Genomic DNA, 72,089 nt, shown 5'->3' with positions numbered 1-72,089 from the left:
AGGGGCCTTATGGACAGGAACCCCGGAAAGGGAATAACATTTGAAATGTAAATAAAGAAATATATCCAATAAAAAATGAGAAAAAGAAAAAAAAGATAATTTTCTGTTTCCTTAGTTCACCTCCTTTTTCAAACAAGCATTTTACAGAGCCCTAGTTGAGAAGTCTCAGGGGACAGATATCTGAGAAATTGAGCTTCAGTGTGTAGCAAACCGGGGAGGTTTTTGCTTAGACATAGAGGGCTGTGGGAGGAAATGTTAGTTTTTGCTGACAGTAATAAGTTGCAACATCATCACCTTCCATAGGCTCAATGGTGAGGGTGAACTTTAATTCAGCCTCATCACCATTGAACGTGGCAGGGATCCCAGGTGCTTGACTGAATTCATTATAGATCAGGATTTTGGGAAGCTGTCCTGGTTTCTGTTGATACTAATGCATAAGATTTATGCCAAATTTATTGACACTTTCACTGGTCCTGCAGGAGATGGTGGCCTTTTGTCCCAGAGTCACAGCCAAGGAAGCTGGAGACTGGGTCAACACAATGTTCTAAGTAGAATCTGTAATTATAAAGACACAAAATTACTGTTGCAGATATACTGAAACCATCTCAGAGTGAGACATGTGACTCATGTTACAACAGTATTACAAAATAGGAGGGAATCTGGGAAGTAAAAAACAAATTACAAATGAGCAAGATCCCAGAGATATGGGAAATAATAGATGCTTCCAACACTTCCCTGCACTCTCTCACCTGGTACCCAGAAGAGCAACACCCATATCAGGAGAACAGCCCACTTCATCTCTGAAAGCTGGACTAGATGCTGCTTGTTAAGACATGACAAGCTGCCTTAACATATACTTTGAGCAGGCTGGGCTATTGGCTATTGGTCAACATGTAACATTCAAAGCATCTCAGTAAGCTAGTGTTCAAAAGGACACCCGCTTGGTCTCAGGGGTAGTTGGGGTTGGCAAAACCATTCATAGAGCATCTCAAGAACATCCTAAGGGATTTTATTACTACCCTGTTCAATCTTCACCCAATTTCTTTACAATAACTTTATACAACATATTCAATACACTTTGATCTTTTCCCCTCTCACAACTTCTAAATCCTTCCTACCTCCCTACCGATCCAAACTTCATATTCTCTCTCTCTCTCTCTCTCTCTCTCTCTCTCTCTCTCTCTCTCTCTCTCTCCAAATCAAAAGGGAGTATTTGTAAGAATATTGTCATCCCAGTTGCAGTGGATGGTTTTGGTCATTTTATGAGTTATAAATATGTTGTCATTTTAGTGGAATATTTATAATTAATTATGGTCTTGAATAGGAGGGACTGAACCAGAGAAGTTAGATTCAGGAATTTCTTTCTCTTTCCTTTACTTTTTCTATCTTTCTTTTTTCCTTAGGTAAAAGAAATGAGGTTGAAAAGGGTAGAATACAGAAATAGCATTAAGTAACTAGATAAATAAAGTAGATTATCAAATCTATCCATTAAGCAAAAAAAATTTTTATAAATGTAAATGTACATTGGTAGAGGTTTTTATACTTTGATGCAAAATTGAGGTTATATTTTGTTACATTGATACAGAATTTTGTATATTGATATAAGTTTAAGATTTTTATTTATATAAATCTTTGTATAGTGACACAAAATTTAAGACTAGATTTAGTACATTTTAATTTATTATGTTTCAACACATATAGCTATTATGCCTACACAACATATCTAAAAACACAAGATTTAGTCCAAGTCATTTTAATAGCTGCTATTATAAAGTATTTAGGATAACTAAGTTGTACAAATTAATATTCACAGTCAACCTCATGGTCCAGTCAGATACTAGTTTGAATACATCCTGGTTTGTACAAGTAATAGATAGATGGAGACAGGCAATGTATGCTTGTTCAGATATGCTATGAATAGGTCATCAAAAACCTCAGAGACTCACAGACTATGGCATTTAAAGATATTGTTATTAAGACTTTTTGACATTGAGACATGCCAGTTCCTGGTAGTATCCCATTCAGCTTGGAAAGTGATGAGGATGACTTGACATAGAATTGCTTTACATTCTGGCTAAATAGCCACTGGGCAACGAAAATGCCCAAACTTTATCTACAGACAGAATCATATCTAGAAAAGACAAATGGATGCAGGGAAATCAACTACCAAGCTCTGCCAGGAAAGGGTAAGCAAGTCTTTCAGAATTCACAAAAAGTCTGCCAGATATTCTGGGCCAGACAGCTGAAGATAAATACAACATTATAGTAAATATTGGGGACTGTCCACATCATCTGCTGTCTCAGTCATTTCTACACTTTATGGAAGCTGCATCCCTGCACTTCCTACATCCTCAGGTAATACTTATTCCTTCTCAGGTCTCTAATCTGTTTGAAGACTACATAATCACAATCTTATTATAAGCTTAAGTTATTTAGGATATAGAAGATGTACTAGATCTAAGAAGATATTTTTAAGATGACAATACAACTTCAGATAGAAATTGATTCAGATACAGAACTCTGAATTCACCAGAATAGGATATATAAGAGAATACTTTCTCTTGAGTTACCGTAAATGAACAGACTGGATTTTTTTTTTTTATTAACTTGAGTATTTCTTATATACATTTCAAGTGTTATTCCCTTTCCTGGTTTCCGGGCAAACATCCCCCTCCCCCCTCCCCTTCCGTAAGGGTGTTCCCCTCCCAAACCTCCCCCCATTGCCGCCCTCCCCCCATAGTCTACTTCACTGGGGGTTCAGACTTAGCAGGACCCAGGGCTTCCCCTTCCACTGGTGCTCTTATTAGGATATTCATTGCTACCTATGGGGTCAGAGTCCAGGGTCAGTCCATGTATAGTATTTAGGTAGTGGCTTAGTCCCTGGAAGCTCTGGTTGCTTGACATTGTTGTACTTTTGGGGTCTCGAGCCCCTTCAAGCTCTTCCAGTTCTTTCTCTGATTCCTTCAACGGGGGACTTATTCTCAGTTCAGTGGTTTGCTGCTGGCACTCGCCTCTGTATTTGCTGTATTCTGGCTGTGTCTCTCAGGAGCGATCTACATCCGGCTCCTGTCTGCCTGCACTTCTTTGCTTCATCCATCTTGTCTAATTGGGTGGCTGTATATGTATGGGCCACATGTGGGGCAGGCTCTGAATGGGTGTTCCTTCAGTCTCTGTTTTAATCTTTGCCTCTCCCTTCCCTGCCAAGGGTATTCTTTTTCCTCATTTAAAGAAGGAGTGAAGCATTCACATTTTGATCATCCGTCTTGAGTTTCGTTTGTTCTAGGGATCTAGGGTAATTCAAGCATTTGGGCTAAAAGCCACTTATCAATGAGTGCATACCATGTATGTCTTTCTGTGATTGGGTTAGCTCACTCAGGATGATATTTTCCAGTTCCGACCATTTGCCTACGAATTTCATAAACTCGTTGTTTTTGATAGGTGAGTAATATTCCATTGTGTAGATGTACCACATTTTCTGTATCCATTCCTCTGTTGAAGGGCATCTGGGTTCTTTCCATTTTCTGGCTATTATAAATAAGACTGCGATGAACATAGTGGAGCACGTGTCTCTTTTATATGTTGAGGCATCTTTTGGGTATATGCCCAAGAGAGGTATAGCTGGATCCTCAGGCAGTTCAATGTCCAATTTTCTGAGGAACCTCCAGACTGATTTCCAGAATGGTTTTACCAGTCTGCAATCCCACCAACAATGGAGGAGTGTTCCTCTTTCTCCACATCCTCGCCAGCATCTGCTGTCACCTGAGTCTTTGATCTTAGCCATTCTCACTGGTGTGAGGTGAAATCTCAGGGTTGTTTTGATTTGCATTTCCCTTATGACTAAAGATGTTGAACATTTCTTTAGGTGTTTCTCAGCCATTCGGCATTCCTCAGCTGTGAATTCTTTGTTTAGCTCTGAACCCCATTTTTTAATAGGGTTATTTATTTCCCTGCAGTCTAACTTCTTGAGTTCTTTGTATATTTTGGATATAAGGCCTCTATCTGTTGTAGGATTGGTAAAGATCTTTTCCCAATCTGTTGGTTGCCGTTTTGTCCTAACCACCGTGTCCTTTGCCTTACAGAAGCTTTGCAGTTTTATGAGATCCCATTTGTCGATTCTTGATCTTAGAGCATTGGTGTTTTGTTCAGGAAATTTTTTCCAGTGCCCATGTGTTCCAGATGCTTCCCTAGTTTTTCTTCTATTAGTTTGAGTGTGTCTGGTTTGATGTGGAGGTCCTTGATCCACTTGGACTTAAGCTTTGTACAGGGTGATAAGGATGGATCGATCTGCATTCTTCTACATGTTGCCCTCCAGTTGAACCAGCACCATTTGCTGAAAATGCTATCTTTTTTCCATTTGATGGTTTTGGCTCCTTTGTCAAAAATCAAGTGACCATAGGTGTGTGGGTTCATTTCTGGGTCTTCAATTCTATTCCATTGGTCTATCTTTCTGTCTCTGTAACAATACCATGCAGTTTTTATCACTATTGCTCTGTAATACTGCTTGAGTTCAGGGATAGTGATTCCCCCTGAAGTCCTTTTATTTTTGAGGATAGCTTTAGCTATCCTGGGTTTTTTGTTATTCCAGATGAATTTGCAAATTGTTCTGTCTAACTCTTTGAAGAATTGGATTGGTATTTTGATGGGGATTGCATTGAATCTGTAGATTGCTTTTGGTAAAATGGCCATTTTTACTATATTAATCCTGCCAATCCATGAGCATGGGAGATCTTTCCATCTTCTGAGGTCTTCTTCAATTTCTTTCCTCAGTGTCTTGAAGTTCTTATTGTACAGATCTTTTACTTGCTTGGTTAAAGTCACACCGAGGTACTTTATATTATTTGGGTCTATTATGAAGGGTATCGTTTCCCTAATTTCTTTCTCGGCTTGTTTCTCTTTTGTATAGAGGAAGGCAACTGATTTATTTGAGTTTATTTTATACCCAGCCACTTTGCTGAAGTTGTTTATCAGCTTTAGTAGTTCTCTTGTGGAACTTTTGGGATCACTTAAATATACTATCGTATCATCTGCAAATAGTGATATTTTGACTTCTTCTTTTCCGATCTGTATCCCCTTGATCTCCTTTTGTTGTCTGATTGCTCTGGCTAGAACTTCAAGAACTATATTGAATAAGTAGGGAGAGAGTGGGCAGCCTTGTCTAGTCCCTGGTTTTAGTGGGATTACTTCAAGTTTCTCTCCATTTAGTTTAATGTTAGCAACTGGTTTGCTGTATATGGCTTTTACTATGTTTAGGTATGGGCCTTGAATTCCTATTCTTTCCAGGACTTTTATCATGAAGGGGTGTTGAATTTTGTCAAATGCTTTCTCAGCATCTAATGAAATGATCATGTGGTTCTGTTCTTTCAGTTTGTTTATATGATGGATCACGTTGATGGTTTTCCGTATATTAAACCATCCCTGCATGCCTGGGATGAAGCCTACTTGATCATGGTGGATGATTGTTTTGATGTGCTCTTGGATTCGGTTTGCCAGAATTTTATTGAGTATTTTTGCGTCGATATTCATAAGGGAAATTGGTCTGAAGTTCTCTTTCTTTGTTGTGTCTTTGTGTGGTTTAGGTATAAGAGTAATTGTGGCTTCGTAGAAGGAATTCGGTAGTGCTCCATCTGTTTCAATTTTGTGGAATAGTTTGGATAATATTGGTATGAGGTCTTCTATGAAGGTTTGATAGAATTCTGCACTAAACCCGTCTGGACCTGGGCTCTTTTTGGTTGGGAGACCTTTAATGACTGCTTCTATTTCCTTAGGAGTTATGGGGTTGTTTAACTGGTTTATCTGTTCCTGATTTAACTTCGATACCTGGTATCTGTCTAGGAAATTGTCCATTTCCTGAAGATTTTCAAGTTTTGTTGAATATAGGTTTTTATAGTAAGATCTGATGATTTTTTGAATTTCCTCTGAATCTGTAGTTATGTCTGCCTTTTCATTTCTGATTTTGTTACTTTGGACGCACTCTCTGTGTCCTCTCGTTAGTCTGGCTAAGGGTTTATCTATCTTGTTGATTTTCTCAAAGAACCAACTTTTGGTTCTGTTGATTCTTTCTATGGTCCTTTTTGTTTCTACTTGGTTGATTTCAGCTCTGAGTTTGATTATTTCCTGCCTTCTACTCCTCCTGGGTGTATTTGCTTCTTTTTGTTCTAGAGCTTTTAGGTGTGCTGTCAAGCTGCTGACATATGCTCTTTCCTGTTTCTTTCTGCAGGCACTCAGCGCTATGAGTTTTCCTCTTAGCACAGCTTTCATTGTGTCCCATAAGTTTGGGTATGTTGTATCTTCATTTTCATTAAATTCTAAAAAGTTTTTAATTTCTTTCTTTATTTCTTCCTTGACCAGGTTATCATTGAGTAGAGCATTGTTCAATTTCCACGTATATGTGGGCATTCTTCCCTTATTGTTATTGAAGACCAGTTTTAGGCCGTGGTGGTCCGATAGCACGCATGGGATTATTTCTATCTTTCTGTACCTGTTGAGGCTCGTTTTTTGACCAATTATATGGTCAATTTTGGAGAAAGTACCATGAGGAGCTGAGAAGAAGGTATACCCTTTTGCTTTAGGATAGAATGTTCTATAAATATCCGTCAAGTCCATTTGGCTCATGACTTCTCTTAGTCTGTCGACATCACTGTTTAATTTCTGTTTCCATGATCTGTCCATTGATGAGAGTGGGGTGTTGAAATCTCCCACTATTATTGTGTGAGGTGCAATGTGTGTTTTGAGCTTTAGTAAGGTTTCTTTTACGTATGTAGGTGCCCTTGTATTTGGGGCATAGATATTTAGGATTGAGAGTTCATCTTGGTGGATTTTTCCTTTGATGAATATGAAGTGTCCTTCCTTATCTTTTTTGATGACTTTTAGTTGGAAATTGATTTTATTTGATATTAGAATGGCTACTCCAGCTTGGTTCTTCTGACCATTTGCTTGGAAAGTTGTTTTCCAGCCTTTCACTCTGAGGTAGTGTCTGTCTTTGTCTCTGAGGTGTGTTTCCTGTAGGCAGCAGAATGCAGGGTCCTCATTGTGTATCCAGTTTGTTAATCCATGTCTTTTTATTGGGGAGTTGAGGCCATTGATATTGAGAGATAGTAAGGAATAGTGATTATTGCTTCCCGTTATATTCATATTTGGATGTGGGGTTATGTTTGTGTGCTTTCATTCTCTTTGTTTTGTTGCCAAGACGATTAGTTTCTTGCTTCTTCTAGGGTATAGCTTGCCTCCTTATGTTGGGCTTTACCATTTATTATCCTTTGCAGTGCTGGATTTGTAGAAAGATATTGTGTAAATTTGGTTTTGTCATGGAATATCTTGGTTTCTCCATCAATGTTAATTGAGAGTTTTGCTGGATACAGTAACCTGGGCTGGCATTTGTGTTCTCTTAGGGTCTGTATGACATCAGTCCAGGATCTTCTGGCCTTCATAGTTTCTGGTGAGAAGTCTGGTGTGATTCTGATAGGTCTGCCTTTATATGTTACTTGACCTTTTTCCCTTACTGCTTTTAATATTCTTTCTTTATTTTGTGCGTTTGGTGTTTTGACAATTATGTGACGGGAGGTGTTTCTTTTCTGGTCCAATCTATTTGGAGTTCTGTAGGCTTCTTGTATGTCTATCGGTATCTCTTTTTTTAGGTTAGGGAAGTTTTCTTCTATGATTTTGTTGAAGATATTTACTGGTCCTTTGAGCTGGGAGTCTTCACTCTCTTCTATACCTATTATCCTTAGGTTTGATCTTCTCATTGAGTCCTGGATTTCCTGTATGTTTTGGACCAGTAGCTTTTTCCGCTTTACATTATCTTTGACAGTTGAGTCAATGATTTCTATGGAATCTTCTGCTCCTGAGATTCTCTCTTCCATCTCTTGTATTCTGTTGGTGAAGCTTGTATCTACAGCTCCTTGTCTCTTCTTTTGGTTTTCTATATCCAGGGTTGTTTCCATGTGTTCTTTCTTGATTGCTTCTATTTCCATTTTTAATTCCTTCAACTGTTTGATTGTGTTTTCCTGGAATTCTTTCAGGGTTTTTTGTGTCTCCTCTCTATGGGCTTCTACTTTTTTATTTATGTTTTCCTGGAATTCTTTCAGGGTCTTTTGTGTCTCCTCTCTACGGGCTTCTACTTGTTTATTTATGTTTTCCTGGAATTCTTTCAGGGATTTTTGCGATTCTTTCAGGCATTTTTGCGATTCCTCTCTGTAGGCTTCTACTTGTTCTCTAAGGGAGTTCTTCACGTCTTTCTTGAAGTCCTCCAGCATCATGATCAAATATGATTTTGAAACTAAATCTTGCTTTTCTGGTGTGTTTGGATATTCCATGTTTGTTTTGATGGGAGAATTGGGCTCCGATGGTGCCATGTAGTCTTGGTTTCTGTTGCTTGGGTTCCTGCGCTTGCCTCTTGCCATCAGATTATCTCTAGTGTTACTTTGTTCTGGTATTTCTGACAGTGGCTAGACTGTCCTATAAGCCTGTGTGTCAGGAGTGCTGTAGACCTGTTTTCCTCTCTTTCAGTCAGTTATGGGGACAGAGTGTTCTGCTTTTGGGCGTGTAGTTTTTCCTCTCTACAGGTCTTCAGCTGTTCCTGTGGGCCTGTGTCTTGAGTTCACCAGGCAGCTTTCTTTCAGCAGAAAAGTTGGTCTTACCTGTGGTCCCGGGGCTCAAGTTCGCTCGTGGGGTGATGCCCACGGGCTCTCTGCAGCGGCAGCAACCAGGAAGACCTGTGCCGCCCCTTCCGGGAGCTTCAGTGCACCAGGGTTCCAGATGGCATTTGGTGTTTTTTCTGGCGTCCGAGATGTGTGTGCAGAGAGCAGTCTCTTCTGGTTTCCCAGGCTTGTCTGCCTCTCTGAAGGTTTAGCTCTCCCTCCCACGGGATTTGGGTGCAGAGAACTGTTTATCCGGTCTGTTTCCTTCAGATTCTGGTGGTGTCTCAGGCAGGGGTCCTGCCGCTCCTGGGCCCTCCCCCGCGGGAGCCCAGAGGCCTTATACAGTTTCCTCTTGGGCCAGGGATGTGGGCAGGGGTGAGCAGTGTTTGTGGTCTCTTCCGCTCTGCAGCCTCAGGAGTGCCCACCTGACCAGGCGGTTGGGTCTCTCTCTCACAGGGTCTGGGCCAGACTGGATTTTTTTAATGTAACTCTTACCTAATAATTTTAATAATTGTTCCTACTGCATATTGTTTATTATTATAAGAAAAAGAGCCTTTTAATTTAGACAAAAAGGGGGAATTGTTGAGGTTTTGTCTATTGCTATGAATTGTACTGCTAAATTTTGGAACCAAAGGTCTAAGCCTATGAGTAAATTTTTCTATTTACAAGCTTTTGTTGTGCAAACCTTGTGCCTTAATGTAAAACTGTTGGTTAAATAAAATGACTACAGCAGAGATTACAGGTTGACAGATTCTGAGTTGCCTGGTTAGGTGTAGAAAAATAGGAAAGAGGAAGAATGAGGAGGTAAGAGGAGAGGATACTATGAGAAGATAAGTACCAAGAGCACATGACGAGAAAAACAGCAAGTATTTGGGGTACCTCTGTGGGGAGGTAGTGCATCATGCCACAAAAAGAGTATATTAGGGGTTAGCCCCAATGATTGTCAAAGCCAAATAAAATAACCATAATAATCTGAGTCTCATTTGTTTGTAAGTTAGTCAAGGTAAGCTTAAATTGGTTGTACTGCATATCTGGGTGTTCTTCTCTGAATCCTTACAGGGAAGTTGAGGATTGTCTTTCACTCTTGGGACCCTTTTACTGCCTCGGGGTTGCTTCATACAGCTTGACATGAGGGTTGGTGCCTAGCTTTATTGTAATTTGTGGTCCCATGTTCAGTTGATATTCCTAGGAGGCCTGTTCATTTGTTTGTTTGTTTGTTTGTTTGTTTGTCTGGTTGTTTGTTTCCATAAAACAGAGGAGCACGGAAGTTGGGAGTGGGGCCTAGAAGAAGTGTCAAGAGGGGTAACTGTGGTTGGCATATGATGTAAGAGGGAAGAATTATTTTTAAAGAAGGAAGGAGGTACAGAGGGAGGGAGGGAAGGAAAGAAGAAAGAAAAATGAGAGAGAGAGAAGGAAGGAAGGAAGAAAGTAACGAAAGAAAGAAGGAAGGAAGGAAGGAAGGAAAGAAAAAAGAGAGAGAGAAAGAGAGAAAGAAAGAAAACATGGCTTATCCTTTGCCCCTTCTCTCTCTCTCTCTGGTTTCCTATTATGATGAGGTGTACATCACTCTCCTGCCATCCACTTCCTCCATGATATTCAACCTCACCTTTAACCCAGAACAATAAAACCAAATAAACATGGACTTAAATTATGAGATAAAATGTATGGTCCTCTCTTTGTTTCCTAAGATGACTTGTCACAGTGAAGAAACAACACACTTAGCACAACATGCAAGTTAATGATTTTCCTTGGATGCATCTGACACATCTGTGTTCATAATATAGACGTAGACACAGCGAGCAAGCTACGAAGGACCTATTTATAAGCAGATTGATGTAAAATATTTGAAGTTCTCAAACAACTATTTATAACCTGAAGGACTCTGGCCCTGTTTTATCACTGTGTTTCAAAAATGGTGCTCAAAGCTGGGTGTGGTGGCCCATACCATTGATCTCAGTGCTAAGAAAGAGGTAGGTGAAATGTTGTGAGATCAAAATCTACTTGCGGAATAGGCAGGTCATGATACTTTGTCTACAAAACAAATTGTGAAGAAAAAATAAAGTGTTAACTAATTTTTAATTAATGCATGTTTGAGATTAGTTAACATGTTGTTTTTATTGAAGGACAAAGTATTTCCCACAACAAATATCAAACACTGTAAATTATTCTAAGAGAGAAAAAGAAACTCAACTCTCTTGATTAAAAAAAAAAATCATACGAAACAGTTCAATGCACCCAAATCCCGTGGGAGGGAGAGCTAAACATTCAGAGAGGCAGACACGCCTGGGAAACCAGAAGAGTCTACACTCGGCCCACATCACTGACTCCAGAGGACAACACCAAACGCCATCTGGAACCCTGGTGCACGGAAGCTACCGGAAAGGGTGGCGCAGATCTTCCTGGTTGCTGCCACCACGGAGAGCTCATAAGCAACACCCCATGAGCAAACTTGAGCCTCGGGACCGCAGGTAAGACCAACTTTTCTGCTGCAAGCAACCTGCCTGGTGAACTCAAGACACAGGCCAACAGAAACAGCTGAAGACCTGTAGATAGGAAAATCTACGCGCCCGAAAGCAGAACATTCTATCCCCATAACTGGCTGAAAGAAAACAGGAAAACAGGTGTACAGCACTCCTGACACACAGGCTTATAGGACAGTCTAGCCACTGTCAGAAATAGCAGAACAAAGTAACACTAGAGATAATCTGATGGCGAGAGGCAAGCGCAGGAACCCAAGCAACAGAAACCAAGACTACATGGCATCATCAGAGCCCAATTCTCCCACCAAAGCAAACACGGAATATCCAAACACACCAGAAAAGCAAGATCTAGTTTCAAAATCATATTTAATCATGATGCTGGAGGACTTCAAGAAAGACATGAAGAACTCCCCTAGAGAAACACAGGAAAACATAAATAAACAAGTAGAAGCCTACAGAGAGGAATCACAAAAATCCCTGAAAGAATTCCAGGAAAACACAACCAAACAATTGAAGGAATTAAAAATGGAAATAGAAGCGATCAAGAAAGAACACATGCAAACAACCCTGGATATAGAAAACCAAAGGAAGAGACAAGGAGCCATAGATACAAGCATCACCAACAGAATACAAGAGATAGAAGAGAGAATCTCAGGGCAGAAGATTCCATAGAAATCATTGACTCAACAGTCAAAGATAATGTAAAGCGGAAAAAGCTACTGGTCCAAAACATACAGGAAATCCAGGACTCAATGAGAAGATCAAATCTAAGGATAATAGGTATAGAAGAGAGTGAAGACTCCCAGCTCAAAGAACCAGTAAATATCTTCAACAAAATCATAGAAGAAAACTTCCCTGACCTAAAAAAAGAGATACCCATAGGCATACAAGAAGCCTACAGAACTCCAAATAGATTGGACCAGAAAAGAAACTCCTCCCGACACATAGTAGTCAAAACACCAAATGCACAAAATATAGAAAGAATATTAAAAGCAGTAAGGGAAAAAGGTCAAGTAACATATAAAGGCAGACCAAGCAGAATCACAACAGACTTTTCGCCAGAGACTATGAAAGCCAGAAGATCCTGGACAGATGTCATACAGACCCTAAGAGAACACAAATGACATCTCACGTTACTGTATCCTGCAAAACTCTCAATTAACATAGATGGAGAAACCAAGATATTCCATGACAAAACCAAATTTACATAATATCTTTCTACAAATCCAGCACTACAAAGGATAATAAATGGTAAAGCCCAACATAAGGAGGCAAGCTACACCATAGAAAAAGCAAGAAACTAATCGTCTTGGCAACAAAACAAAGAGAAGAAAAGCACACAAACATAATCTGACATCCAAATATGAATATAACAGGAAGCAATAATCACTATTCCTTAATATCTCTCAACATCAATGGTCTCAACTCCCGAATAAAAAGACATAGATTAAAAACTGGATATGCAATGAGGATCCTGCATTTTGCTGCCTACAGGAAACACACCTCAGAGACAAAGACAGACACTACCTCAGAGTGAAAGGCTGGGAATCAACTTTCCAAGCAAATTGTCAGAAGAACCAAGCTGGAGTAGCCATTCTAATGTCAAATAAAATCAATTTTCAACTAAAAGTCATCAAAAAAGATAAGGAGGGACACTTCATATTCAACAAAGGAAAAATCCACCAAGATGAACTCTCAATCCTAAATATCTATGCCCCAAATACAAGGGCACCTACATATGTAAAAGAAACCTTACTAAAGCTCAAAACACACATTGCACCTCACACAATAATAGTGGGAGATTTCAACACCTCACTCTCATCAATGGACAGATCATGGAAACAGAAATTAAACAGAGACATAGACAGACTCAGAGAAGTCATGAACCAAATGGACTTAAGAGATATTTATAGAACATTCTATCCTAAAGCAAAAGGATATACCTTCTTCTCAGGTTCTCATGGTACTTTCTCCAAAATTGACCATATAATCGGTGAAAAAACGGGCCTCAACAGGTACAGAAAGGTAGAAATAATCCCATGCGTGCTATCAGACCACCACGGCCTAAAGCTGGTTTTCAATAACAATAAGGGAAGAATGCCCACATATACGTGGAAGTTGAGCAATGCTCTACTCAGTGATAACCTGGTCAAGGAAGAAATAAAGAAAGAAATTAAAGACTTCTCAGAATTTATGAAAATGAAGGTACAACATAACCAAACTTATGGGACACAATGAAAGCTGTGCTAAGAGGAAAACTCATAGCTCTGAGTGCCTGCAGAAAGAAACAGGAGAGAGCATATGTCAGCAGCTTGACAGCACAACTAAAAGCTCTAGAACAAAAAGAAGCAAATACACCAAGGAGGAATAGAAGACAGGAAATAATCAAACTCAGAGCTGAAATCAGCCAAGTAGAAATAAAAAGGACCATAGAAAGAATCAACAGAACCAAAAGTTGGTTTTTTGTGAAAATCAACAAGATAGATAAACCCTTAGCCAGAAAACAAGAGGACACAGAGAGTATGTCCAAATTAACAAAATCAGAAATGAAAAGGGAGACATAACTACAGATTCAGAGGAAATTCAAAAAATCATCAGATCTTACTACAAAAGCCTGTATTCTAAAAACTTGAAAATCTGCAGGAAATGGACAATTTCCTAGACAGATACCAGGTACGGAAGTTAAAGCAGGAACAATAAACCAGTTAAACAACCCCAAACTCCTAAGGAAATAGAAGCAGTCATTAAAGGTCTCCCAAACAAAAAGAGCCCAGGTCCAGATGGTTTTAGTTTAGAATTCTATCAGACCTTCACAGAAGACCTCATACCAATACTATCCAAACTATTCCACAAAATTGAAACAGATGGAGCACTACCGAATTCCTTCTATGAAGCCACAATTACTCTTATACCTAAACCACACAAAGACACAACAAAGAAAGAGAACTTCAGACCAATTTCCCTTATGAATATTGACACAAAAATACTCAATAAAATTCTGGCAAACCGAATCCAAGAGCACATCAAAACAATCATCCACCATGATCAAGTAGGCTTCATCCCAGGCATGCAGGGATGGTTTAATATACGGAAAACTATCAACGTGATCCATTATATAAACAAACTGAAAGAACAAAACCACATGATCATTTCATTAGATGCTGAGAAAGCATTTGACAAAATTCAACACCCCTTCATGATAAAAGTCCTGGAAAGAATAGGAATTAAAGGCCCATACCTAAACAGAGTAAAAGCCATATACAGCAAACCATTGTTAACATTAAACTAAATGGAGAGAAACTTGAAGCAATCCCACTAAAATCAGGGACTAAACAAGGCTCCCCACTCTCTCCCTATTTATTCAATATAGTTCTTGAAGTTCTAGCCAGAGCAATCAGAGAAGAAAAGGAAATCAAGGGGATAGAGATTGGTAAAGAAGAAGTCAAAATATCACTATTTGCAGATGATATGATAGTATATTTAAGTGATCCCAAAAGTTCCACCAGAGAACTACTAAAGCTGATAAACAACTTCAGCAATGTGGCTGGGTATAAAATTAACTCAAATAAATCAGTAGCCTTCCTCTACACAAAAGAGAAACAAGCTGAGAAATAAATTAGGGAAATGACACCCTTCACAATAGACCCAAACAATGTAAAGTATCTCGGTGTGACTTTAACCAAGCAAGTAAAAGATCTGTACGATAAGAACTTCAAGACTCTGAAGAAAGAAATTGAAGAAGACCTCAGAAGATGGAAAGATCTCCCATGCTCATGGATTGGCAGGATTAATATAGTAAAAATGGCCATTTTACCAAAAGCGATCTACAGATTCAATGCAATCCCCATCAAAATACCAATCCATTTCTTCAAAGAGTTAGACAGAACAATTTGCAAATTCATCTGGAATAACAAAAAACCCAGGATAGCTAAAACTATCCTCAACAATAAAAGGACTACAGGGGGAATCACTATGCCTGAACTCAAGCAGTATTACAGAGCAATAGTGATAAAAACTGCATGGTATTGGTACAGAGACAGACAAATAGACCAATGGAACAGAATTGAAGACCCAGAAATGAACCCACACACCTATGGTCACTTGATTTTTGACAAAGGAGCCAAAACCATCAAATGGAAAAAAGATAGCATTTTCAGCAAATGGTGCTGTTTCAACTGGAGGTCAACATGTAGAAGAATGCAAATCGATCCATGCTTATCACCCTGTACAAAGCTTAAGTCCAAGTGGATCAAGGACCTCCACATCAAACCAGATACACTCAAACTAATAGAAGAAAAACTAGGGCAGCATCTCGAACACATGGGCACTGGAAAAAATTTCCTGAACAAAACACCAATGGCTTATGCTCTAAGATCACGAATCGACAAATGGGATCTCATAAAACTGCAAAGCTTCTGTAAGGCAAAGGACACTGTGGTTAGGACAAAACAGCAACCAACAGATTGGGAAGAGATCTTTACCAATCCTACAACAGATAGAGGCCTTATATCCAAAATATACAAAGAACTCAAGAAGTTAGACCACAGGGAGACAAATAACCCTATTAAAAAATGGGGTTCAGAACTAAACAAAGAATTCACAGCTGAGGAATGCCGAATGGCTGAGAAACACCTAAAGAAATGTTCAACATCTTTAGTCATAAGGGAAATGCAAATCAAAACAACCCTGATATTTCATCTCACACCAGTGAGAATGGCTAAGATCAAAAACTCAGGGGACAGTAAATGCTGGTGAGGATGTGGAGAAAGAGGAACACTCCTCCATTGTTGGTGGGATTGCAGACTGGTACAACCATTCTGGTAATCAGTCTGGAGGTTCCTCAGAAAATTGGACATTGAACTACCTGAGGATCCAGCTATACCTCTCTTGGGCATATACCCAAAAGATGCCCCAACATATAAAAAAGACATGTGCTCCACTATGTTCATAGCAGCCTTATTTATAATAGCCAGAAGGTGGAAAGAACCCAGATGCCCTTCAACAGAGGAATGTATACAGAAAATGTGGTAATCTACACAATGGAATATTACTCAGCTATCAAAAACAATGACTTTATGAAATTCGTAGGCAAATGGTCGGAACTGGAAAATATCATCCTGAGTGAGGTAACCCAATCACAGAAAAACACACATGGTATGCACTCATTGATAACTGGCTATTAGCCCAAATGCTTGAATTACCCTAGATGCCTAGAACACATGAAACTCAAGACGGATGATCAAAATGTGAATGCTTCACTCCTTCTTTAAAAGGGGAACAAGAATACCCTTGGCAGGGAATAGAGAGGCAAAGATTACAACAGACACAGAAGGAACACCCATTCAGAGCCTGTCCCACATGTGGCCCATACATATACAGGCACCCAATTAGACAAGATGGATGAAGCAAAGAAGTGCAGGCAGACAGGAGCTGGATGTACATCTCTCCTGAGAGACACAGCCAGAATACAGCAAATACAGAGGTGAATGCCAGCAGCACACCACTGAACTGAGAAGAGGACCCCATTGATGGAATCAGAGAAAGAACTGGAAAGCTTGAAGGGGCTCAGAACCCCATAGGAACAACAATGCCAAGCAACCAGAGCTTCCAGGGACTAAGCCACTACCCAAAGAGTATACATGGACTGACCCTGGACTCTAACCTCATAGGTAGCATTAAATATCCTAGTAAGAGCACCAGTGTAAGGGGAAGCCCTGGGTCCTGCTAAGACTGAACCACCAGTGAACATGATTGTTGGGGGAAGGGCGGCAATGGGGGGAGGATGGGGAGGGGAACACCCATTAAGAAGGGGAGGGGGAGGGTTTAGGGGGATGTTGGCCTATAAACCGGGAAAGGGAATAACACTCGAAATGTAAATAAGCAATACTCAAGTTAATAAAAACACACGCACACACACACACACACAGACACACACACAAATACTGTATGGATGCTCTACTACAAAGATTAAAAAACATAAGATCTTTGAAATTCCAATAATATCACACTATTCAAGCAACTATGCACTTCACATTATGATCCTAAGCGATAAGAGAAAGCAATTAGATTTTATATAAGAGAGAAAAGATATGATTTCCTTTGGTTTCAAGGAGAATTGACACCAGTAAGTGGCCATCAAGTCAAGTCTACCAATGTCATCAGGAGCTGAGACACATGAACAAGGAATGCAGATCATTGTGAATATGCAGGCACTCCATATGATAGTTCAAAATCCAATGTTGAGCCAAAAAGATACCCTGAATACAGAGAAGTTGTCCCATTGAGACAGCCTCAAGTTGGGGAACACCTACTCATCCAACTGCCACCTATTCTCTTCTTGTCACTAGAAGTTAGAACTGAAGAACCCAGTTCATCAGGTGTTTGAAAAATTAGGAACGAATGTTAGATTGTTTTTGAAAACATTAAACCTCAAACTGTTAGCTTAATGATGGTAAAAAGGGTGGCTAGAGTTATGGCTTAGTGGTTAAGTGCAGTAAGAGCACTGGCTGTTCTTCCAGAGGTCCTAAGTTCAATTCTGAACAGCTCACATCCATCTATAATGTTGCCCTCTTCTAGCATGCAGGCATGCATTCGAACATAGCACTCAAATCAATCAATCAATCAATCAATCAATCAATCAATCAATCAATCTCTGGGGAAAGAAAAAATAAATCGGAGAATATAAGTGATCCAAAGAGGAAAATAGGTGCTTAAACTATGTGTGGAATAAGAACTATAGAAGGAAATCAGAGAGTAAAATAACAGAAAGGCTGTCTGGAAAAAGAAGACATGCTGCCTATGAAGTCTGTGTGTGTGTGTGTGTGTGTGTGTGTGTGTGTGTGTGTGTTTGTGTGTTTGTGTGTTTTGAAAATAGAGAGATTGGGGCTAGAAATGGAAGGAAATTGGGAAGGTTAGTGGATATTGTCAAAATATATGATATACTTGAGAGACACTACTTTGATGACACTTGTGTGTAATGAGTGTACTTCAATAAAGAATTTTAAGGGGCAGCAATATTGCTCTGAAGGTAATTCATTTGCCATCAAGCCAGCTGTCAGACCTGAGTTTAATCCCCAGAACTCACATGGCAGAGAGGACAACTCAATGTTGTCCTCTGACCTCCACAAACATGCCATGTGCACCTACATACACACAAACACACACACACACACACACACACACACACACACACGAAGATAATTAAGTAAAATGTTATAAAAATTACAAGAATTTATGAAAAGAAAATGGAAATAAATGAATACTTGTAAGAAAATGAGAAAGCCAACAGCCTATATCTGCCAGAAAACCAGAAAGTATGTCCATGGGTCTTTCCCACTTTCCATTCCCCTGTACTCAGTTCTCAGTATCACCACCAACCCTACCACAGGACACCAGGTATAACGTCCCCTCCACATTGTCCATACTTCCAGTGGATCTCACAGAGAAGCTCCCCTGGCCTCCTCTCCCTCACTTAACAATGTTTCCCAGTCCCCAATTCAGATGTAATATCCCTGCTCAATCACAGACCATGTCTGCCAGAAGACCAGGTAGGCAGCCTACAGACCTTCTTCACTCTCTGTTTCCCTAGGCTCAGTTCTCAGAGTCGCCCCCAGCACTGCAAGAGAACATGAGCTGCAGCCCTCCCTCCCTATTGCCCTACCTTCAGTCCATGTCTCCTGTGTATCCCACAAACCATCACCACCTGCTTCTCCTCCCACCCCTGTGACTCTATGCCAGCTCCCAACTTGGACAGGAAGCCCCTGCTCAACCACAGACCATGCTGGCCAAAGAAGCAGGAAGGCTGTCTATGGATATAATCCACTCTCTCTGTTACCCCAGTCCCAAATCTCAGGGTTGCCTCTAGCACTTCGACACCACATCTCTCCCTGACCCCCTATACCTGCCTCTAACATCAGCAAATATTCCCCTGAACACACCAGCAGTGTTCAGTGAAACAGGCAACAAGCTCTCTGAGAATCCAGAGAGGAAATAGAAACCAAGGAACATAAAAAAGACAAACCCAGAAATTGGTACCTAGATCTAGAGTCCCCAAAACTCAGATGCCTAGACAAGCGCAAGAAAACAGTAAACATCCAGGGCAATGTGTCTCCATCAGCACCAGACATCTGACCACAACAGGCCATGAATATTCTAACATAGCTGAAACACAAAACAAAAACCTTAAAACCAACTATATCAAGATGATAGCAGAAATTATTAAAGCAGAAGCCCTTCACAATCCCATATCTTTTTTGCTATTGGCCATGTGTAGTTGTTAGACTTTTTTTTTTGCCACCGTGTATCTTATCCTCTTTTATTAAAATGACAGTGCTAGAAGCTGTAAGCAAAGAGTGTTGGGGTACCTGGAAGAGAATGGGGGACAAGACACATGAAGAAGGATGCCAAGACAAGAGTATGATCAGGGCGACCATTTTATTTTTCCCCAAGGCTGAATTTATACCATAATATGGGTAACAGAGGGAGGGGGGAAGTAAGAAACATTTACACAGGCCAAGCACACAATATTCATGTGGTCAGGGAATACGCTGATGTTGACAGGTTGTCAGAAGGTCACAGGTTTGTAATATCTATTAGTTAGCAGGATGTTGGTTTTTCAGAAAGGTTACAGATCATCACATTGGGTATCTTTTTTTTATCTTTATTAACTTGAGTATTTCTTATTTACATTTCGATTGTTATTCCCTTTTCTGGTTTCCGGGCCAACAACCACCTAACCCTTCCCCTCCCCTTCTATATGGCTGTTCCCCTCCCCATCCTCCCCCAATTACTGCCCTCCGCACAACAATCACATTCACTGGGGGTTCAGTCTTGGAAGGACCAAGGGCTTCCCCTTCCACTGGTGCTCTTACTAGGCTATTCATTGCTACCTATGAGGTTGGAGCCCAGGGTGAGACCATGTATGGTCTTTGGGTAGTGGCTTAGTCCCTGGAAGCTCTGGTTACTTGGCATTGTTGTTCATATGGGGTCTCCAGCCCCTTCAAGCTCTTCAAGTCCTTTCTCTGATTTCTTTAACGGGGGTCCCGTTCTCAGTTCAGTGGTTTGCTGCTGGCATTTGCCTGTATTTGCTGAATTCTGGCTGTGTCTCACAGGAGAGATCTACATCCGGCTCCTGTCGGTCTTTACTTCTTTGCTTCATGAATCTTATCTAATTGGGTGCCTGTATATGTATGGGGCATGTGGGGCAGGCTCTGAATGGGTGTTCCTTCTGCCTCTGTTTTAAACTTTGCCTCCCTATTCCCTGCAAAGGGTATTCTTGTTTCCCTTTTAAAGAAGGAGTGAAGCATTCACATTTTCGTCATCGCTCTTGAGTTTCATGTGTTCTGTGCATCTAGGGCAATTCAAGTATTTTGGCTAATATCCACTTATCAATGAGTGCATACCATGTGTGTTTTTCTGTGATTGCGTTACCTCGCTCAGGATGGTATTTTCCAGTTCCATCCATTTGCCTATGAATTTCATACAGTCATTGTTTTTGATAGCTGAGTAATATTCCATTGTGTAGATGTAGCACAATTTCTGTATCCATTCCTCTGGTGAAGGGCATCTGGGTTCTTTCCAGCTTTTGGCTATTATAAATAAGACTGCTATGAACATAGTGGAGTACGTGTCTTTTTTATATGTTGGGGCATCTTTTGGGTATATGCCCAAGAGAGGTATAGCTGGGTCCTCAGGTAGTTCAATGTCCAATTTCCTGAGGAGCCTCCAGACTGATTTCCAGAATGGTTGTACCAGTCTGCAATCCCACCAGCAATAGAGGAGTGTGCCTATTTCTCCACATCCTCGCTAGCATTTGCTGTCACCCGAGTTTTTGATCTTAGCCATTCTCACTGGTGTGAGGTAAAATCTCAGGGTTGTTTTGATTTGCATTTCCCTTATGACTAAAGATGTTGAACATTTCTTTAGGTGTTTCTCAGCCATTCGGCATTCGTCAGCTGTGAATTCTTTGTTTAGCTCTGAACCCCATTTTTTAATAGGTTTATTTGTCTCCATGCGGTCTAACTTTTGAGTTTTTTGAATATTTTTGATATAAGCCCTCTATCTATTTTAGGATTGGTAAATATCTTTTTCCAATCTGTTGGTTGCCATTTTGTCGTAACCATAGTGTCCTTTGCCTTACAGAAGCTTTGCAGTTTTATGATATCCGATTTGTCGATTCTTGATCTTAGAGCATAAGCCATTGTTGTTTTGATTAGGAAATTTTCTCCAGTGCCCATGTGTTCGAGATGTTTCCCCACTTTTTCTTCTATTAGTTTGAGTATATCTGGTTTGATGTGGAGGTCCTGGATCCACGTGGACATAAGCTTTGTACAGGGTAATAAGCATGGATCGATCTGCCTTCTTCGACATGTTGACCTCCAGTTCAGCATCATTTGCTGAAAATGCTATCCTTTTTCCATTTGATGGTTTTGGCTCCTTTGTCAAAGATCAAGTGACCATAGGTGTGTGGGTTCATTTCTGGGTCTTCAATTCTATTCCACTGGTCTATCTGTCTGTCTCTGTACCAATACCATGCAGTTTTTGTCAGTATTGCTCTGTAATACTCCTTGAGGTCAGTGATAGTGATTCCCCCAGAATTCCTTTTATTGTTGAGGATTATCTTATTTATCCTGGGTTTTTTGTTATTCCAGATGAATTTGCAAATTGTTTTGTCTAACTCTTTGAAGAAATGGATTGGTATTTTGATGGGGATTGCATTGAATGTGTAGATCGCTTTTGGTAAAATGGCCATTTTTACTATATTAATCCTGCCAATCCATGTGCATGGGAGATCTTTCCATCTTCTGAGGTCTTCCTCAATTTCTTCCTTCAGAGGTTTGAAGTTCTTATCATACAGATATTTTACTCTTTGGTTAAATTCCCACCGAGGTATTTTATATTATTTCGGACTCTTATGAAGTGTGTAATTTCCCTAATTTATTTCTCAGCTTGTTTCTCTTTTGTGTAGAGGAAGGCTACTGATTTATTTGAGTTAATTTTATACCCAGCCACTTTGCTGAAGTTGTTTATCAGCTTTAGTAGTTCTCTGCTGGAACTTTTGGGATCAATTAAATATACTATCATATCATCTGCAAATAGTGATATTTTGACTTCTTCTTTTCAAATCTGTATCCTCTTGATCTCCTTTTGTTTTCTAATTGCTCTGGCTAGAACTTCAAGAACTATATTGAATAAGTAGGGAGAGAATGGGCAACCTTGTCTAGTCCCTGATTTTAGTGGGATTGCTTCAAGGTTCTCTCCATTTAGTTTAATGTTAGCGACTGGTTTGCTGTATATGGCTTTTACTATGTTTAGGTATGGGCCTTGAATTCCTATTCTTTCCAGGACGTTTATCATGAAGGGGTTTTGAATTTTGTCAAATGCTTTCTCAGCATCTAATGAAATGATCATGTGGTGTTTATCTTTCAGTTTGTTTATATAATGGACCATTTTGATGGTTTTGTGTACATTAAAAAATCCCCGCATGCCTGGGATGAAGCCTACTTGATCATGGTGGATGATTGTTTTGATGTGCTCTTGGATTCCGTTTGCCAGAATTTTATTGAGTATTTTTGTTTCGATATTCATAAGGGAAATTGGTCTGAAGTTCTCTTTCTTTGTTGGGTCTTTGTGTGGTTTAGGTATAAGAGTAATTGTGGATTCATAGAAGGAATTTGGTAGTGCTCCATCTGTTTCAATTTTGTGGAATAATTCGTATAGTATTGGTATGAGGTCTTCTGTGAAGGTCTGATAGCATTCTGTACTAAACCCGTCTGGACCTGGGCTCTTTTTGGTTGGGAGACCTTTAATGACTGCTTCTATTTCGCTAGGAATTATGGGTTTGTTTAAATGGTTTATCTGTTCCTAATTTAACTTCGGTACCTGGTATCTGTCTAGGAAATTTTCCATTTCCTGCAGATTTTCAATTTTTGTTGAATATAGGCTTTTGTAGTATGAGCTGATGATTTTTTTTGAATTTCCTCTAATTCTGTAGTTATGTCTCCCTTTTCATTTCTGATTTTGTTAATTTGAACACACTCTTTGTGTCCTCTCATTACTCTGGCTAAGGGTTTATCTATCTTGTTGATTTTCTCAAAGAACCAACTTTTGGTTCTGTTGATTCTTTCTATGGTCCTTTTTGTTTCTACTTGGCTGATTTCAGCTCTGAGTTTGATTATTTCCTGTCTTCTATTCCTCCTGGGTGTATTTGCTCCTTTTTGTTCTAGAGATTTTAGGTGTGCTGTCAAGCTGGTGACATATGCTCTCTCCTGTTTTTTCTATAGGCACTCAGAGCTATGAATTTTCCTCTTAGCACAGCTTTTATTGTGTCCCAAAAGTTTGGGTATGTCGTACCTTCATTTTCATTAAATTCTTAGACGTCTTTATTTTCTTTCTTTCTTTCTTCCTTGACCAGGTTATCATTGAGTAGAGCATTGTTCAACTTCCATCTATATGTGGGCGTTCTTCCCTTATTGTTATTGAAGACCAGCTTTAGCCCGTGGTGGTGTCATAGGACACATGTGGTTATTTCTGTCTTTCTATATTTGTTTAGGCCTGTTTTATGGCCAATTATATGGTCAATTTTGGAGAAAGTACTATGAGGTGATGAGCAGAATGTATATCCTTTTGCTTTAGGATAGAGTGTTCTCTAAATGTCTGTTAATTCCATTTGGTTCATGCCTTCTCTGAGTCTGTCTATGTCTTTGTTTAATTTCTGTTTCCATGTTCTGTCCAGTGATGAGAGTGGGGTGTTGGAAACTCCTACTCTTATTTTGTGAGGTGCAATGTGTGTTTTGAGCTTTTGTAAGATTTCTTTTATGTATGTAGGTGTCCTTGTATTTGGAGCATAGATATTTAGGTTTGAGAGTTCATCTTGGTGGATTTTTCCTTTGATGAATAGGAAGTGTCCTTCCTTATCTTTTTTGATGACTTTTAGTTGAAAATAGATTTTCTTTGATATTAGAATGGCTACTCCAGCTTGCTTCTTCAGACCATTTGCTTGGAAAGTTGTTTTCCAGCCTTTTACTCTACGGTAGTGTCTGTCTTTTTCTCTGAGGTCTGTTTCCTGTAGGCAGCAGAATATAGGGTCCTCATTGCTTATCCAGTTCATTAATCTATTTCTTTTTATTGGAGAGTTGACACCATTGATGTTGAGAGACATTAAGGAATAGTGACTATTGCTTCCTGTTATATTCATATTTGGATGTGAGATTATGTTTGTGTGCTTTTCGTCTCTTTGTTTTGTTGCCAAGAAGATTAGTTTCTTGCTTTTTCTAGGGTGTAGCTTGCCTCCTTATGTTGGGCTTCATCATTTATTATCCTTTGTAGCGCTGGATTTGTAGAAAGATATTGTGTAAATTTGCTTTTTGTCATGGAATATCTTGGCTTCTCCATCTATGTTAATTGAGAGTTTTGCAGGATACAGTAACCTGGGCTGGCATTTGTGTTCTCTTAGGGTCTGTATGATATCTGTCTAGGATATTCTGCTTTCATAGTCTCTGGTGAGAAGTCTGGTGTGATTCTGATAGGTCTGCCTTTATATGTTACTTGACCTTTTCCCTTACTGCTTTTAACATTCTTTCTTTATCTTGTGCATTTGGTGTTTTGACTATTATGTGATGGGAGGAGTTTCTTTTCTGGTCCAATGTATTTGGAGTTCTGTAGGCTTCTTATATGTTTATGGGCATCTCTTTCTTTAGCTTAGGGAAGTTTTCTTCTAATATTTTGTTGAAGATATTTACTGGTTCTTTGAGCTGGGAGTCTTCACTCTCTTCTATACCTATTATCCTTAGGTTTGATCTCATTGTGTCCTGGATTTCCTTTATGTTTTGGACCAGTAGCTTTTTCTGTTTTACATTATCTTTGACAGTTGTGTTGATGATTTCTATGGAATGTTCTGCTCCTGAGATTCTCTCTTCTATCTCTTGTACTCTATTGGTGATACTTCTATCTATGGCTCCTTGTCTCTTCATTGGTTTTCTATATCTAGGGTTGTTTCCCTGTGTTCTTTTTTTGTTTCTATTTCCATTTTTAATTCCTTCACCTGTTTGATTGTGTTTTCCTGGAATTCTTTCAAGGATTTTTGTGATTCCTCTCTATAGGCTTCTACTTTTTTATTTATGTTTTCCTGAGTTTCTCTAAGGGAGTTCTTCATGTCTTTCTTGAAGTCCTCCAGCATCATGATCAAATATGATTTTAAATATAGATCTTGCTTTTCTGGTGTGTTTGGATATTCACTGTTTGCTTTGGTGGGAGAATTGGGCTCCTTTGATGCCATGTAATCTTAGTTTCTGTTGCTTGGGTTCCTGAGCTTGCCTCTCTCCATCAGATTGTCTCTGGTGTTACTTTGTTCTGCTATCTGACAGTGGCTAGACCATCCTGTAGGCCTGTGTGTCAGGAGTGCTGTAGACCTGTTTTCCTGTTTTCTTTCAGCCAGTTATGGGAACAGAGAGTTCTGCTTTCGGGCATGTAGTCTTTCCTGTCTACTGGTCTTCAGCTGTTCTTGTGGGCCGTTGTCCTTAGTCCACAAGTCAGGTTGCTTGGAGCAGAAAAGTTGGTCATACCTGTGGTCCTTTGGCTCAAATTGCTCATGGGGCACTGCTTTTGAGCTCTCTGTGTGGGCGGCAACCAGGGGGGCCTGAGCACCATGCACTGTGTCCCAGATGGCGTTAGGTGTTTTCCTCTCGAGTCAGAAATGTGTGCAGAGTGTAATCTCTTCTGGCTTACCAGGTGTGTCTGCCCCTCTGAAGGTTTAGCTCTTCCTCCCAGGGGATTTGGGTGCAGAGAACTGTTTATCCAGTCCTTCCAGGTCCTGGCGGTGTCTGGAACCCTGGGGACCTGTCCACATTGGGTATCCTGATGTATCATATTATTATTCATTTTGACCACCAGATTTGTATTAGTCTTCTGCATCTGGCTGGGGATTTTCCATGAACCCAGTCATAGTTAATTCTAACCATAATAATAACATCAATATGGAGGGCTTCAAGGGCATCACTCCTAACATCTCCCCCTTCTTTATAGTCAAATGAAAAGGTGACCAGATGTCCTTGCTGTCCTGGAATGAGCTCTTCGAGAACTGCTTTTGTCTTAGGTTGGGGTAATGTTAGTCACATCACCAAAAGAATTTTGTGGCCAGGGTCTGTCATGGAATAAGGCAGCAGCTAAGGCGGCTTCTGTCTTCTTCTGTCTTCACTGTCCTTCACTCTCCTCCTCCTCCTCCTCCTCCTCCTCCTCCTCCTCCTCCTCCTCCTCCTCCTCCTCATGGTATCTACCTGTGACCCCCAGCCTCTTAACTGAAATTCTACCTCCTCTATTCCTTCAAGTAATGGGCTATAGCCATTTTATTTTAACCAATAACTAAATTGATGAGCAAAGTTTACATAGCCTCACTTGATGTATATGAAGATCTGTTTGTTGGGGGCAACCATATCCTGGGTGCCAGTATTTAGCATATAAATACTTAGCAGCACCAGACCAACCCCCAAAAGCTATTCCACAGGCTTGACTTATGACTTGTTTGTTTAATGACTGTTGTATGTTTGTCTGTGAATATATTTAATAAAATGTTTCCTGTAATAGTTACTTTACTCATTCTGTTATAACATACCACGATCTAAAGCAACTCATTTTGGCTTACAATTCCCTGGGGGATAAATGTTCATACTATCAGGGAAGGAACCAAGATAGGATGCCTGAGCAAGAAGCTGAGAGACCATATCTCAATCTCTAACTGCACGCATGAAATGGAGGTGAGGTGAGACCGTAAATACCCAAAAAAACAGCAACAAACCTACTTCCTCCAGCAAGGCTCTACATTTTAAAAGTTCCATAACCTTCCCAAACTAATTTGAGGATCAAGTGTTCAAATTCATGAGTCCATGAGGGAAATTTCCCATTCATTCAAACCACTACCTCTTTGTAACATTTCAATTGATTCTGTATACTATTGAGTTTCAAGAACTATTGGTGTTAAATGTTTTGCCTATGATGTTTTAAAACCCAAACTCAGTATATAACTACTCAAAGTACTGTAACTTGGGAGACAACAACTTGGGTTCCTTGGTTCTAGCTTCCAGGGACAAGATGATGTAGAGGACTGGATGCTACCCACTCTGAATAGGGCCCAATGAATGTCTCTCAATCTCAGGGTGTCAGGTTGATCCAGCATTAGCTTTCCGACTCTAGGATAGGAAGATCCTGCTTTATTCACAATAAAGTAACTTTATTCATTTGTTTACATTCCCAGCATTCATCTGCAGTTCATGCTCAACCTTGTCTGTCTTTTTAGTGCCTGATGACATTTATAAATTTGACTTAAAGGCCATCTAGTGGGCATAACTTCAGCCTGAAATCTGTTTCAGGCCATTTCCTTTTGGTTTGTGGTTTTTATAAACAGAATCATAATGTAAATTGTATTATTGTTTGGTTAATTTGGGTGACTAAAGTGTTCCAGAATCAAAGTCACACAGAGCATCCACAGAGAACTCCCACATATGCCTCTTCAGAAAGATTATGAAGTAACATGTCAAATGGTGGGATATAGAATCCCTTTGGATGTGCTTGAGTTACTCTAGCAAACTTTCTGCTGACCTTAACTCCCAGAGACTCTTCTGCTTTTTTTTTTTTTTTTGGTTCTTTTTTTCGGAGCTGGGGACCGAACCCAGGGCCTTGCGCTTCCTAGGTAAGCGCTCTACCACTGAGCTAAATCCCCAGCCCCCTCTTCTGCTTTTTAGGAAACTTTCTACCTGATGTTATCATCAATTTATTTGAAAAGCGTGTTGATTTGTGAGTTTTGTTGTTCAATTACCATAAAAACTCATAAAACTGATGCCAGGTTGGAACATGACATTTGAGGAAACCTGAATCTCTTTTCCAGGTATTGAGGATCACTCGTATTTGACTCCAAAATAAACTATTTCTCATGTCCCCTTTGAAATGAGAGTTGTGATTTTGCATCCTTAAGGAATATGTACCTGATTCTGATTTGTAAAACTAAAGGTGATACTTGGCTGGGTCCTGCACTGCAAGGTGAGAGTTAAGTGCCAGGAAAGAGTGATCTTGGAAGAGGCAGCAACTCCTAGAATACACACAAGAGCATCTTCTCATACTGGGAGTAGCCTTCGGAAGTTGAACACAGAAAAGAGAGAGATGCCTATCTAATTATCCTCTTCCTCAGACAACCCATGGTTACCATGGGTGCAGATAGGCAAAGTGAAGAGAGTACGATCCCCTCAGCAAGCTAACATTACAACCTGGGGAGACTAGTGTGACAGAAAACATCTAAGTTACATTGTTCGAGAATTCCTTGAAAAACTTTGGTAATTCCTAAATTTGCCTATTAAAAAAGAAATAATTGCTCAGGTGGAAGAGAGCACTATTGGGGAAAGATGCCAACAACTCTGATTCCATTTCATTATTTCTTCCTATTTAAAGAAAAAACTTACTGATCAATGGCTAAAGTCATCCCAGGGATAAACTGAGAAAGAATATCAGCTTTCTGTGTCATTGTTCCTGGGTCACAGTTTAGCACCATCCCCAGCTAAAGGATGGTCAAAGCATTACAGAAAGGCAGGGTCAGTGCCCCAACAGTCACAGGAGCAACTGAGCCTTGTCTGAGACCTCACACAAAGCAGTCTTAGGTGTCACTGTCACAGCTTAGGGGCAAACTGATGGTTCCACTCTGTAAGTATTAATTCATGAGGGCAATCTACCTTGGAACTAGCTTGCTGTTAACAGTGGAGATGGCCATGGCTGTCAGACAATGTCTTAGTTGGGGTTTCTATTCCTGCACAAAACATCATCACCAAGAAGCAAATTGGGGAGGAAAGGGTTTATTCAGTATACACTTCCACATTGCTATTCAGCACCAAAGGAAGCCAGGTCAGGAAGCAGGAGCTGATACAGAGGCCAGAGAGGGATGTTACATACTGCCTTGCTTCCCCTGGCTTGTTCAGTTGCTTTCTTATAGAACCCACGACCACCAGCCCAGGGATGGCACCATCCACAATAGGCTATGCCCCCTCCATTTGATTACTAGTTAAGAAAGGCCTTACAGCTGGATCTCATGGAGGCATTTCCTCAACTGAGGCTCCTTTCTCTGTGATAACTCTAGCTTGTGTCAAGTTGGCACACAAAACCAGCCAGTACACACAATAAGCACAGCATCTGTGACACTACCAGAGCAAAACCTCAAGGGTAAGGGTAATGGCAGGCAGCAACAGGTGTTACCACAGCTCTTCTCAGCCTTCATCCTGATCTGGGTTTGCTTTAATATCTCTCTCTGACCACTTCCTGTGATCATGGATTATAAATAGAGCTTTTTGTTGAGTCAAAGCATCCTCAGAAGTTTGAGAGGCAGCAAGATGTTGGCAGCCCACCTCCACCTCCTCCTTCTCCTATGTTTCACAGGTGAGATAAAGGGCCAAGAGGATTTGTCTCTTGAAGATGTTTTGGAGAGTGGTAAGGAGTAAAGGCCATCTGCAGCACAGATCTCGCAGGTCACGGTCTCCTGACAGTGGGAACCTCTGTTCCATATCTCTTGTCCTCTATGAATCACCCTTTGTCTCTGGTTACAGTCTCCAATGGGCAGATCACGCTCACCCAGCAAGCAGAGTCCCTTTGGATTTCTCCAGGAGAGAGAGTCTCCATCACCTGCAGGGCCAGTCAGAGCCTCCTCTACACAGATGGAAAGCACTACCTATCTTGGTACCAGCAGAGACCAGGACAAACTACCAAGGCCCTCATTTACCACGCTTCAGTCAGGACTGATGGAGTCCCCACCAGGTTCATTGGCAGCGGATCTGGGACAGAATTTACCCTTTCTATTGAACATGTCCAGCCTGAGGACTTTGCAATTTATTATTGTCTTCAAACACTGAAGAGCCCTTCCACAGTGATTGAGTCTTGAACAATAACTGCCCATGGGCCTGCTTCACCCACCTGCCTGGGACTCAGGGACTCCTCTGAGAGAAACAACTGGGGAGTCTGTGCAGACAGTGAAAACCAGCTTAATGGCACAAACACAGACTACTACATGGAGTTGTCTCATCTGTTTAGTCTCCTGTGTGATTTTCAGTGGCTTGCACAGAAAAGATGTAAAAGACATTGGATCAAATTTTAAAAAGCAGAAAAAAGCAGGCTGGATTAGTACATATTCATTCTCCCCCCTCCCCATTCTCTTCCTCCCCCACCCAACTTCCTCTCCTTAGTCTGCTCTGGACACTGAGGCACCTCCTTTTCCAGCTCACCATCACTTTCCATCTTCTCTCAGCCTGTCACTTTGGGATAGGCCTTCCCCTGTGGGTTTTGTTCCTCAAGATGTTATATCTTGCTAAGATGCTTTAAAACATTACTCAGGAATAATTAAGCCATTGTCTACCTGCTGTATTCTCCAGAGTAATAGAAACTGCCTTTCATGTTAGTCTGGTCTATACAGGGAAGGACTCTAATGCAGATAGCAGGAAAAAATATACTTTACCACTTGAAAATCAAGAACTACTACTAGCATAACAGAAGGTTAACAGGGGTTGGCAATCAAAAATTCTCCAAGTTTCTCATTGCTAGGAACAACCAAAACTGTATACACTTGGGATGAATTCAGTGAGTGTGAGCCAGGCCTATTGACTACACTGGAATTGAATATGTTATATTTAGGATCACAGTTACTCTATGCTGTGTACTATTTAGTTTTTTTTTTTTTTTTGTCAACTTGACATACTGGGGAGATAGAACCTTAATAGAGGTATGGCTTCTTTGAGATTGCATGTAGGCAGGTCTGTGGAGGCATTTTACATTAATGATTATTGTGGAAGAGTCCAGGACACCATGGGTGGAGTCCTTCCTGGATGGTGATCCTGAGGGGTAGAAAAAAGCATGCTGGGCAAGCCATGGAGAGCAAGCCAGTTCTTTTCTTCATGGATCCTGTCTCTGCTCTTGCTGGAGTTCCTACCCTGACTTCCCTTGATAATTGACTGTGATCAGCACTTGCAAGCCAAATAAACCTCTTCCTCCCCAACTTGCTTTTGGTCATGATATTTATCACAGTGATAGAAAGCAAACTGTGATGTTATTGAACCTAGAAAGCCAGAGGTTTCCCTTCTTCTGTCTTAGACCTTGTTTTCTCATGAATAAATTTACTTTTTACTAGCTGCTGATTGGATAAGCCAGTACCCTCTTCAGTCTTTTCATCCTTGCCTTGTCTCAAGCTCTCATCACCTCCCACATACAACATTAAATTGTCATACTTGTTTCCAAGATCCATTCATCTTCTGCAGGTCAAGTCACAACCTCCTGCATAGTGATGGAGACACCAGTAGGGAAATACTGCACATATCATGTATGGACTGAAATACATGGGAAACAGTGTGATCTCAGGGGTCACCCACTCACCTGTTTTCTTTCCTCATCTCTCTTTGTCCTAAACCAGGGAACTAGAAAATTAACAGTCCTAAAATGTTAAATGGGGACTGTCTTAATCAGGGTTTCTTTTCCTGTACAAACATCATGACAAAAAAGCAAGTTTGGGAGGAAAGGGTTTATTCAGCTTACTTCCACATTGCTGTTTCATCACCAAAGGAAGTCAGGAACTCAAGCAGGTCAGGAAGCAGGAGCTGATGCAGAGGCCATGGAGGGATGTTTCTTACTGGCTTGCTTCCCCTGGCTTGCTCAGCTTGCTCTCTCATAGAACTCAAGACCACCACCCACAATGGGCTGGGTCCTCCCACCTTGACCACTAGGGTAGAAAATGCCTTACAGCTGGGTCTCACGAAGGCATTTCCACAACTGAGGTTCCTTTTCTGAAATAACTCCAGCTGGGGTCAAGTTGACACACAAAACTAGCCAGGACAGGGACCAACTCATTTTGAGAAGTTAAACACCCAAACGGTGGAGGTGAGATTAGAGTTGAATTTTTAATTGATACCTTACAAAGTGGGAGGGGGCAGCCTATTAAGTGAGCAACTGAAATACAATATTATCTTTTGAAGAAGGGCAATAAAGTTCACTGCTGCAGGCATCCACAATGAAAGTCGGAATCGAATGGAAATATACAATACCATGACCCAAGAACCCTAACACAGCATTGGAGACCAAAGACAGGGAAATATGCATGTTGATCAATCTCTAGGAGGGAAATAACCACACTCTTGGCTTCCTTCCAGCTAACACAAATGAAGAAATAACCAGTGTATATGTACTAGCCTTCATTTTTTTTCTGCCATTTATAGCACATGGATTTATTTTAGTGAATTTCGGGTATCTCTGCCGCAAGGCAAGCTACAAGAATGCTAGAGATGACCTAGGTAAACCTGACCTGCACTTTCAGGAGCACAGGTGGTGGCAAAGCTGCCTTGGCAATGTCAGAGGCCAGAGATGAGGAATGGCTCACTTCCTGGAATAGACCTCCTCAAAGGATCCCTGTGGTCCATGATGCCACTGAGGGCCATGTGCGGATCAGTGGTCATGATACCTCCAGGAAACAAGTTGATGTCCAAGGCCACCTAACACCACCCAGATGTCTATGCGTGCCACAGCTTGAGGCCATGTTGATATAGGGCCATACTAATCTGAGTGGCTTCATGTTCACCTGAGGTCATGGTGATGTTTGGATCTGCTGCTGCTGAGGAATATGCCTGGGTACAGTGCCCTGGGGCAGTTAGGGTCTGTGTTGATATCCATGGTCCATGCTACCACCAAAGGCTGGACTGATGTTCCTAGCCTGTATTGATGCCTGAAACCATGTTGATGTCCATTGGCCATGCTTCTGCTGTGAGGCATACCAATTTGAGTGGCTTGTGCTGCCCACTGGGGTTATGGTGATATCTGGGTCATGCTGCCACAGAGGGCAGTGTCTGGGTCTAAGGGTCTAGTGCAGCTGGGGTCTGTATTGATGTCCATGGCCCATGTTACCACCGAAGGCTGTGTCCATGGTCCGTGTTAAAGCCTGAATACAAGTCAATGTCTGGGGGCTGTGTTTCTGCCAGGGGCCCTATCAATCTGAGTGGCCTGCCTACCACCTAGAGCCATGTTGATATCCGTCATCAGGGCTATTGCTGAGGGATATTCATCAGTCCGTGGATCAACTCCAGCCTGATGCCATGTTCATCATTTGTGCTATACCTAGGAAATAAGTGGAAGCCCATAAGCCATGATACTGCTAACTGTCGAGAGCAAGGCAGTTATACCAAGGACTGCAGACACACAGTTGAGAAAGCAGGATATGGAAGGATTCTCAGACAATACCAACCCCAAAAAGTAATTACCTAAACAGGAAGCCATCAAAAAGAATTCTTATTTTTTAAAACTATGATAAAGATACTGAAGTGTGGCTCTCTATAATGATGGCTTCTGGCTGGGTTCAGGAAGAAAAGGACATAATTCTATTTCAGGGCCCCTGAGAGTCTGACTATGTTCCAGTGAGTATGTGTAGATAACACAAGTTGAGCTTGTTCTTTTGTTTATTTGTTAGTTTGTTTTTATTTTTGTTGTTATTGTTATTGTTTTGTTGTGAGGTCAGAATGGTGGAATGATGCTGGGGACAGCATACCATGACAGGGACTGCCACCAGTAGGCTGGGATGGAGACATCTCAGAAGCTTGCGGCAGCTCCTTGTAAAAAACGATGGCATCTGTGACCCAAAAAGCAGGAGACACATCCTCCAGGGAACGCACCATCTGAAATAAGGGACTTCCTGCAATAGGCCAGGATGGAGACATCTTAGTATCCCATGGCAGATCTTTGTAAAAAAAAAAATAAACCGTTGCTCCCATTTCTCCTAACCTAAGCCCTGGACAACATCTGTGTAGATTTCATTTGTGCATGATTGCTTTTCAGTTGGCCTTGGTGTGCATAATTACATTATTACATATGACTTTCCTATTTCTTTCTTCTTTTGCTCTGGTGAATTCTGTGAAACTAGATGTTCCTTGACGTAATGATTCTTAAACAATTAAAAATAGAGGTATATGGTCACAGCAAAATCCTAATGGCCCAGGTGCATGCTGTGTCTTCTCATCTTGGAAAGAATGTAATAACTGCATAATAGTAGTTCCAGATTAATGCTTGACTTGCAAAGAAAGTTTGAAGAAATTATTAGAAAATAAATTAGAGCCAACATTGGGACCCCAAGAAAGGAAAAAAAACTATTGAACTTATGGAATAATTTTGCATAACATTTGAGAGTGGTTCCTGGATAAGCAAGTATAGACTATATAAAAATCTTATAGTAGTCAAACTAGTCAAATAACTCGAAGTCTGAGGAGAGTCATTGTGTGCGATGTATAGAAGCAGAAATCTAGCAGAAATGCTGAGTTAAGGTTAACGATTCTTTCTTGCCATTGCCTGTCAGATCTGCCCATGTCATTTATTATTAGAGCTTGATAGGAGAATGCAAGTAGTCAATCTCGAGGCTCTGAGCTCTGAAACATAATAAGTTAAAAGTTAAGGTTTAAATAATGATAAGGTTTGCAATTATTATTATTTTGGCCACATGCCTGGAATAGGGGAAGTTTGAAACATTGGAGAACAATTGTAATTTTTTTTCTTTATTAACTTCAGTATTTCTTATTTCCATTTCCATTGTTATTCCCCTTCCTGGTTTCTGGGCAAAAATCCCCCTAACTCCTCCCCCTCCCCTTCTATATGGGCTTCCCCTCCCCAACGTCCCCCCCCATTACCACCCTCCCCCAACAATCACATTCACTGGGGGTTCAGTCTTGGCAGGACCAAGGGCTTCACCTTCCACTGGTGCTCTTACTAGGCTATTCATTGCTACCTATGAGGTTGGAGACCAGGGTCAGTCCATGTATAGTCTTTGGGTAGTGGCTTAGTCCTTGGAAGCTCTGGTTGCTTGACATTGTTGTTCATATGGGGTCTCTAGCCCCTTCAAGCTTTTGCAGTCCTTTCTCTGTTTCCTTCAACAGGGGTCCCGTTCTCAGTTCAGTGGTTTGCTGCTGGCATTCGTCTATGTATTTGCTGTATTCTGGGTGTGTCTCAGGAGAGATCTACATCTGGTTCCTGTCAACCTGCACTTCTTTGCTTCATCCATCTTATCTAGTTTGGTGGCTGTCTATGTATGGGCCACATGGGGGGCAGGCTCTGAATGGGTGTTCCTTTTTCCTCTGTTCTAAAGTTTGCCTCCCTATTCCCTGCCAGGGGTATTCTTGTTCCGCTTTTAAGAAAGGAGTGAAGAATTCACATTTTGGTCATCCCTCTTGAATTTCATGTATTCTGTGTATCTAGGGTAATTCAAGCATTTGGGCTAATAGCCACTTATCAATGAATGCATACCATGTGTGTTTTTCTGTGATTGGGTTACCTCACTCAGGATATTTTCCAGTTCCGACCATTTGCCTACGAATTTCATAAAGTCATTGTTTTTGATAGCTGAGTAATATTCCATTGTGTAGATGTACCACATTTTCTGTATCCATTCCTCTGGTGAACGGCATCTGGGTTCTTTCCAGCTTCTGGCTATGATAAATAAGACTGATATGAACATAATGAAGCACATGTTTTTGTTATATGTTGGGGCATCTTTTGGGTATATGCCCAAGAGAGGTATAGCTGGATCCTCAGGTAGTTCAATGTCCAATTTTCTGAGGAACCTCCAGACTGATTGCCAGGATGGTTGTACCAGTCTGCAATCCCACCAACAATGGAGGAGTCTTCCTCTTTCACCATATCCTCGCCAGCATTTGCTGCCACCTGAACTTTTGATTTTAAGCCATTCTTACTGGTGTGAGGTGAAATCTCAGGGTTGTTTTGAATTGCATTTCCTTTATGAATAAAGATGTTGAACATTTCTTTAGGTGTTTCTCAGCCATTCGGCATTCCTCAGCTGTGATTTGTTTGTTTAGCTCTGAACCCCATTTTTAATAGGGTTATTTGTCTCCCTGCCGTCTAACTTCTTGAGTTCTTTGTATATTTTGGATATAAGGCCTCTATCTGTTGTAGGATTGGTGAAGATCTTTTCCCAATCTGTTGGTTGCCGTTTTGTCCTAACCACAGTGTCCTTTGCCTTACAGAAGCTTTGCAGTTTTATGAGATCCCATTTGTCGATTCTTGATCTTAGAGCATAAGCCATTGGTGTTTTGTTCAGGAAATTTTCTCCAGTACCCATGTGTTTGAGATGCTTCCCCATTTTTTCTTCTATTAGTTTGAGTGTATCTGGTTTGATGTGGAGGTCCTTGATCCACTTGGACTTAAGCTTTGTACAGGGTGATAAGCATGGATCGATCTGCATTCTTCTACATGCTGACCTCCAGTTGAATGAGGACCATTTGCTGAAAATGCTATCTTTCTTCCATTGGATGGTTTTGGCTCCTTTGTCAAAACTCAAGTGGCCATAGGTGTGTGGGTTCATTTCTGGGTCTTAAATTCTATTCCACTGGTCTATCTGTCTGTCTCTGTACCAATACCATGCAGTTTTTATCACTATTGCTCTGTAATTCTTAATTCTTTGTGGGATGTGTCTAGTCTTTTGAATTTAATTTGGCAATGATTGTACAATGTCTTTTTTGCTACCTGGTTTTGGAGTATCAATAAAAGCCTGGGGCAAGAAAAAGGTGAGAGAGCATGAGAAGAGCATGTGACGAGTGAGTGAAGAATGTAAGGTGTGTGTGGAGAAGTGTGTGTGTGTGTGTGTGTGTGTGTGTGTGTGTGTGTGAGAGAGAGAGAGAGAGAGAGAGAGAGAGAGAGAGAGAGAGAGAGAGAGAAAGAGAGAACAGAGTGCATGTGGTGTGTGTGTTCCATGTGAGGTGTGTATAAATAGTGTGTGTGAGAGTGAAAGTGGAATGAATGGAGATGTGTAGGAAAGTGGGTATTCAAGAAAAGAAGAGGACACAGGAGAAAAGCAGAGTGCACAACAGAATGCAGAGTGTGTGCAGCCTCAATCTGTGAGAGAGTGAGCAAGAGAGAAAGAGTGCAGAGAGTGAGTGAGAAGAGAGAGAAACTTTATGTCTTGAGAAGTTGCCTGTTAGTTTATACTCAAAAAGTAGTCTGCGTATATTTACTATGTGCCTCCTAAATATCCCTGCTTCCAGTTGACAACTCCAATCCTGTGTCAAGGTTGGGCCCCAACAGGATGGGGCAGGCCTGGAAGAATGGGGAAGTGAGTGGGATGGGGCATATGATGCAAAATTATTTTTAAATGTCAATAAAAATATGATGCTTAGAAAATTTAAACAATGCTAAAGATGTGTGTTATGGCTAACCTTTACTCTGGCCATAGAAAATGATTCACAAAAGTAATCAATCTAAAGAACATTTTCAGAGGAAATAAAAACCCTTTTTACTATAGAGTTAATATTTCTATTGAGGAAATTTTCCTACAACCTCTGACATATACATAAAATAGATATTAAAGTAAAAAAATTTACTGATAATCAGGCATATGTAAATTTATTTTAAGACATTTTGTTATATGTATTTTTACCATTTATTAATGATGAAAGCAAGTTTGCATTTTAAGTTTTAAAAAAAGAATTAAATCTTGTCTGAATACTTTATTCTATAGTATATAGAATAACATGAACATATATCAGGTAGGTAGATGTCAACACTTAAAAGTCCTGTTTTACATAAACATATTCTAAAAGTGGAAGAACGATGTTTGAGGCAATTTTAGAAACTTTTAGAAATTCTGCCTTTGACTAAGGACATTTAACAACTTTTTACCTACTACAAATCAACAACTCCAGCTACAATGTTTAAAATCAAGCATCCTTATTCTATTTACTATGAAGTGTCATATATTGTAAATTAAATATTTAACTGAAATGGAAGTAGGGATATAGGAGAATGTAGGAAGGCAATTAACCAAAAACTATGGATGTGTGAAGAAGCCTTATAAAAACTCACTATCCTATAAGCCAATTATAAATATTTTTAAAAAGAGAAGAGGTTCTCTGTATGTGTGAAGAATGCTGCTCCCAGAAACCATGGGATACTGATCTCAGTACCAAGCATAGTCTCCTACCCTATGAGTAATTGGACAGGAAAGCTTTCTCAAAGAAGGCAATATAACACAGGCTACTATCACTCTTGGCTGCCAACCATACTGTTGGTTAGACACTATTACTGAAGACACATGGACTTTGAATGCAGGACATAGAGAAGTCAATCTCAAATTGGATAAGAAACTTCCTTCTTGCTGGATAACTTTCATAGTGCTGAAAGACCCAATGCAGGCTGCTAAAGGAGAAAAGACATCAATTATCTCATCCAGTGCTGGACACAACTGACTTGCAAGGAAGATGTGCCCACTGGTGCAATAGTGACATGGCTGTTATTGGAGACAACACCTATTTTTATGGTTGAAGAAGGGATTTTATTGCAGGTGCTACAGATATGACCAAAAACCCATGGTTAGGAAAGTCATAGGCTCTAGGGGGAAAATTACTGTAACGTTTTTACTAAATTACCGTGCTGTCAAACTGCCTTCTAAATATTTATATCTATACCCATAGATCAGTGATGTTCTTAACCTTACTCAGAGAAGCTTCTATTTACAAATAGCAGTAGGCCTTCAGCAAAGCTGTAAGCAACAGTGGGGTTCAGATCAGTTTGGATTGTCCTAAGTTCTCACCTGTCCCATATAGAACACCTTGCCCAGACTCCAATTATTCCTGAACATAACTGTGAGCACAGAAGTAACAGATCGTGACTTTACTCAAATCTAATTCTTTTCTATTTGTAATATTTTTGCAGAAAAGAATTAAACCTTGATTGTGTGGCTGTGGAAACATTTAGGCAAATAACTGTAGTAACAAACATGATGGAGCTTCAACACAGGATCACTCCTGCAATGGATGTCAGCAGGGTATCAGGCCATGAGCTCAAAGGAAAGATTACTTCGGTATAGACCTCTGGACCTGCTAATAGCATATATTGTTTTCCTGTGAGTTCTCTATTGCTGCATGAGAAGTCACCACTGAGAAGCTCATTCACCTTCATGCTTTACCCCTCAAGACTAGGAATGGCATAGCAGGCTTCTGAGCTCAGACCCTTTTAAAGTCCAAATTGAGAGAGAACAGGAAATTTTATTTTCAAATGTTGTCAAAGACCAGCTTTGGCATCCAGTGTAAACTGAGGCAAGGCTTGGAGTCAGCAATTGATCACTCAGAAGACTTTTCTCTGATGAAATAATGGCTGTTTCTCTGAAGCTGGTGAAATATACCCCTGGAGCTGGCAAGAAAAGAAGGGAAAATATCACACACACACACACACACACACACACACACACACACACACACACACACACACACACACAGTGGATTAAGCAAGCTTCAACAAACTCCAACAACTCTATTTTTTTCTCCCACAACTGATATATAACAACAAAATCTTTCAAGCAGTACAGAAATTACAATGTGGCTGCATTCTATTTTTCTTCTAGTTAATGACTGTTTTAAATAAAAACGCATGTTCCCCAAAAAAATATGTATTACATGCATAAAAACAAAAAACATTCCCAAGAACCCACATACATTTCTACATTTACATGTTATAAATTAGCAAAGTGTAAGCAAGCAAGTAATTTTCTCAGCTAGTTTCTCCTTACTGACAGACTGCAATTTGTGATTTCAAAGAAAGGAACAATTATTTTGTTATTTACCTTAAAAAGAATGGAATAACAATTGAAATGTACATAAGAAATATCCAATTTAATAAAGATAGAGAATAAAATAAAATAAAAATGATCCTATAAAAATCTTAAAAGAATCATACATCTAAATTTTTATATTAAGAAAAAATCAGCCTCTATCTGTCTGAGTCAGCCGGTAGGTGAAACCTCTCAGAGAATGACATACACCTGTCTGCGTACATTAACAGAATATCATTAGTAGAGTCAGGGATTAGTGCTTACCCATGGAATGGGTCTTATGGAAGAATAAGAAGAAAGATTGCAGCCCTTAAGTGGATAGAAACTCCATCGGAAAACCAACAGTGTTGACTCACCTAGACTAGACCCTTGGGGCTCTCAGAGTCTGAACCACCAACCAAAGAACATACATAGACTGTACCTAGGCCTCCCTGCTCATTTGTAGCAGACGTGCAGCTTGGCCTTCATGTGGGTTCCAAACAACTGAAACAGGGGCTATCCCAAAAGCTGTTGCCTATATATGGGATATGTTCTACAAGCTGAGCTGCCTTGTCTGGCCTCAGTGGGTGAAGAAGCACCTAGCCTCTCAGAGACTTGAAGTGCCAGGATGGGGAACATACCCACTGCAGGCCCCACCTGCTCATAGGAGAAGGGGGAGGGGGGAAGAATTATGGGGTTCCTGGGAGGGGGCAGTGTGTCAGATGTAAAGTAAATAAAAAAATAATAGAATTTAATTTTAAAAAATCAGTCATTTCTACTTTAAATCCTCAGTGCACATCTCCTCATTAATAATTTTTTATTAAATCACATCAGGAAGCTCTCCATGAACTCTACTGTATTCCTGTACTGTACTCTCTTCCTTTACTGTCTATCTCTTAAATAGCTTCCCTTTCCTCTCTTTTCTCGTGACAGTTGGGCATACCCTATTCTGTCAAATCTTTCTCTGATTTGTCACTATTTCTGCCACTCAATTAGACATTACTTTCAAACATGAATGCTTCCTTCTACAAACTAACATTACCTTCCTTGTGTGGGAATAAAGGTGCAAACAAAGAGTGTCTGTATTCCAACCAGAGGGATTAAAGGTGTGTATGAAAGGTTGAGGCATATTCTAACTGGAAAGAGATTCAAATATTCTCTACCAGGATCTGATGGCAAAGATCAATAAAACAAGTGAAGCTTAATCTTGAAAGGATATGGAGTAAAAGGAACACTCATACATTCCTTGTGGGAATGAAAACTCATCCAGTCACTATGGAAAACAGTGTGATGGATCCTCAGAAAGAAATCTACCTCATTTTCTAGCTACACCACTTTTGGACATATACCCAAAGAATATGCCACCCTACCACAGAGGCACTTGTTCAGCCATGTTACTTCTGCTCTGTTTTTAATAACCAGAAATTGGAAACAACCTAGCTGTTCCTCAACAGAAGAATGTATAAAGAATACACACACATACACACACAATATCAACATGAAATTCGCAAGCAAACAGTAGAAAAAATCCTCCTGAATGAGGAATCCTCGACTCAGAAAGATGAATATGGAATATATTCTTTTATATGAATATTAACTGTGAAGCCAATGAAAAGCAAACTACAATCTGTTGGGGTTCAAGAATCTCCACACTAACCATACAATTTCAGTTAAGCAAAAATAGTTTATTGAATTTAATGACCTTAATAATGGTCAGACTAGGAACATAGTTCAGGACTGAGTCTGAACTATGGCATCAAAAAATTCTTAGTGCAGGCTTTTTTTAATAGGAAAAACAGGTTTAAAAGTTTAAAAGGCAAGAAGGGGAGCAATATTACATTTTGGCTTACTAGACAAAGTATTGTCAGCTTTTAGCTGATTAGTCCAGTGTATGGTAAGGGTTGTGGTGAATGAGCAGGGGAATTTCAGAACATTGAGATAATAGAACATGATTGATTCAATCGTAACTTTTTGGCTTATCAATGATATTCTTCAGTGTCAGCTGTAGATAATTACTTCCGGGAAGTGGAATCTGAGAACCTGAACTTGATTTCACCTTATAAGCAAAATGGAGATTGAATACAAAGTGACTACAGCTATGTTAAATGGAGCAGGCCTCAAAACGATACATAGAGGGTGGGTATAGAGTACAAGACAGAGGAACAGATACATCTCTGTCATCCTAGCTCCAAAATCTTTTGACTAGGGGAACTGAACCAGGGAGAACGTTTGTTTGATGGCAGGATTGGCAATTATTGGGTCAGAATACTTTTCTAGGTAGTAGCATTACACAGAATTATAATTAACTAAATGCTCACTCCACCTGTTAGGCATGTGGAAATGGATGTTGTTCGGAGGGTACAATTCTTAATATAATTTTGTAAATTCAGAAAATGATAGCATGAAAGAGCTAACAGTTCAGCCGGGAGAGAAATGACAACAATATCCTTTGTTGTGTGTCAACACAATATTCACTAAATAATATTCACTGAAAAACGTGAATTCTTTGTGACTTCTGTCCTATGGTCTGATGCTCTTTGCACTATGCATAAACCTTATCCTTCTTGACCAATTTCCACTGTATTAGCTTCAGGCCCATGTCTGCTTCTACACTCAATTTCTTTGTCCTCCATTGTAAAGCCCAGCCCATCCTTTCCTCATACTTTGTGCACTTCAGCCTTCTCTCCATTTCAAATAGCTCCTCTCTGAGCTGTCAATAGCCAAATTTCTTGTCGCAGGGCTGGGATCAGGTATCCACTTTGCATGGTCATCCTTGTGTGCACATCTGTGTTGCATTCCACACAGGAACATACCTGTCTCACAATCTTCTGTTCTATCATCTTGTTGATCTTTCTGTCAGAGGGTACTAAGTCTCTTTCATGATGAGAGGGCCATTCTCCACGCTGAAGCAAAAGTACCAATGTTAATGAATAGAAAATTAAGTTATAGGTCGAAAAAGAGAACAAAGTCGGTATAAATAAAAATATATATTAATAGGACTATGTGCAAAAATAGTTTGATGTGGGGCTCAGAGTAGTGCAGAAGATCCCTTCCCTGTTTCTCCTCCTTCTCTTCTTCCATCCTGCCTCCCTCTCCCTCCTTCCTTCCTACTCTCCCCACTCCAAGGTTTATTATTGTTCCTTCTTTTCATAAGTATTCTCATAACTTTGTTTTCTTTTTTAATTAAAATATTACTATGTTACTTCTCACCTTAAAATCTTTCTAGGAAATCTATCCTTTTGGTTAGTTAAACCTAGAAAGGGACCATCAGTCTGAGAATATGAAGAAATATTCACACACACACACACACACACACACACACACACACACACACACACAGAGACACACACACACACACATTCACTTACCTATCTAACTAATTCATCTATCTACCTTACAATTTCTCTGAAGAAGAATTTACAGTTTCGTTAGCTTTTATCACCATGACAAAATGCAAGACGTCTGTCTTTTAATACTCTTGGATGTTTTGAAGAACTACACAAAATATGTATCTGGGCACATGCTTCTTTTCTTCATTTTTGAACTCCTATCTTTCCTTCTGTATTACTTCTGTTCAGTAAAAAGAACTTCCTCTCACTGGTTTTACTTAAAGACTATGGACTGGTAGGGTGACTCTGTGTGCAAAGTGCTTGTCACATAGGTATGAGCACCAGGTACCCACAAAAAGCCAGATGCAGCAGCAACGTGTACTGTATTTGGAGTGATGCTGTGGCAAGGTGAGAGACAGAAGGAAACAAAAGAATCTCCACAGCAGCTTTACCTAGGAAGCATTTCATGAAGAGTGGTGAACAACTGACCTTGTCTCAGATAAGGTAGAAGGCAACATCTAAACACCCAAACTTGTCTTCTGATCTCCACCCACATACCATGGCAAGAGAGGTTGCCTTCAAATACGAACACACTCAATCATACAAAGACATCATATACAAGGATATAAAATGAGGTCTAAAAAAATAAGACAGTGTGCCAAGAATTATGTTAATTTCTTTATTGAATCATTTTTTTCTCTGTTCCCTCTCAGATAGTGCTTTGTTGGGTGTATACAATTTTGAGGGATCAAGTTGTTATTGAAATAACACATTCTTTACATAGCATAGGCACAAGGTACTCACCCAGCTCACACCACAAAAAGACTATAGGTTAAATACTTAATAGAGTAGATTGCAAAGAAAAACAAGGTGGTGCTGTGTACCATTAATTCCACTACTTGGGAGGCAGAGACAGGAGGATCTCTTGTGAGTTTGAGGCCAGCCTGGTCTAAAGAGTGAGCTTCAGGACAACCAAGAATAGATAGAGAAACCCTGCCTCAAAAACAAAACAAAACAAAACAAAATAAAAACATGGATTTAGAATAGGCTTTACAGAACCTTTAATGCTGACACCAACTCCCTGTGGGTGAAACAGAAGCATGTGCCCTTTGAGCATCAGTATACAGTCTGCTGAGATGGTTTGCATATTAGTAATTATGTAAGAACCCAGGCTCCTTTAAGGGCAGCAGCCAGGAGCCTAAGGAGCATCCTCTTTTCCAGCTCTCTGAGATGGAGACAGATACACTCCTGCTATGGGTGCTGCTGTTATGGGTTCCAGGTGAGGGTGCAGAGAAGTGCTGGGAATATTCGCTGTGGCCATCATGACTTTCCATGCCTCTGGGTTCTTGACCATTATAATTCGGGCATTTGCAATTGGTTTTAAGTTTCTCAGTTCCTCTTATTTCTCAGAGTGATGTCCACAATTATTCTTAAAAACTTAAATTAGAAGGTTCTCTGCTAGGAAGGTTTTAAAACATATATAACAATGGTCTCTGTGTTTATCATTCCAGGCTCCACTGGTGACATTGTGCTGACCTAGTCTCCTGCTTTGGCTGTGTCTCTAGGGCAGAAGACCACCATGTCTTGCAAGACCAGTCAGAATGTTGATAATTTTGGGAAGAGTTATATTCACTGGTACCAACAGAAACCAGGAGAGCAACCCAAACTCCTCATCTATTTTGCATCCAACCTAGCATCTCAGGTTCCTGCCAGGTTCAGTGGCAGTGGGTCTGAGAGAGACTTTACCCTCACCATCAATCCTGTGGAGGCTGATGATGTTGCAACTTATTACTGTCAGCAAGGTTGGGAGTTTCCTCTCACAGTGGTCCAGGGCTGAAAAAAAACCTCCCGGGGTTGCAGCTCACTGAGGCTCAGTCTCTCAGTTCTCTCTTCCTCTCTGAAAACTCAACACAGAGCTCTAAGCTTCTTTGGAAAAAGTTCTCAAATAATGAAACAAGTTTTATAAAGAGCTATGTATATGGCCGAAGAGGGTCCTTTTGTGCCATATAACCAAGGTGAAGAGAAATCAGGCGAAACAAGAAAAAAGATATTCTGGATAAACTCTTGACTTAATTAGTGCTGATCCATGGGTCACAAAGACAGAAAAGTTCAGTGAATGTTCATCAGCAATTTCAGAAGAAGACAATGCAGGCCCAGATTCTTCCTTGACTCGAACAGCAGATCCCCCCCCAACCCCACAGTCCAGACACCACACAGACCTGAAGGGAACTGGTCAACAGTTCTCTGCACCCAAATCTTGTGGGAGGGAGAGCTAAACCTTCAGAGGGGCAGACATACCTGGGAAGCCAGAAGAGACTACACTCTGCCCACATTTCTAACTCCAGAGGAAAACAACTAACACCATCTGGGACCCCAGTGCACAGGGGACTTGGGAAAAGGCGGTGCAGGCCCTACTGGTTGCTGCCCTCATGGAGAGCTGAAAAGCAGCCCCCCATGAGCAATTTGAGACATTGGACCACAGGTAAGAACAACTTTTCTGGGCCAAGCAACCTGCCGGATGGACTCAGGACACTGGCCCACAGGAAGAGCTGAAGAGCAGTAGACAGGAAAGACTACACGCCCGAAAGCAGAACTCTCTGTTCCCATAACTGGCTGAAAGAAAACAGGAAAACAGGTCAACAGCACTCCTGACACACACAGGCCTACAGGATGGTCTAGCCACTGTCAGATAGCAGAAAAAAGTAACACCAGAGACAATCTGATGGAGAGAGGCAAGCTCAGGAACCCAAGCAACAGAAACTAAGATTACATGGCATCAAAGGAGCCCAATTCTCCCACCAAAGCAAACAGTGAATATCCAAACACACCAGAAAAGCAAGATCTAGATTTAAAATCACATTTGATCATGATGCTGGAGGACTTCAAGAAAGACATGAAGAACTCCCTTAGAGAAACTCAGGAAAACATAAATAAAAAAGTAGAAGCCTATAGAGAGGAATCACAAAAATCCCTGAAAGAATTCCAGGAAAACACAATCAAACAGGTGAAGGAATTAAAAATGGAAATAGAAGCAATAAAGAAAGAACACAGGGAAACAACCCTGGATATAGAAAACCAAAGGAAGAGACAAGGAGCCCTAGATACAAGCTTCACAAACAGAATACAAGAGATAGAAGAGAGAATCTCAGGAGCAGAAGATTCCATAGAAATCATCAACACGACTGTCAAAGATAATGTAAAGTGGAAAAAGCTACTGGTCCTAAACATAAAGGAAATCCAGGACTCAATGAGAACATCAAACCTAAGGATAATAAGTATAGAAGAGAGTGAAGACTCCCAGCTCAAAGAACCAGTAAATATCTTCAACAAAATCATAGAAGAAATCTTCCCCAACCTAAAGAAAGAAACGGCCATAAACATACAAGAAGCCTACAGAACTCCAAATAGATTGGACCAGAAAAGAAACTCCTCCCATCACATAATAGTCAAAACACCAAATGCACAAAATAAAGAAAGAATATTAAAAGCAGTAAGGGAAAAAGGTCAAGTAACATATAAAGGCAGACCTATCAGAATCACACCAGACTTCTTACCAGAGACTATGAAAGCCAGAAGATCCTGGACAGATGTCATACAGACCCTAAGAGAAAACAAATGCCAGCCCAGGTTACTGTATCCTGCAAAACTCTCAATTAACAAAGATGGAGAAACCAAGATATTCCATGACAAAACCAAATTTATACAATATCTTTCTACAAATCCAGCACTACAAAGGATAATAAATGGTAAAGCCCAACATAAGGAGGCAAGCTATACCCTAGAAGAAGCAAGAAACTAATCATCTTGGCAACAAAACAAAGAGAAGAAAAACACACAAACATAACCTCATATCCTAATATGAATATAACAGGAAGCAATGATCACTATTCCTTAATATCTCCCAACATGAATGGCCTCCCCTCTCCAATAAAAAGACATAGGTTAACAAACTGGTTACACAATGAGGACTCTGCATTTTGCTGCCTACAGGAAACACACCTCAAAGACAAAGACAGCACTACCTCAGAGTGAAAGGCTGGAAAACAACTTTCCAAGCAAATGGCATGTACACCCAGGAGGAGTAGAAGGCAGGAAATAATCAAACTCAGAGCTGAAATCAACCAAGTAGAAACAAAAAGGACCATAGAATTAACAGAACCAAAAGTTGGTTCTTTGAGAAAGTCAACAAGATAGATAAACCCTTAGCCAGACTAACGAGAGGACACAGAGATTCTCTCCAAATTAACAAAATCAGAAATGAAAAGGGAGACATAACTACAGAATTAGAGGAAATTCAAAAAAATCATCAGATCCAACTACAAAAGCCTATATTCACCAAAACTTGAAAATCTGGAGAAAATGTTCAATTTTCTAGACAGATACAAGGTATCGAAGTTAAATCAGGAACAGATAAACCATTTAAACAACCCCATAACTCCTAATGAAATAGAAGCAGTCATTAAAAATCTCCCAACCAAAAAGTGCCCAGGTCCAGATGGGTTCAATGCAGAATTCTATCAGGCCTTCATAGAAAAACTCATACCAATACTATCCAAACTATTCCACAAAATTGAACAGATGGAGCGCGACCGAATTCCTTCTATGAAGCCACAATTACTCTTATACCTAAACCACACAAAGACCTAACAAAGAAAGAAAACTTCAGACCAATTTCTGTTATGAATATCGACACAAAAATATGTAATAAAATTCTAGCAATCAAAATCAAAGAGCACATCAAAACAATCGTCCACCAAGATCAAGTAGGCTTCATCCCAGGCATGCAGGGATGGTTTAATATATGGAAAACCATCAATGTAATCCATTATATAAGCAAACTGAAAGAACAAAACCACATGATCATTTCATTAGATGCTGAGAAAGCATTTGACAAAATTCATGATAAAAGTCCTGGAAAGTATAGGAATTCAAGGCCCATGCCGAAACATAGTAAAAGCCATATACAGCAAGCCAGGCACTAACAATAAACTAAAAGGAGAGAAACTTGAAGCAATCCCACTAAAATCAGGGACTAGACAAGGCTGCCCACGCTCTTCCAACCTATTCAATATAGTTCTTGAGTTCTAGCCAGAGCAATCAGAAAACAAATGGAGATCAAGGGGATACACATTGGAAAAGAAGAAGCCAAAATATCACTATTTGCAGATGTGATTGTATATTTATGCGATCCCAAAAGTTCCACCAGAGGACTACTAAAGCTGATAAACACCTTCAGCAATGTGGCTGGGTATAAAATTAACTCAAATAAATCAGTAGCCTTCCTCTACACAAAAGAGAAAGAAGCTGAGAAAGAAATTAGGGAAATGACACCCTTCATAATAGTCCCAAATAATATAAAATACCTTGGTGTCATTTTAACCAAGCAAGTAAAAGATCTGTATGATAAGAACTTGAAGCCACTGAAGAAAGAAATTTAAGAAGATCTCAGAAGATGCAAAGATCTCCCATGCTCATGGATTGCCAGGATTAACAAAGTAAAAATGGCCATTTTACCAAAATCGATCTACAGATTCAATGCAATCCCCATCAAAATACCAATCCAATTCTTCAGAGAGTTAGCCAGAACAATTTGCAAATTCATCTGGAATAACAAAAAACCCAGGATAGCTAAAACTATCCTCAACAATAAAAGGACTTCTGGGGAATCACTATCCCTGAAGTCAAGCAGTATTACAGAGCAATAGTGATAAAAACTGCATTGTATTGGTACAGAGACAGACAAATAGGCCAGGGGACTAGAATTGAAGACCCAGAAATGAACCGACACACTTATGGTCACTTGATTTTTTACAAAGGAGCCAAAACCGTCCAATGGAAAAAAGATAGCATTTTCAGCGAATGGTGCTGGTTCAACTGGAGGTCAGCATGTAGAAGAATGCAGATCGATCCATGCTTATCACCCTGGACAAAGCTTAAATCCATGTGGATCAAGGACCTCCACATCAAACCAGATACACTCAAACTAATAGAAGAAAAAGTGGGGAATCATCTCGAACACCTGGACACTGGAGAAAATTTCCTGAACAAAACACCAATGGCTTATGCTCTAAGATCAAGAATTGACAAATGGGATCTCATAAAACTGCAAAGCTTCTGTAAGGCAAAGGACACCCTAGTTAGGACAAAACAGCAACCAACATATTGGGAAAAGATCTTTACCAATCCTACAACTGATAGAGGGCTTATATCCAAAATATACAAAGAACTCAAGAAGTTAGACTGCATGGAGACAAATAACCCTACTAAAAAATGGAGTTCAGAGCTAAACAAAGAATTCACAGCTGAGGAATGGCTGAATGGCTGAGAAACACCTAAAGAAATGTTGAACATCTTTAGTCATAAGGGAAATGCAATTCAAAAGAACCCTGAGATTTCACCTCACACCAGTGAGAATGGCTAAGATCAAAAACTCAGGTGACATCAAATGCTGGCGAGGATGTGGAAAAAGAGGAACAGTCCTCCATTGTTCGTGGTATTGCAGACTGATATAACCATTCTGGAAATCTTTCTGGAGGTTCCTCAGAAAATTGCATATTGAGCTATCTGAGGACCCAGCTATACCTCTCTTGGGCATATACCGAAAAGATGCCCCAACATATAACAAAGTCATGTGCTCCACTATGTTCATAGCAGCCTCATTTATAATAGCCAGAAGCTGCAAAAAACCCAGATGCCCTTCAACAGAGGAATGGATACAGAAAATGTGGTACATCTACACAACTGAACATTACTCAGCCATCAAAAACAATGACTTTATGAAATTCATAGGTAAATTGATGGAATTGGAAAATATCACCCTGAATGAGGTAACCCAATCACAGAAAAGCACACATGGCATGAACTCTTTGATAAGTGTTTATTAGCCCCAATGCTTGAATTACCCTAGATGCACAGAACACATGAGACTCAAGAAGAAGGACCAAAATGCGAATGCTTCTCTCCTTTAAAAGGGAACAAGTAAACACTTGGCACGGAATAGGGAGGCAAAGTCTAGAACAGAGGCAGAAGGAATACCCATGCAGAGCCTGCCCCACATGTGGGCCATACATATACAGCCACCAAACTAGATAAGATGGATGAAGCAAAGAAGTGCAGACTGATAGGAACCAGATGTAGATCTCTCCTGAGAGACACAGCCAGAATACAGCAAATTCAGAGGCAGATGCCAGCAGCAAACTACTGAACTGAGAACAGGAACCCCGTTGAAGGAATCAGAGAAAGGACTGGAAGAGCTTGAAGGGGCTCGAGACCCCATATGAACAACAATGCCACCCATCTAGAGCTTCTAGGGACTAAGCCACTATCCAAAGACTATACATGGACAGACCCTGGTCTCCAACCTCATAGGTAGCAATGAATAGCCTAGTAAGAGCACCAGTGGTAGGAGAAGCCCTTGGGCCTCCCAAGACTGAACCCCCAGTGAATGTGATTGTTGGGGGGAGGGTGGTAGTGGGCAGAGAATGGGGAGGGGAAGCCCATATAGAAGGGGAGGTAGAGGTGTTAGGGGGATGTTGGCCCAGAATCCGGGAAGGGGAATAACAATCAAACTGTAAATAAGAAATAGTCAAGTTAATAAAGATAAAAAATATTAAAAAATTAAAAAAGAAATACCCAATCTAATAAAGATAAAAAAAAAGAAGATGATGGGGAGGGGTTAGGGGGATGTTGGCAGGGAAACAGGGAAAGGGAATAACAATTGAAATGTAAATAAGAAATACCCAAGTTAATAAAGATGGAGAAAAAAAAACAATGAGAAAAGGTTAATAATTTCTCATTGTCTGATGGAACTGTTGAGGAAGTGGTACCGTTTCATATTCAACCATAAATTTTAGGGAAACAATTGGAATGTATTTAAATGTACCACTATTTCATTCCTTACTCCAAATAAAATTCAAATGATCTTTCACATATGAAAGGGAATAACACTCGAAATGTATATAAGAAATACTCAAGTTAATAAAAAAAATAAAAAAATGTAAATAAGAAATACCCATTTTAATAAAGATGGAAAAAAGAATTATGTTACTTTCTTTATTGAATCATTTTTCCTCTCTTCCCTCTCAGATAGTGCTTTCTTATGTATATATAATTTTGAGGGATTAAGATCTTCTTGAAATAACACATTCTTTACATAGTGCAGCTTCAAAGTACTCCCCCACCTCACACAGCAAAAATACTATATGGTAAATACTTAATAGAGTAGATTACAAAAAAAAAAAAACACACAGATGGTGTTTACCATTAATCCCACTACTTAGGATACAGAGAGAAGAGCATCTCTTGTGAGTTTGAGGCCAGCCTGGCTAGAGAGTAAGCTTCAGAACAACCAAGAACAGATAGAGAAACCCTGTCTCAAAACAAACAAATAAATCATGGATTTAGAATAGGTTGAACGGATCCTTTAAGGCACATGTGATGCTCTAGTAAATTTTCTACTGACACCAACTCCCTATGGGTGAAACAGGAGCAGGTGCACTTTGAGTAGCAGTACACACTCTCCTGAGCTGATTTGCATATGAGTCATTACAGAACAGCCCAGGCTCCTTTAAGGACAGCAACCAGGAGCCTAAGAAGCAACCTCTCTTACAGCACTCAGAGATGGAGACAGACACACTCCTGCTATGGGTGCTGCTGCTCTGGGTTCCAGGTGAGGGTGCACAGAAATGTTGGGAACACCCACTCTGGCCTTCATGACTTTCCAAGCCTCTGGGCTCTTGATCACTATAATTAGGGCATTTGTAATTGGTTTTAAGTTTTCCTATTCCCCTTGATTTCTCAGAGTGATGTCCACAATTATTCTTAAAATTTTAAATTAAAAGGTCCTCTGCTGGGAAGGTTTTCAAACATATATAACAATGGAATGTGTGTTTATCATTTCAGGCTCCACTGGTGACATTGTGCTGACCCAGTCTCCTGCTTTGGCTGTGTCTCTAGGGCAGAGGGCCACAATCTCCTGTAGAGCCAGCCAAAGTGTCAGTACATCTAGCTATAATCTCATGCACTGGTACCAACAGAAACCAGGAGAGCAACCCAAACTCCTCATCTATGATGCATCCAACCTAGCATCTGGTATCCCTGTCAGGTTCAGTGGCAGTGGGTCTGGGACAGACTTCACCCTCACCATCAATCCTGTGCAGGCTGATGATATTGCAACCTATTACTGTCAGCAGAGTAGGGAGCTTCCTCCCACAGTGGTCCAGGGCTGAAGAAAAACCTTCTGGGGTTGCAGCTCACTGAGGCTCAGTCTCTCAGTTCTCTCTTATTCTCTGACATCTCAACACAGAGCTCTAGGCTTGTTTGGAAAAGTTCTCAAATAATGAAACAAGTTTCATAAACAGATATGTATGTGTGTCCCATCCTTAAGACTTTGTAAGTTAATAATTTTCCAACAAAATATATGGTTGTTTTAGTTATTATTTATTTAACATTTTAACACATTAATCTTTGGATAATTTTCCCTTCTCCCCTCACTCCCTCACCACATCTCTGCCTATTCCTTCACCCTCAGCATCCTCCTTTGACTTTCCAGTCACTGAGGATTCACTATTTCCCATTTTTAATTCTGAAGATAGAAAAAGATAATAAACACAAATTATGTCTCTGAAAAATAGTGTTCACCAAAGACATTTACTGTAGTTTGTTTGTGTGTGTGTGTGTGTGTGTGTGTGTGTGTGTGTGTGTGTGTGTGTGAAAGGACAACCTGCAGAAGTTAGTTCTTTCTTTCCACTAGTCCAGTCTGGGAATCAAGTTCAGATCATCAGTCTTTTCTATGAGCGTGCTTCCTGGTAAAGGGTGAGCAATCATGCTAGCCTGGAGTACTATTTCTTTTCCTTTAATCATTTATTTTCATTTAAAATTGCATACATGGGGGGAGGGGTGCAAGTGTGAGTATTCATAGTAGTCAAATGAAGGCATCAGATCCTAGGTAGCTAGAAATCCAGTAGGTTTTGGGGTAGATGATGTGGGTACTGGAAAAAGGTATTCTGAACTGTCAAACTCTTTGGTCACCTCTGATCTACCATTTTTAAGGAAGTATTTTATATTTAGAAACTCCCTTTCCCCTAGAATATTGGAACACTTGATGGAAGCATTGTTGTCCATCATGTAAGTTAAAAAGGGTATTGAGTAGTTAAGCTTGTCAGTTAATCTTTCAGATACAGGCTTACACTCTCCTCCCAGTATTTTTATTATCCAATTGCTTTTGTTTGTTTGCTCTCACAGTCTGCTATAGTTACTCAGAAACATAGGCTGTGCCATGGTTATTTTTCTGCTTTCCTTCCAATGTCTCCATCTCAGCATCTATCCCCAAATTAAGTTTTAGTATGAGATTTATTGATTTTCTTTTTATTTTGATCCAACATTCACCATTTTAATAGTTTCTATATTTGTGTTCAACATCTTCCTGCCATTTCCTCTTTCTTTCTTTCTTTCTTTCTTTCTTTCTTTCTTTCTTTCTTTCTTTCTTCCTTCCTTCCTCCCTCCCTCCCTCCCTCTCTCCCTCTCTCTCTTTCTTTCTTCCTTTCTTTCTTTCTTTCTTTCTTTCTTTCTTTCTTTCTTTCTTTCTTTCTTTCTTTCTTTCTTTCTATAACATGTAGTGCACATGGAGGACAAAGTACAACACTGGATGTTGGTCCTCAAATTCCACCTTATTTGAAGCTGGGTGCCATCAGGGAACTTTCCAGACATGGAATTCAGGGGAAAAGAATACTTTATGGATACCTTCTCTTTGCAGTCAGGCAATGAGCTCTCATCAATGTGAACTTCTCTAAAACACTGAGACACTAGTAATCGTTGGATCTGTATCCTTAATGGAGAAGTGCTTTTTTTCCTGTACTATGTCTTACAGTACCTATAAACTGGAAAAGTGAGAAATACTGTTTGTCATACTACCATGCAACTAGAACTGTCCAGCCATGAACCTAGAAAATGATCTATGCTCCGCTATATGTAAGTATATTTTTCTTTCCTTGGAGAGTTAAATCTCTGTAGACAGACACTGGTGCATGAAATCTATCCTCCTAGCCTACTCCAGTAAGGCATCTGTGGTGATCCATGTCTCTCTGAGAAAAAGATATGTGGGATACTCAATATGCTCTCTCGCAAGTCATCCTGCCCACTATCTCTAGGTTCACAGTGAGGGTAACTTCCTCTAATCAACCACTCAACTACTGCCAAGTAGTCTCCAACTCATTTTGTTTCCTCTGAAGGGAAATGTCAAGTGAACTTTTGCTGTCCAGAATACAAATCCCTTTTCCTTGCAAAACTCAAGTAAAATTAAATCTGACTTTACAGATTTTTAGCTGACCCTGACCAATATACTGAAGCTTTCTAAAATCTCCACTTGTTAATGGATATAAGCTACAAAAAGATAATGTTAGTCTTACATCGGACAAATATTGTTCAGGAAAACAAGTTGTTTCCAGGCTGCTGAATTTTATGCTGATGACATTCTTGTATCCAATGGTCCATCTTACCAGTTTTTTTTGAAGGGGCAAGAGACCCCATAGTAAAGGAGGTCATTCCCTATGAAAACTTTAATGGGTCTTTGACAGTCCTTTCATGGAAGAGCAAGATAAATATTTTCAAGCTCATATAGTAGATGAATTAAGAATGCCAGGATCAGGTTTCTGGCAGTGCCTAGAACTGAACCAGTCCCACAGCTCTCTGAACCAAAATCCAATGGGGGAGAGAGCTGGACTTGCAGAAGAGTAGACAATCCTGAGAGCTCGGAGGAGACAGCTACTTCTGCCCACATTCCTGACCAAAGAGGAACCCGCCTAGTGCCATCTGTGCCCTCTGGATACAGGAACATAGGTGCAGTCAGGGTCAGGACCCTTGTGGTTTCTGCCTGTGCTGAGAGCCGAAAGCCGGTCACCAGAAGTGCCTATGACCCTGAGAGCAGGGGTAAGATCTATTCTGCTCCAAGCAACCCACCTGGGGCCCTCAGGACACACAAACTTAGGAGTAGTCTGGGACAGTTCCTTTCCAGTTTCTGCCTGTGCCTAGAGCTGACCCAGTTCCACAGCTCTCTATACATAAATCTCATGGGGCAGAGGGCTAGCTGGATTCTCAGAAGTGCAGACAATTCTGTGAGCTCAGGGGAGATTGCCAATTCTGCTCACACTGCTGGCCCAAGAGTAACCCACCCAGTGCCCTCTGGATATGGGAACCTAGGAGCACATAGGAGAAGGTTCCTTCCTAGGAGAAGGGGAAAGAACCTTCCAGTATTTGCCTGAGCCCAGAGCTTAAAGTCAGTCACCAGGAGTGCAGACACACTTGAGAGCAGAGATAAGACCAACTCTTATGCTCCAAGCGACCAGCCAGGAGGCTCCAGGACATACAAACCCAGGAGTAGCCTTCTGTTCCCATATATAGCTGAAAGAAAACAGGTTTATAGGAGTGCTGACACACAGGATTACAGGAGGATCAAGCCACGGTCAGACACAGCAACACAAGCTGACAACAGAGAAAAGCTGATAGTGACAGAGATGCACAGAAACTTAAGCAACATAAACCAACACTTCTTGGCATCATCAGAGTCCAGTTCTCCCACCAAAGCAAATACTGGTTATCCAAACACACCAGAAAAGCAAGATTTGGATTTAAAACCACAACTCATGATGATGATTGAAGACTTTAAGAAGGAACTAATTAATGCCCTGAAGGAAATACAGGACAGTGTAGGTAAACAAGTAGGAGCCCTTAAAGAGGAAACACAAAAATCCCTTAAAGAATTACAGGACACCACAACCAAGCAGGTGAAGTAACTGAACCAAATCATCCAGGATTTAAAAATGGAAATAGAAACAATAAAGAAATCACAAAGGAAGACAACCCTGGAGATAGAAAACCTAGGAAAGAGATCAGGAGACATAGACGCAAGCATCACCAACAGATTACAAGAGATAGAAGAGAGAATCTCAGGGGCAGTAGATTCCATAGTAAACATCGACAGAACTACCAAAGATGACATAAAATGCAAAAAGCTCCTAACACAAAACATCCAGGAAATCCAAGACACAATGAGAAGATCGAACCTAAGGAAAATAGATATGGAAGAGAACAAAGACTCCCAAATAAAAGGGACAGTAAATATCTTCAACAAAATTATGGAAGAAAATTTCCCTAACCTAGATATAGAGATGCCCATAAATATAAAAGAAGACTAACAGAACTCCAAATAGATTGGACCAGAAAAGAAATTCCTCCCATCACATAATAGACAAAACACCAAATATACAAAACAAAGAAAAGACTATTAAAAACAGTAAGGGGAAAAGGGCAAGTAACATATAAAGACAGACCTATCAGAACTACAGCAGACTTCTCACCAGAGACTATGAAAACTAGAAGGTCCTGGACAGATGTCATACAGACCATAAGAGTACACAAATGCCAAAGCAGCCTACGATATTTAGCAAAACTCCCCATTAACATAGATGGAAAAACTGAGATTATCCCATGACAAAATCAAATTTACACAATATCTTTCTAAAAGTCCAGGCCTACAAAGGATAATAGATGGAAAACTTCAATACAAGAAGGGAAACTACACCCTCTAAAAAGCAAGAAAGTTATCGCTTTGCAACAAAACCAAAAGAAAAGAGAGAGACAAACATAATTCCACCTCTAACCATTAAAATAACAGGAAACAACAATTACTGTTCTCTTAACATCAGTGGAGTCAATTCCCCAATAAAAAATATAGAGGTAAAGAGAACCTAAGATTTTGCTGCATATGGGAAACACACCTCAGAGACAAAGACACATGCTACCTCACTGGAACACAGTTTTCCATGCAAATGGTCCCAAGAAACAAGTTGGAATAGCCATTCTTTTTTTTTATTATTATCTTTATTAACTTGAGTATTTCTTATTTACATTTCGATTGTTATTCCCCTTCCCAGTTTCCAGGCCAACATCCCCCTAATCCCTCCCCTTCCCCTTCTGTATGGGTGTTCCCCTCCCAATCCTCCTCACATTACCAGCTTCCCCACCAAAAATCACATTCACTGGGGGTTCAGTCTTGGCAGGACCAAGGGCTTCCCCTTCCACTGGTGCTCTTACTAGGTTATTCATTGCTATCTATGAGGTTGGAGCCCAGGGTCAGTCCATGTATAGTCCTTGGGTAGTGGCTTAGTCCTGGAAGCTCCCGTTGGTTGGCATGGTTGTACATATGGGGTCTCAAGTCCCTTCAAGCTCTTTCAGTCCTCTCTAAGATTCCTTCAATGGGGGTCTTGTTCTAAGTTCAGTGAATTGCTGCTGGCATTCGCCTATGTATTTGCCATATTCTGGCTGTGTCTCTCAGGAGAGATCTACATCCGGTTCCTGTCAGCCTGCACTTCTTTGCTTCATCCATCTTATCTAGTTTGGTGGCTGTATATGTCCACATGTGGGGCAGGCTCTGAATGGGAATTCCTTCTGCCTCTGTTCTAAACTTTGCCTCCCTATTCCCTGCCAGGGGTATTCTTGTTACCCTTTTAAAGAAGGAGTGAAGCATTCCCATTTTGGTCCTCCTTCTTGAGTTTCATGTGTTCTGTGCATCGAAGGTAATTCAAGCATTTTGGCTAATAGTCACTTATCAATGAATGTGTACCATGTGTGTTTCTCTGTGATTGGGTTACCTCACTCAGGATGATATTTTCCAGTTCCATCCATTTGCCTATGAATTCCATAGTCATTGTTTTTGATAGCTGAGTAATATTCCATTGTGTAGATGTACCACATTTTCTGTATCCATCCCTCTGTTGAAGGGTATCTGGGTTCTTTCCAGCTTCTGGCTATTATAAATAAGGATGCTATGAACATAGTGGAGCACATGACTTTGTTATATGTTGGGGCATCTTTTGGGTATATGCCCAAGAGAGGTATAGCTGGGTCTTCAGGTAGTTCAATATGCAATTTTCTGAGGAACCTCCAGACTGATTTCCAGAATGGTTGTACCAGTCTGTAATCCCACCAACAATAGAGGAGTGTTCCTCTTTCTCCACATCCTCACCAGGATTTGCTGTCACCTGAGTTTTTGATCTTAGCCATTCTCACTGTTGTGAGGTGAAATCTCAGGGCTGTTTTGATTTGCATTTCCCTTATGACTAAAGATGTTGAACATTTCTTTAGGTGTTTCTCAGCCATTCAGCCATTCCTCAGCCATGAATTCTTGTTTAGCTCTGAACTCCATTTTTTAATAGGGTTATTTGTCTCCTTGCAGTCTAACTTCTTGAGTTCTTTGTATATTTTGGATATAAGCCCTCTATCAGTTGTAGGATTGGTAAAGATCTTTTCCCAATCTGTTGGTTGCCGTTTTATCCTAACAAGAGTGTCCTTTGCCTTACAGAAGCTTTGCAGTTTTATGAGATCCCATTTGTTGATTCCTGATCTTAGAGTATAAGCCATTGGTGTTTTGTTCAGGAAATTTTCTCCAGTGCCCATGTGTTCGAGATGCTTCCCCACTTTTTCTTCTATTAGTTTGAGTGTATCTGGTTTGATGTGGAGGTCCTTGATCCACTTGGAATTAAGCTTTGTCCAGGGTGATAAGCATTCTTCTACATGCTGACCTCCAGTTGAACCAGCACCATTCGCTGAAAAGGCTATCTTTTTTCCATTGGATGGTTCTGTCCCCTTTGTCCAAAATCAAGTGACCATAGGTGTGTGGGTTCATTTCTCGGTCTTCAATACTATTCCACTGGTCTACCTGTCTCTGTACCAATAGCATACATTTTTTAAAAATCACTATTGCTCTGTAATATTGCTTGAGTTCAGGGATAGTGATTCCCCTTTTAGTCCTTTTATTGTTGAGGATATTTTTAGCTCTCCTGAGGGTTTTGTTATTTCAGATGAATTTGCAAATTTTTCTGTCTACCTCTCTGAAGAATTGGATTGAAATTTTGATGGGGATTGCATTAATCTGTAGATCGCTTTTGGTAAAATGGCCATTTTTAGTATATTAATCCTGCCATTCCATGAGCATGGAAGATCTTTCCATCTTCTGAGATCTTCTTCAATTTCTTTCGTCAGAGTCTTGAATTTATTATCATACAGATCTCTCACTTGCTTGGTTAAAGTCACACCGACGTATTTATATTATTTGGTACTATTATGAATGTAGTTGTTTCCCTAATTTCTTTCTCAGCTTGTTTCTCTTTTGTGTAGAAGAAGGCTACTGATTTATTTGAGTTAATTTTATGTCCAGCCATGTTGCTGAAGTTGTTTATCAGGTTTAGTAGTTCTCTGGTGGAACTTTTGTGATCACTTAAATATAATATCATATCATTTGCAAATAGTAATATTTTGACTTCTTCATTACCAATTTTTATCCCTTTGATCTCCTTTTGTTGTCTGATTGCTCTGGCTAGGACTTCGAGAACTGTATTGAATAAGTATGGAGAGAGTAGCAGCCTTGTCTAGTCCCTGATTTTAGTGGGATTTCTTCAAGTTTCTCTCAATTTAGTTTAATGGTAGCTACTGGTTTTTTCTATATGGCTTTTACTATGTTTTGGTATGGGACATGAATTCCTGTTCTTTCCAGGACTTTTATCATGAAGGGGTGTTGAATTTTGTCAAATGCTTTCTCAGTATCTAATGAAGTGATCATGTGGTTTTAATCTTTCAGTTTGTTGATATAGTGGGTTATGTTGATGGTTTTCCAGATATTAAACCATCCCTGCATACCTGGGGTGAAGCCTACTTGATCATGATGAATAATTTTTTTGATGTGCTGTTGTATTTGGTTTCCAAGAATTTTATAGATTATTTTTGCATCGATATTCATAAGGGAAATTGGTCTGAAGTTCTCTTTCTTTATCAGGTCTTTTTGTGGTTTAAGTATGAGAAGAATTGTGGCTTCCTAGAAGGAATTCGGCACCCCTCCATCTTTTTCAATTTTGTGGAATAATTTGTAATGTATTGGTATGAGGTCTTCTATGAAGGTCTGATAGAATTCTGCACTGAATCCATCTGGACCTGGGCTCTTTTTGTTTGGGAGCTTTTTAATGTCTGCTTCTATTTCTTTAGGAGTTATGTGGTTGGATAAATAGTTTATCTGTTCATGATTTAACTTTGGTACCTGGTAACTGTCTAGGATATTGTCCTTTTCCTTCAGATTTTCATGTTTTGTTGAATATAGGCTTTTTTAGTAAGATCTGATGATTTTTTTGAATTTCCTCAGATTCTGTTGTTCTGTCTCCCTTTTCATTTCTGATTTTGTTAATTTGGACACACTCTCTGTGTTGTCTCCTTAGTCTGGCTAAGGGTTTATCTACCTTGTTGATTTTCTCAAAGAACCAGCTTTTGGTTATGTTGATTGTTTGTATAGTCCTTTTTATTTCTACTTGGTTGATTTCAGCTCTGAGTTTGATCATTTCCTGCCTTCTACTCTTCTTTGGTGTATTTACTTCTTTTTGTTCTAGTGATTTTGTGTGTGCTGTCAAGCTGCTGATAGGTGCTCTCTCCTGTTTCTTTCTATAGGCACTCAGAGCCATGAGTTTTCCTCTTAGCACAGCTTTCATTGTGTCCCATAAGTTTGCATATGTTGTACCTTCATTTTTATAAAAGTCTAAGAAGTCTTCAATTTCTTTCTTTATTTCTTCCTTCACTATGTTATCACTGAGTAGAGCATTGTTCAACTTCCATGTATATGTAGGCATTCTTTTCTTATTGTTATTGAAGTCCAGCTTTACCCCATGGTGGTCTATTAGGACACATGGGATTATTTGTAACTTTTTTTATCTGTTGAGACCTGTTTTATGATTGATTATATGGTCAATTTTAGAAAAAATGCCATGAGGTTATGAGAAGAAGTTGTATCCTTTTGTTTTAGGATAGAATGTTCTATACATATCTGTTAAGTCCATTTCATTCATGACTTCTGTTAGTCTTTCTATGTCTTTGTCTAACATATGTTTCCATGAGCTGTCCATTGATGAGAGTGGGGTGTTGAAATCTCCTACTATTATTGTGTGAGGTGAAATGTGTACTTTGAACTTAGTAAGGTTTCTTTTATGTATGTATTTGGCCTTGTATTTGGAGCATAGATATTTAGGATTGAGAGTTCATCTTCATGGATTTTTCCTTTGCTGAATATGAAATGTCCTCCCTTATTATTTTGATGACTTTTGGTTGAAAATCGATTTTATTCGATATTAGAATGGCTACTCCAGTTTGCTTCTTCAGACCATTTGCTTGGAAAGTTGTTTTCCAGCCTTTCACTCTGAGGTAGTGTCTGTTTTTGTCTCTGAGATGTGTTTCCTGTAGGCAACAAAGTGCTGGGTCCTCATTGCATATCCAGTTTGTTAATCTGTGTCTTTCTACTGGGGAATTGAGTCCATTTATGTTGAGAGATATTAAGGAATAGTGAATGTTGCTTCCTGCTGTATTTGTATTTAGATGTGACATTATGTTTGTTTGCTTGTCTTCTCTTTGTTTTTTGACTAAATGATTAGTTTCTTGTTTTTTCTAGGGTGTAGCTTGTTCCTTGTGTTGGGCTTTACCATTTATTATCCATTGTAGGGCTGGATTTGTAGGTAGCTATTGTGTAAAGTTTGTTTCATCATGGAATATCTTGGTTTCTCCATCCATGTTAATTGAGAGTTTTACTGGATACAGTGACCTGGGCTAACATTTGTGTTCTTTTATGGTCTGTATGACATCTGTCCAGGATCTTCTGGTTTTCATAGTCTCTGGTGAGAAATGTGGTGTAATTCTGATAGGTCTGCCTTAATATGTTACTTGACCTTTTTCCCCTACTGCTTTCAATATTCTTTCTTTGTTTTGTGTATTTGGTGTTTTGACTATTATGTGATGGGAGGAGTTTCTTTTCTGGTCCAATCTATTTGCAGTTCTGTAGGCTTCTTGTATGTTTATGGGCATCTCTTTTTTTAGGTTTGAGAAGTTTTCTTCTATGATTTTGTTGAAGATATTTACTGGTCCTTTGAGCTGGGAATCTTCACTCTCTTCTATACTTATTATCCTTAGGTTTGATCTTCTCATTGTGTCCTGGATTTCCTGTATGTTTTGGGCCAGTAGCTTTTTCCGTTTTACATCATTTGACAGTCGTGTCGATGATTTCTATGGAACCTTCTGCTCCTGAGATTCTCTCTTATATCTCCTGTGTTCTTTTGATGATGCTTGTTTCTATGGCGTCTTCTCTCTTCCTTTGGTTTTCTATATCCAGGGTTGTCTCCCTTTGTGCTATCTTTATTGTTTGTATTTCCATTTTCAATTCCTTCACCTGTTTGATTGTGTTTTCTGTAATTCTTTCAGGAATTTTGTGTTTCCTTTCTCAGAACTTCTACTTGTTTACTTGTGTTTTCCTCTGTTTCTCTAAGGGAGTTCTTTATGTCTTACTTAAAATCCTCCATCATCATGATCAAATGTGATTTTATATCTAGATCTGCTTTTCTGGTGTGTTTGGATATTCAGTGTTTGGTTTGGTGGGATAATTAGGATCCGATGATGCCATGTAGTCTTGGTTTCTGTTGCTTGGTTTCCTGCGCTTGCCTGTTGCCATCACGTCCCTGATGTTACCTTGTTCTTCTATTTCTGGCAGTGACTTGACTGTCCTATAGGCCTGTGTGACAGGAGTGCTGTAGACCTGTTTTCCTGTTTTCTTTCAGACAGTTATGGGAACAGAATATTCTGCTTTCAGGCATGTAGTTGTTCCTGTCTACTGGCTTTCAGCTGTTCCTGTGTGTCTGTGTCCTGAGTCCACCAGGCAGGTCACTTGGAGCATAAAAGTATGTCTTACATCTGGTCTTGGGCCTGAAGTCGTTCCTCAGGGTTAGGTTTCAGCTGTCTGTGAGGGCAACAATGAGATGGGCCTGCCCCTGCTTCTGGGTCCCTGTGTGCTGCAGGCCCTGATGGCACTAGTTGTTTTCCTCTAGATTCAGAAATATGGGCAGAGAGTAATCTCTTCTGTTTTCCCAGGTGTATCTGCCCCTCTGAAGTTCTAGCTCTACCTACCATGGGATTTGAGTGAGAGGAGCTGTTTGATTGGGTCCCTTCAGATCTGGGTCCAGTCTGGACTGCAGAGATCCTTCAGCTTGAGTGCCCTTCTCTTTCTGTTCCCAGAGCCCCTTTACAGTTTCTTCTTGGGCTAGGGATGTGGGCAAAGGTGGGCAGGAGTGGCAGTCTCTCCTGCCCTGCAATCTCAGGAGTGCCCACACATCTGGACAATGAACTCTCTCTCCCTTTGGGTTTTGGAGAAGGGAGCTGTGGGTTGGGATCTGCGAGGTTCGGGCAATAGCTAGAAACCAGAAGTGTGCAGTCCCAGAAGAATTTTTCCTTTGTGTGTTCTGAGTCCACCAGGCAGGTCACTTGGAGCAGAAAAGTTGGACTTACCTCTGGTCTTGGGCCTGAAGTCACTCTTCAGGTCTGGTTTTCAGTTCTCCATGAGGGCAGCAACCAGAAGGGCCTGCCCCTCCTTCTCTGATGTTTGACTTCTTAGACAACATGTCTGATCTATGCTTACTATTGCTAGGCTACATATGCCTCTGTTGCCTTCTCATCTACTTTCCTGTACCACACATCACTACACATACACACTTCCGCTTCTGCCTGCAGCTGTTATGTTTAACTGTTACAAAAGCTGGGAGAAAATTAATGACAAGAACCTTTGAATTAGAAGTTCTTATCCAAGAACTGTGTACCTCATTCTATCCTATAGTACACTAATTGCTGAGTATGATTTTGTATCATGAGAATTGAGTTTGTTCTTCTATCTCATAGTAATTAACAGTGATTGATATTTGTTGAGGGAAATACTTTGCATTTCAATAAAACACTTTTAAATAATCTCAAAGATTAGAGAAATTGAATTAGTTGAAATCATATTTTGTTCTTGGTGTTAGTTTTTGAGTAAAATATCACTGGTTTTGAAACAGGCAGGCAGATTTTGACTTCACAATGTTCTACCTGCCTCTTCTTGAGCACTAGACTCAATGGTATGGGCCAGCACACCAGCCTTTGGCACCATTTCGAATCACAGATTTGGAATAGGGACAGGAATGCTTTAAGTTAAAAGCAGTCATTTGAAAAATCCATATATCTTCTATCAATCTTCATGTGAGTAGGCCTTCCATAGTTTGCTTTCAGTGTCTACAGAATGAACGCAGATGTGTCTGGTATATTTGATAAAAAGCATGTTTCTTCACAGAGACAAACTATATTAAGAAAAAAACTTAAAGAAAATAAAATTTTATTTTATCTCACTGTGTCAGTCCATGGTAGTTTGGTTTCACTGTTGTGGGTCAAAGGTGAGAATTTATATCATGGAGGAAATGAAAGGCAGGAGGGTGATGCTCACCTTCTGGTTTCAGGAATCCCAAGAGCAAAAGGTGTGAAGGACAAAGACTATTTTTGATCTGTTTAAAAATTCTTCTGTCATATGTTACATGCCAACTATTTTCTCCTCCTTACATGCCTCCTAGCATTCCTAACTTCCCTCTCCTGATGATTCACTGCTCATCTGTTCCCCTTAAAACAAACAAACAAAGTTACAAACAAACATAAAACTGAACATGGATATTAACTGAGCATAGGATAGCAAGTTACAATAAGACTTGAAAAACCCTCATATCACAATGGTTGAAGCAACCCATTAGGCGGAAAGTGATTCTAAGAATAGGCAAAAGAATCAGAGACATCCTCCCTTTTCACTGTTAGGGTTCCAATAAGAACACCCAGCTACACAGCCCCTATGTATAAGCAGGGGACGTAGCTCATACATTGTCCTATACAGCTCCATGCATATCACTTCAGTCTTTGTCAGGTTTTATGAGCCCTACTTAGTTGATTCTACGGGCTATGTTTTCCTGGTGTCCTTGACCCTTCTCATTCCCACCATACTTCTCTCTCTTTTCTATAGAGTTTCTCTGGGTCTGCCTAGTGTTTGTTTTGTGTTACCCAGAACATTACCCAGAACAATTTGCTGACTGTAGAGATGGTAGTTCAAAGGCTTTGTGACTGTGTTGTTGTCCCCGTCCCCCTGGAAGCCTTGCCTGGTTAGAGAAGATGGACAGTTTCTGCTCAGTATCAGCCATTAGTTGGTGTTTTTGCTACAATCCTTTTCATAGATTTCAGGGAGTTTCTACAGCAGTATGTTTCCACATTGCCCACCACAAACGGGCCCCAATTTCAGGCACCTCCCCAATACTCTCTTCCTCTATACAGCCCTCACAGGATTGCTCCTGTTCCCATTCCCCTTCTCCCAATCCAACTGTAATACAAATTCTATTTCCTCTTTTCAGGGAGATCCATGCATGCCTCCTACCTTCAACTTTCCTTGTTACTTAGCTTTTTTGATTCTGGATATTTGCATAATTGTCTTTTAATTAATAGTGTTTATTTGCACATTAATGAATATATACCATGTTTGTTTATATACCATCTCATTTATAAATCTTAGATTTTAAGCATAATTATATAAATATAAACAAAATTGTAGTGTGTATAAAGGAAACTAGGAGAGGTAAGAAAATTTAGGGCAAAAACGTGGAACAGAGAGAAAGGAAGGGTAAGGGATGTATCTTAGTTTGGATTACTATTGCAAAGAAAAAATACCATGACCAAAGATGGAAGAATTTATTCTTCTTACACTGCCAGATAGCAATCCATCACTGAGGGAAGTCAGAGCAGGAACTGAACCCAGAGGTGGGAGCTGGCCAGAAGCCATAGAAGAGTACTACATATTGGCTTCCCTCTGATGGCTTCAATGGGCTTTGTTGTAGAACTCAGGTGCAATACCAAAGCCTGTCCCTACAAACAATGGGTTGGATTTTCTCCCATGAAAAGGGAATTAAGAAAATTCTGTACAGGTCTCCCCAGAGCCAAATTATATTGAGACATTTTTTGTTTTAATAAGCTTTAATTTTAATTTATATTCATACACTATTAATGTCTTCAGACTCCACAAAAGAGGGCATTCAATCCCATTAAAGATGGTTGTGAGACACTGTAAGTTTGCTGGAAATTGAACTCAGGACCTCTGGAAGAGCAGTCAGTACTCTTAACCACTGAGCCATGTCTCCAGCCAGAAATGTTTCTTCAGTTAATGTTTCCCACACTCAGATGATTCAAGATTGTGTAAATATGACATAAAAAATGCATCAGTGTTGGGTATAAATGTGGTTTATATCTCAAAATCTTGAAAGAAATTGTTGTTATCAAATACAACATGATGTATTATGAGTATATGTCAGTACAGTTGACTCTTTTAGCAAGACCAGAAGATAAGGGATAAGGTTGTAAATGACCTCTGAGGCTCTGCTGCTGCCTGTGTGTTCTGTCCATATCACAAATACATGGAGACCGTGGAATTCAGGCAGCTTAAGGTGCTTCAGTTTTGCTCTCTACTTACTCAGTGGCAACTTGAAGTATATACTGCTGTCTAATGCATGTACTTTTATATGTCACAACTCATCATGATTACTCTAAGTATCCATTATTTTAAAAAGAACTGAGACCCTAATGTATTTTATAATTAGGTAATAGATATTCAAGAATAATGTGAGAAGATCAATATAGAAATCAGGTCATTATTGGAATTTAAAGATTGTCTATTTGAAGAATTTGGAGGGAGCTGGACAATCAGAAGTGTAGACAATCCCGAGAACTCAGGAGAGACAGTCAATCCTGCTCACATTCCTGATCAAAGAGGAACCTAACTAGTGCCCCCAGTTATAGGAATATAAGAGAAGTCAGCAGCAGGAACCTTCTGATTTCTGCCTGTGCCAAGAACTGTACTGAACCATTCCCACAGCTCTCTGCACCCAAATCCCTTGGGGTAAAAGAGCTGGACTCTTAGAAGTGCAGACAATCCTCAGAGCTCAGAGGATAAAACTACTTCTGCCCACATTTCTGACCCAAAAAACCTACCTAGTGCCCTCTGTATGTAGGACACAGGCCATACGTGCACTCAGGGCAGGGTCCTTCAGGTTTCTGCCTGTTCTGAGAGCTGAAAGCCAGTGCCTCTTCTCCATATCCAGCTGGAGCCATAGTAGTCTTTGGTTGGTAATTTAGTTCCTAGGAGCTCTGGAGAGTCTGGTTGGTCGATAGTGTTGTTCTTCCTATGGAGTTGCAAACCCCTTCAGAACCTTTAATCCTTCCCCTAACTCCTTCATTAGGGTTGATTGGGAGCTTTCTTAATCCACAAACCATCTCTGTATTATGTTGGTATGTTAGCATTTTATAAATGAGATCTGAACATGCTTATCACAAATCATTTAATATTTAATACCTAAAAAGTTGTTATGTAAAATTATATATTTAGTGCAAAAGAGAAGTAAATGTATATTGATTAAATGCATATTTAATTCCAATGATATTCTGGTTTAATTTTAGCACATATCAGATGAATTTACTTTGGATATCAAATACTATGAGTTGTCTTGTAACCATTTGACTAATAATGTACATTTCTAAATGGACATTGTCTACACTCATAGAATAGACTGGCCTAGAGTTTGTCCTGTACCACAGGCAGGTCATAATTTCATGGTTCTGCTTTTGTGATCCCAGTTCTGGGATACCAATATGAATCTCATTCTTTCTCATTTGTGTGTGTGTGTGTGTGTGTGTGTGTGTGTGTGTGTGTGTGTTGTTCTTTACACATAATGATGTATTTATATTTTATTTCAAAAATATTCTCATAATTCACTAGCCTGAATTCGGGTGGTAATTTCATATCTGTTACTATTATTGATTTTCATTCACACTCAAACATTTTTTTTCCATTAGATGTGAACAATCTCTGATGTGGTGGACACCTGGTTTCTGTAAAATCATTACTTGATTTAGGGTGGCTGTGCCCCCTTCTGGAGAATTTTTGAAGAGTGAGCAAGACTCTATTTAGCCAGTTTTAATCCTGCTAATTTCTATTCTTCTCTAGAATTTACCTTTGTGGAATAAAACCTTTTGGTAGTGCTGGTCTCCAGGCACGATGAGGTAAAGAATCTTGGGTTTATTTATTCTCCATTTCCCCGAAGTACGTGCGAATCCTCTTTAAGATTCCTGAAGTTGTGGGAAACATGATTGTTAGTTTCTGTTGGATTTGCCATTACTTTGAGATTAAAGCTTCTCTGATCCTAGGTTTAAGTTAATGTCCCCCAGGATTTCCACCGAGCTAATTTGGGCTTATTTTTGCATCTCTGTCACATGTTTATCTTAGAAGTTTAGGCCGAAATATTTGAGGCACTGTTTATGTTCTCATTATAAGAGGTGATATGGAGATGGGAGACAATGAACAAATTATCTTCAATTTTTTGACTTCCCTCCTTTTCTTCCTCTACATTTACTATCCTTTATAGGAAATTTTTATAGTTTCTTTCTTGTATTTTTGTGATTTTCTTAGCATATCTTATCATATTTTCTAGAATGGTTAATCTGAAACAGCTCTCCTATAGTTTCTGCAAAAGTCACCTGATTTAAATTCATCTTTATTTTAACCCAAACCTACTAGATCCTGTGGTAGATTTCTATTGGAGATGAGGAAACCAATCACGTTCAGTGTTTTTTTGTGCTCTCTCTGATGGTATTTTTGCCTTTTGATTGACACCAGTCATTCTCACACACTTCTGTTTTTGTTTTTTTTTTTTTTTCTGTCGGTTTTGCATGGGTTCCTCTGCCCAGTCCAGCTACTCAGTGTTTATAAACCAGGCCTTTGCATTGTGACTGAACTGCATCAGACAGGCAGAGGGAGCAACATGGGATCACAGACCCATGTCCTCATGTTCCTGCTGATATGGGTCTCTGGTGAGAATTTTAAAGTATTATAATCTTTTCAGAATCTCGCCTTTGTATATAAGAAATTTATAATATGTGTCAATGTGTAGTATTTCTTACATAATAATGTCCTGACAATATGACATTATAATGTCATTTAAATGACAAATTTCAACTATTATTATAATCTGTGTGTGTATATATGTATACTTACTCTCTACTCATCATTGCAGGTACATTTGGGGACATTTTGATGACCCAGTATTCATCATCCCTGGCTGTGTCAGAAGGAGAGAAAGTGACTATGAGCTGCAAGTCCAGTCAGAGTCTTTTATGGATTGGAAATCAAAGGAGCTGTTTAGTCTGGCACCATAGAAAACCAGGGCAGACTCCTAAACCACTGATCACCTGGGCATCCAATAGGGAACCTGGGGTCCCTGATCGTTTTATAGGCAGTGGATCTGGAACAGATTTTACTCTCACCATTATCAGTATGCAGGCTGAAGATGTGGGTATTTATTACTATCAGCAGCATTTAGACATTCCTCCCACAGTGCTTCAGCCTCCTACACAAACCTCCTTGAGAGCCTCACCAGCTGCCTGCACCACACACAGCCCTGGACTGCACACTTCCCACTTCTGACTGAGAGCTGGTGTGATTGAAAAACTGAAAGACAAAGCCCAGCAAAAAGTAATGTGTTTATTGTCTTTTATGTCTTTCGGTATGAAAAGTTTATACACCAAAATGTAGAAAAGAACTCAGTGTTATCATTTAATTCCTTCTATTTAACACAAACTCTGTTGCTTGTATGTAAGAATTCTATTTGTTGAGCAGCAGCTCTCTGCTCCCAGACCCGGTGAGAGAGAGACCCAACCGCCTGGTCAGGTGGGCACTCCTGAGGCTGCAGAGCGGAAGAGACCACCAACACTGCTCACCCCTGCCCACATCCCTGGCCCAAGAGGAAACTGTATAAGGCCTCTGGGCTCCGGTGGGGGAGGGCCCAGGAGCGGCAGGACCTCTGAGCCTGAGACACCGCCGGAACCTGAGGGAAACAGACCGGATAAACAGTTCTCTGCACCCAAATCCCGTGGGAGGGAGAGCTAAACCTTCAGAGAGGCAGACAAGCCTGGGAAACCAGAAGAGACTGCTCCCTGCACACACATCTCGGACGCCAGAGGAAAAAGCCAAAGACCATCTGGAACCCTGGTGCACTGAAGCTCCCGGAAGGGGCGGCACAGGTCTTCCTGGTTGCTGCCGCTGCAGAGAGCCCGTGGGCAGCACCCCACGAGCGAACTTGAGCCTCAGGACCACAGGTAAGACCAAATTTTCTGCTGCAAGAAAGCTGCCTGGTGAACTCAAGACAGAGGCCCACAGGAACAGCTGAAGACCTGTAGAGAGGAAAAACTACACGCCCGAAAGCAGAACACTCTGTCCCCATAACTGACTGAAAGAGAGGAAAACAGGTCTACAGCACTCCTGACACACAGGCTTATAGGACAGTCTAGCCACTGTCAGAAATAGCAGAACAAAGTAACACTAGAGATAATCTGATGGCGAGAGGCAAGCGCAGGAACACAAGCAACAGAAACCAAGACTACATGGCATCATCGGAGCCCAATTCTCCCACCAAAGCAAACACGGAATATCCAAACACACCAGAAAAGCAAGATCTAGTTTCGAAATCATATTTGATCATGATGCTGGAGGACTTCAAGAAAGACATGAAGAACTCCCTTAGAGAACAAGTAGAAGCCTACAGAGAGGAATCGCAAAAATGCCTGAAAGAATCTCAAAAATCCATGAAAGAATTCCAGGAAAACATAAATAAAAAAGTAGAAGCCCATAGAGAGGAGACACAAAAATCCCTGAAAGAATTCCAGGAAAACACAATCAAACAGTTGAAGGAATTAAAAATGGAAATAGAAGCAATCAAGAAAGAACACATGGAAACAACCCTGGATATAGAAAACCAAAAGAAGAGACAAGGAGCTGTAGATACAAGCTTCACCAACAGAATACAAGAGATGGAAGAGAGAATCTCGGGAGCAGAAGATTCCATAGAAATCATTGACTCAACTGTCAAAGATAATGTAAAGCGGAAAAAGCTACTGGTCCAAAACATACAGGAAATCCAGGACTCAATGAGAAGATCAAACCTAAGGATAATAGGTATAGAAGAGAGTGAAGACTCCCAGCTCAAAGGACCAGTAAATATCTTCAACAAAATCATAGAAGAAAACTTCCCTAACCTAAAAAAAGAGATACCCATAGGCATACAAGAAGCCTACAGAACTCCAAATAGATTGGACCAGAAAAGAAACACCTCCCGTCACATAATTGTCAAAACACCAAACGCACAAAATAAAGAAAGAATATTAAAAGCAGTAAGGGAAAAAGGTCAAGTAACATATAAAGGGAGACCTATCAGAATCACACCAGACTTCTCGCCAGAAACTATGAAGGCCAGAAGATCCTGGACTGATGTCATACAGACCCTAAGAGAACACAAATGCCAGCCCAGGTTACTGTATCCAGCAAAACTCTCAATTAACATTGATGGAGAAACCAAGATATTCCATGACAAAACCAAATTTACACAATATCTTTCCACAAATCCAGCACTACAAAGGATAATAAATGGTAAAGCCCAACATAAGGAGGCAAGCTATACCCTAGAAGAAGCAAGAAACTAATCGTCTTGGCAACAAAACAAAGAGAATGAAAGCACACAAACATAACCTCACATCCAAATATGAATATAAAGGGAAACAATAATCACTATTCCTTAATATCTCTCAATATCAATGGCCTCAACTCCCCAATAAAAAGACATAGATTAACAAACTGGATACGCAACGAGGACCCTGCATTCTGCTGCCTACAGGAAACACACCTCAGAGACAAAGACAGACACTACCTCAGAGTGAAAGGCTGGAAAACAACTTTCCAAGCAAATGGTCAGAAGAAGCAAGCTGGAGTAGCCATTCTAATATCAAATAAAATCAACTTTCAACTAAAAGTCATCAAAAAAGATAAGGAAGGACACTTCATATTCATCAAAGGAAAAATCCACCAAGATGAACTCTCAATCCTAAATATCTATGCCCCAAATACAAGGGCACCTACATACGTAAAAGAAACCTTACTAAAGCTCAAAACACACATTGCACCTCACACAATAATAGTGGGAGATTTCAACACCCCACTCTCATCAATGGACAGATCATGGAAACAGAAATTAAACAGTGATGTCAACAGACTAAGAGAAGTCATGAGCCAAATGGACTTAACGGATATTTATAGAACATTCTATCCTAAAGCAAAAGGATA

At 40.1% G+C, this 72,089-nt stretch overlaps 2 gene segments (V, D, J or C); both read left to right on the top strand.

Moving 5' to 3' along the window:
• The first annotated feature begins 29,434 nt into the window (after positions 1-29,434).
• On the top strand, positions 29,435-30,286 carry LOC120102306 (immunoglobulin kappa variable 3-20-like). The segment is given in 2 exon segments: positions 29,435-29,524; positions 29,692-30,286. Coding segments are annotated over 2 exon segments (378 nt in total).
• Positions 30,287-51,603: 21,317 nt separating this feature from the next.
• Positions 51,604-52,251, top strand: Igkvl11 (immunoglobulin kappa variable like 11). The segment is given in 2 exon segments: positions 51,604-51,692; positions 51,926-52,251. Coding segments are annotated over 2 exon segments (375 nt in total).
• Positions 52,252-72,089: the final 19,838 nt, after the last annotated feature.

This window comes from Rattus norvegicus, chromosome 4 (genome assembly GCF_036323735.1).
Source record: "Rattus norvegicus strain BN/NHsdMcwi chromosome 4, GRCr8, whole genome shotgun sequence".
NCBI classification, from domain to species: Eukaryota; Metazoa; Chordata; class Mammalia; order Rodentia; family Muridae; genus Rattus; species Rattus norvegicus.
Note: the sequence above shows the minus strand (reverse complement) of the source record. Positions and strands in the feature narration are given on the sequence as shown.